This window comes from Cygnus olor, chromosome 1, assembly GCF_009769625.2.
Source record: "Cygnus olor isolate bCygOlo1 chromosome 1, bCygOlo1.pri.v2, whole genome shotgun sequence".
NCBI lineage: Eukaryota > Metazoa > Chordata > Aves > Anseriformes > Anatidae > Cygnus > Cygnus olor.
Genome location: NC_049169.1, coordinates 79,959,588 through 80,031,676, shown reverse-complemented (window position 1 = coordinate 80,031,676; position 72,089 = coordinate 79,959,588). Strand labels below are relative to the sequence as shown.

The window sequence follows — 72,089 nt, the reverse complement described above, 5'->3', positions numbered from 1 at the left end:
TTTGCTCTGTTCCTATTTTCTTGACAACAAAAGCAGAGACAAAGGGAAGAGGGTGGCAAAAAAGCAGCAAAGATGGAAAATGTAATTGTCGAGACAAAACGTATCCTTATGCTTGACTCCTAATTTCATTCTCACTAATTGTGAGATGGGTCTAGCACATGACCTTAGTTTATTCAAGACCCAACAAATTTGTATTATGATTTAACTGGCAGATGTGATTTAAGAACTGGTCTAGAAAAGTTTTTTCTCAAGATCAAGATAACCAAGATCCAAACTACCACAGAGGCTCATGGAATGCCAGGATTAAACATTCATAGTATCCCAGGTGACAAAGTTTATTGTTTCCATCCATTAATCAGTTTTATGTTTCAGAAGTCTCCAATTTTTTTTTATTTATTTATTTTTAATCTAGTTTTTCCAACACCAGTTTGGGCCACTTTCTTATAGTTTTACACCAACCTTGTGAGTTTGGACTATCTAGTCTTTGCTTTCATCTGTATTTGAAATGACAGGAAGGTGATAGGAATGTTTCATACAATTCCATTTACTCTTGAACATCTGAGTTCAGAAATGACATAGATCTACTAGCTCACAGTTAACATAAGAAGTCAGAAAGGCGGCAGACTTGTTGGCCTAGTATTGCCATCAAGATTGTCCCCAGCCTGTGAAGCAAAAAAAAAAAAAAAAAAAAAAAAAAAAAAAGAACTCTAAGGAATTTTGTAAAGTGGAAATGAATATTTATAACTAAGGGAATATAGCTTATCAACTTTTAGAAAAGGCCATGGCTTTCAGATTACTGTAGTAAAAGAGGAGGAGTATCTAATTCCCTTTCATAAAACTGGCTACTGGCTTCTATTACATTTGGAAAAAACAAAACAAAACAAAACAAAACAACAAATCACTTTAGTACCACAAAGAGATGGTTAGGAGCTATGAATCTCAAGGTGTTTCCTTTCAGCCTGAAAACAGCTGCTCACTTAAATCTTAGAAAGTAACAGAGCCTTCTTACCACCTTTTCTAGTAGTTAGCTAAATCAGCTTCCTCCTCAGCATGCTAGCTGCAGTGAATTTAGCTCTTGCACAATAATTATCAGGAGCCTGTGTACCCAAATTAGCACTGTGGATTCTGCCCTAGGAACTAGCATTGAAAAGTTATTCTTAAACTTCATGTGCCTGAAGGATGTACCCAAATGAGGGTATTCAAATTTTCACTGTATACACCATTCCCACAGATGACAATGATGATTTGCAACAAATATTAGGTAAGATCTGCAGTACCCATACACAGGCTGCACACCTGATTTAAGCTTCCTGTAGCAGGTTGCCCAATATAGTAAAGCCCACACCATGTTCAGATAATTCAAAGTGAAACTAAATGCTTGTGCCTAATTCCTGTGTTCTGACCAAAAGCTTTTGAACCTCCCTTAAGAGGGACCTCATTTTCTTCATCAACCAGACTGAAACTCAGCACATCACTTAAGTGGCATCTGAATGCAGCATTTAGTTTTCATTTGAAAGACAAGAGGTAAACACTGGAAAAATGGGAAAATTCACCAGTAACTTAAGTCCTCAAAGAATAATTTTGCAATTTTCTGAACTTACATCAATGACTAATTTTTCTTCTTGTATGTTTCTAAATAATCAGTTCTTATTTGTTGATATTTCAATACCAGCATCTATGTGATCTGTAGCAATATCAACAAAGCAGGGTACACTAGAATACAAGTATCAGGATTAGAAGCCTTACCCGTAATTCTGCCAAGTTTGCCATCATACTTATGGCCAACAAAACCAGCAATATGAGCCCCAAGACTGACTCCAATCATGTGCATAGAGTCAAGAGAAGCTCCATCTGCCTATCAGAAAAGAAATACAAAACAAAATGCACACGGAGTTAACAAAGCAGACATCAGCAGACTGTTTTAGTATTCACATTTGGTTAATACTCCAGGCTATATATTGTAATTCTGTAACTTTAAAAACAAATGGAAATTCAAAACTTATTTTCAGTTTGACTTTCTGTAATAGTTATATATTGTAGTAATTATGAAATTATTTGACTATAAAAATGTAAAAAGGAAACTTGAGTCACATTTCTTCCAAATTGTCACACCAGTTTATTTGAAAAAGGAGAGTATAGAGATGGAAGAGGAAGACATTTACCAGATACAAGAAAGACGAACCAAAACTATGAACAAGGGGGGCAGGGAAAATCTGTTCGTGCCTTATTTTTCCAGTATAGTAAATTAAAACCATAATACCATTAACAAACCACAGAACAAGTGAATAATGATGCCAAATACACACCTGCAGGAAAGTCTTAACAGGCCTATTCTACAAGGTTAACAGTATTTAAAAAAAAAAAAAAGAAAAAAGAAAAAAAAAAGCTCAAATTCCACAAAAACATTTTATTACAACAAAGCATTAGGAATGCAGAGAAGAAAACTCGGGTGATAAAAACTCAGTTAATAATTAAAAAAAAATGATACAATTACATTTTTTGTTGATTTGATTAAGGATATAAATCTACAGCCCATTGAAGAATACTGGCATCAGCAACTCTTTCAGCAGCTACTGTAGAATCAGGAAGTTTATATAAATTTGTGACAAATATTTATATATGTTGGTGATTTCTTTTTTATTCAAGATCCTTAACTATAGTAATTTAATATTGGAAAGAGTAGTGTGATGTTTTTATTTATTGCTGCATACTATCTGAATAACTCTCACTTCTCTTCCCCACTGGTGCATTCACTCTTTCCAGAAGACTTAAAATTTCCATCTGGCTAAAGAAATGAGATGCAGTCTTATACATATTTCAGTGAAAGGGAGATGAGAGCTCAGGTGAGGTTAAAGATATGCAGTAATTACTGCATGCAAAATTAGTAAATACTTTGTTAAAGAAACATCACTTGATATTCTCATGGGGCTCCTCTTTAGACATAACTATATTTTAAATATTCATTCCCACCCGAACTATGCTATTTAAACTTGTTCAGAACAGATACAACTCTCTGCCTTACCAGCATCTGGTCAACATAGTTCTTCAGTGTTTCTGCAACTTTTCTGCAGTTTTCAACAGCAGTTGTATAAATCACAGTTGTTGCACCACGATTCCAGTCAACTATAATGAGATTAATATCCCCAGAAGACAGTAAGAGCTCCTTTATATCACCTAGCCATGCTGGTGGAGACCCTGTTGGTCTGAAGCCATGAATAACAAAGACAGTTTTCTTGGAGGTATTAAGGTACTCAGATGCAGTAACATTATGTTCAATAAGTCTCTCAGAACAATTTGGATTTTCCCTTGTGTATAGCAGTAGCTGGACATGGAGTTCTGTTCCAGATAAAGCATTGCCTATATTAAGGTCTGTAAATTCAGGACATTTTTCCTCCTCATCTGAAAAAGATGAAAATGTTATTAGACAGTAATTTGATGAGTCAGACCAAACAAAATATCACCTCTTCACTTTTCGTTCCACATTTATCCACGGAAAGTGAAGAACCTGAATTTTATTTACTCCAGATCTTTGGAATGAGGTGCCAGAAGGTGTGCTGAATGAGTAGGAGCCACAGTTAAATTAATGACTTTGTAGATATTACTGTGATCCTTTGAATAATTCAAATATGAAACTAACCTTTCTAATTATTTCTGAACCACATATTTTCTCCATAATAAATAAAAATTAGCAACCAATGTTGATAAAATCATTTGCTTAACCATCAAATTTAGGTTCTCAGAATTTTTTCACAACCAGTGTGTGTTGAATAAACAGGAAGACCATTGTGGTTGGTTCTTCCTCTTTTCAGCCTGAGTGTCAAAGCTGCTAATCCTTATGCCTTATTGTTCGATCTAGCAATAAGAAACAGTTATCTGACACTAGGGGATGATCCAGAATCCATCCCCAATTTTGGATCACCATAAGGACAGCATTACCAAGAAACAAAGAAACAAGAAACAAAGGATACTGTCCTGAGTTTGAAAAACTTAACTGTATATAGAGGACACAAGAAAACCTGCAATATTTAGCATTTCTGTAGTCGGACAAAACAAGGTTAAGCTTTAGATCAATCAGGATCAATAGGAGGATGGCAATTTCCAAGAGTCTTTTCCCCCAAACATCAAAAGGTAGGGAATTAAAAAGTAACCTTCAGCTACTGACATCATAATGTGTGGAAAGTGGTTTCAGGACTCTAGGCATAAATCCTTTGCCTGTCATAGTTTTTCTGTACGACCTGTTCACCTTCTCTGTGGTTTAGGTGTTTCATGAGCAAAGGTATTTGGGCCAATCTATTGACTTCTAGTGGTTTTAGTGGGCTACTTTAACTTTACATAATTCCTTTCTTTTCTTTTCTTTCTTTTTTTTTTTTTTTTTTTTTTAATATTTGATGGCACTTGTGTCAACTTTCCTGCCATTAACAATTTTGTAAAACAAGTCAATCAACTTCTAGAAAGCAAAATTAGGAAGAAGAATAATGCCTACTCAGTTCCCTAAAAAAAAAAAAAAAAAAAGAGTAACCTGAAATTTCTCAGTATTTTTGAGTTATAGAAGAGGCAGTTCTAGCTCTTCTCCTTTTCCCAGCATCTGGTTAGCAGGCAGAACCAAATTCACCACATTTGCAAATCTGAGGAAGACGAACAACCCTCTACAGTTTGTAAAGGCTTGCAAAGCAAGCACGGGGTTAAAAGGTATCTGAAAAATGTGTTTGATATAGCAGAGGTCTAAATGAAACCAAACAAAGTGAACTGCAAAATTTAAGATGCAATAAAGATGAAGTGAAAACACTAATTAGCTTAGGGAACTAGACCAATAATCTCTTGGTCAAACCATGTATCTACAATGATTAGACCAGTCAGCACTGGACTGGATATCAGGAAAAATAATGGGTATTTGCAACCCAGAGTAGAGCTGAAGTTACAGCATGTTAGAAATGGCCTGAAACTTCCTGTCGACTGAAAAAAAAAAATCATGCCTATCATTACCTTATCATAAATTACAATAACGTCAAGTATTGTGTCTGGGAAAAGTTAAAATTACTTGTATTTCAAAATAAATATCACAGTTCTCTTAATTTAGATATTGAACAATTTAAGTTACTTTTATTGTGATTACCGGACAGGTTATTAACTAATGACTGATACAGGAAGGCAACTCAGTTTCATTGCTGAGGCTTATAGAAGTTCAGAAATCAAACACTGTTCAGCTGCAGTTTTCTTGAATTTAGTGGAAACAGCCACTTGATTACAGTTTTGCTGTTCAGATTCATAGCTATAACACAGCTCTTTTATTTTTGCCTAAAAGTGTTCTTATGTTTTGATTCCTTACCATATCATTTGACTGGGAGAAATAACAATTCATTTTTGTAAAGTCAATGGAATGGCACTGACATAAAACAGAGTCTGATCCATTGAAGGGAGAAAAATATCACAAGAAATATATTTTAACTGATGAAACCTATTTACTTGCTACAAAACATCAAACAGAAAAAATCATTTACTAAAGGCTATGAAATAAGAGCAGAATTGTTCTTTGAAAAGTAAATTTAAAAAAAAAAAAAAAGGTCATTGTGAAATTAGATCAGTCCTAGAAATAAATATGTAGATTTAATAGTTTAAGTTGTTAAGCAATGAATCATTAAGGAGAATTTTTTTCGTACTCCTCTTTCTCTTTGACACCTGGAAGGAATGCCCAGGTGCCCTTTGCGTGCACTTGTGAGAGTACTCAAGTACACTGTTCTGTACAGTCAGAAAATACAAACAGGGGTTGGGCAGTTATATATGCAGTTTAATTCAGTTAATATACAATCTCAACTTTCCTGTGTGTGCTTGTAAGCATCATAACTGTCTTTTGTGGTCAAAAAGGGGGAAATCTTAAGTGTACACTGCCTTTTCGTATCTAAATTATACTACTTAAAATATAACACGTAACTTGAAATGCTGTCAAACTATCAAATTGGCAAAAAATAATTTCAAATTTATAAAAATAAGTGCTTAATAAATATAAATAGTGCTTAATACACTAAAACTATCTTATAATTGCCTCTTTACTTTGTACAAAGTGCACATACCTGAGTGTGTCTCTGTCCAAAGTACAGCAAAAGATAAAGTATCAGGCTTTGTTCTATTTACTTTACAATTGGAACCTCTGGCTCAGTTTCAAAGCAATCAAATTCTCTTTACTAACCATCTGTTTCATTACGCACAGTTTTCACGAGATTTAATCTTTTGGCCAAATTACATAAAGAAATATTCGTTTTTTTATACTTGAATAAAGCCATGAGACTATATCACAGAGGGAAAAAAAAAATGTAGTTCTTACCTGATTTCACCCCATATACCAAACAGATGAAGAAACACAATTTCAACATACAGAAACGGAGAAAAGTAGTACGTAACATCCACAAACAAGTGGCAAATTAAGTGCTTCCTTATAGCATACCAGAATTCTAAGCTAACTGAATGCCCCTGATGAAGTAGGTGACATGTAGAGTAGGAAGCAGAAAACAAAACTCTATTTAAGCTTCTGCAATTCATGACTCCTCCTATTGAATGACTTCAGTAGGTAGGGTGATCTCTGGGTTTTCAGGGTTGGGACTTTTTTAAGCTATTTCCCTCTCTCTTCAGTTATCACCAAGTTTACACGTAAGCAGTTGACGTTATGTATTACAGACAACTCCATTAGGAAGCAAAGTAGCTAGGTGTACAACACTTTCAGAGATCCACCATGTCTGGTTTTTGTGCCTGTTTTTTTTTTTTTTTTTTTTTAAAGTGTGTCATTCAATTGTAATTAGGGGCACTGAGATGGGCAAAAGAAACGTGCAACAAAAAGTCACTTGGGTGACAGAATAAGCTTTATGTAAGAACTTGAAAATAATCATAGAATCATAGAACAGTACACACTGAGTTGGAAGACACCCACAGGGATCATTGAGTCCAACTCCTGGCTCCACATAGAACCACCTCACAATCAGACCATGTGTCTGAGAGTGTTGTCCAAACACTCCTTGAAATCTGTCGGGCTTAGTGCCATGACCACTTCCCTGGGGAGCCTGTTCCAGTACCCAACCACCCTTTCGGAGAAGTGCCTTTCCCTAACACCCAGCCTGACCCTCCCCTGTCCCAGCTCCATGCCATTCTCTCAGGTCCTGTCGCTGTCCCCAGAGAGCAGAGCTCAGCACCTGCCCCTCCGCTCCCCTCGTGAGGAAGCTGCAGGCCACCATGAAGCCTCCCCTCAGCCTCCTCTGCTCTGGGCTGAACAAACCCAGGGACCTCAGCCACTCCTCAGACATCTCTAGATCCTTCACCTCCTTCAGAGCGTTCCTTTGGATGCTCTCTAATATTTTTACGTCCTTCTTATATTGTGGTGCCCAAAAGTGCACATAGTGCTCGAAGTGAAGACACACCAGCGCAGAGCAGAGTGAGAAAATCTCCGCCCTCGACCAGCTAGCAATGCCGTGCCTGGTGCTCCCCAGGGTACATTCATTCCTCCTGGCTGCCAAGGCACGCTGCTGACTCACATTCAGCTTGGTGTTGACCAAAACCCCCAGATTCCTTTCTGTGGAACAGCTCTCCAGCCTCTCTTTCCCACATCTGTATGTATATCCAAGGTTGCCCTTTCCCAGGTGCATAATCCAGCACTTAGTCTTGAACTTCATGGAGTCGATGATTGGCCCATCTCTCATCATGATCTCTCTTCAAGAGGATCGCCACAATTGAGGGAGTCAACAGCTCTGCCCAATTGCCACACACAAAATTACTTAGTATAAATTTAAGTCCTGCATTCAAGTCATTTATGAACATTGAAGAGAACCAGCCCTAAAATGGAGGCCCCACTAGTGGGAACCCTGCTAGTGACTGGCCGCCAGCCTTATGCCACCCCATTTACCATAAACCCTTGAACCCAACACATCAGCCAGCTGTTCACCTATTGTATTATGTATTTATCTAGCTGTATGGTGGACATTTTGTCAAGAAGCATACCGTAAGAAACAGTATTGAACGCTTTGCCAAAATCCAAAAAGATTACATCAACTGTCTTCCCTTGGCCAACTAGATGGGTAACCTTGTCATAAAAAGAAATTAAGTTAGTGAAACAGGGTTTCTCCCTCATAAGCCTGTGTTGTCTATGGCCAATGACTGCATTGTCTTTCAGGTGTTTTTCAACCTGCAATTCTGAGAACTATATCTCCATGGATTAATTTTTACACATAAATACCTTCGGAGCCTTTTCCAAGAAGTCATTCTCCAATCTAAATCCAGAGGAGGTCTATGAAAGCATTTCTGTAGGAAAGAAATGGAGAATACAGCCCCAGGCTTAGGAATCTCACACAGACAATGACTTGCTGTGTATCTGGGGTATGTCACTGAACTTCATTCTGTCTGTGTTCCCGAACTCTAAAACAAATGAAGGAACATCTACCATTGTGAAGCTCATTTATTTACAAACCATTTCACTGGGTAGGTACAAGAGGACAAACTTAACTTTCTTGGACTTCACGGTAAGGCAAAGAGGCAGATAGACTCTGAATTACTGAAATGAGAAGTCTGGATGCTTGGTTTGTCTATATGTAGCTCCCAATTATTTCCACTGTAGGAGAAAGAAAGATGTCAGAACCACCCAAATATGAGGGAGACATGTCCCAGAGATGTTTGCTGTTTAGTATATCTTTTACAGTGCTTCTAAACATATGATCTAGGTATAATTATTTTTCTTCAAGAACAGTTAGCAGGAGGGGTTCAGTATTAGCTTTCAAGCAGTAAGTCTCTTCAGGTAGTTTTACAACCATGAACAGCTCTACAAAGCTGTGCTACAACAGCTATCAGCTTCTTTCTGCAGCTGATAGCCTTTAAGAAGACTCTTCAAAGTCTTTACCCCTTTGAATTCAGCTACAAGGAGAAGACAGTGCAGTACATCTGCTCATTTGAAATTCAACCCAGCTTAAACAGTGTCTTTTGATTATTTTTGTTCCCATTTCTCAATTTTGTCAGTCTATTTTGAGCAATGGTGCATTAAGGTAACTCTTGTTATTTGCATTCCTTCTTCATCTCAAATCTTTAACACTTTGTCCAACTATTATTATAAAAGCACAGACGTACTGGTATTAAATATTATTTAGAAGAAGTAATGCTATAGTGTAAATTTGGTTCCTTTCCCCTACTTTTTAATATAGATCAATGTTACAACAAAAACTTAGTGATTATTCATATACGAGTTAAAGTATAGAGAGCTCAACACCACTGAAAATGCCTAGTAGTGGAACCAGTAATGAACTCTAGTAAAACATCTCCTGTATTTATCTAAGAACCTGTCACTTATCTTAGAAGAAAATCTTACATGTGCACTTATGCATATACCTAATGCCACTAGCTGTAAATAAATTGCTCACACTTCCTATTTTACACATGAACGAGGAAAAGAAATGAAATTTTTAGTTCCTTCTAAAGTGAAAACCAAAAATCCCAACTAACATGTAAGTACTGTACCCATGTTGATATAGTCTATGATATATCCCCTATGTTGATATAATAATACATGTAAAAAAAAAAAAAAAAAAAAAAAAAAAACACCACCAACAACAACAAAACAGTTTTAAAGCCCTCTGAAATCAGGGTTAGGAAAGGTTTCCAGCACCAACTGAACACCCAGAAAATTTTGTGGTATTGATCAGCTTGTTGAACGAGTCCTCGTGGGACTCACCACTGTCACACAAGGGAACTATTCACAAACAGTCTCATGCCACTCGGAAATTCATAAATCTTAACTACAGTTCCTGTTTACAGTGTAGTTTCCACTGACATCCCAGTGTCAGATAAATCTATCAAGGGGATTGTGAGTTTCAGATACACACTCACAAACAGATATGAGAGCCTCAAAGTTCAGGTATTACCTGTCCCTCTTCTCTGCATATTGTTATGTCCCGTGCTTTTCTCAGAAGGTTACACTTTTCTTGCATTGAAATTCAGTTACCTGCTGCTGAAGTGGCTTGTGCAACCACTGGAGGATCACTGCAGTACCTCTCAAGTACTCTGTGTTTTGCAGTGCTCAGAAATGTAAGGGTAGCACCTCTTGAATGAACCACAATTCATTTGGGAGAGCCCTCAGTCCATCAGCTTTTATAAAAACCCAAAAGACTGGCCAAGTATTCAAGTTAAAAAATATATAAAACCTTCATTTTATTGCAGTGCAAGATTATTGTGATTTACAGATATCAGAACAGCAGACTTACACTTCAGTTTACCGCCAAAAGTTTCTGATAGAATAACAGTTAAAGATACTACAGAATCCTTGCATGGTTTTCAAAATTAAGATCAAGTTCTTACACAAGTCTTGGTATCCTGATCTGCAGTCACATGTATTTCCCCTTCTAATCTTCTCTCTACCCCAACGATTTCCTAATCTTGGAAAATCCCATTCTTATAAGAATTCTCATTTCTCTTTTGAATGAAGCCACTTCTCCAGAACAATTACTGACTCCCCTCTAACTGCTAGCTTTTGAGCACTACTTCCTTCCAGGCAAGACGAAATCAAATCGCTGTTCCGCAATGCACTGTGTTTAAGTATGGGGAAAAGAAAAAAAAAAAAAAAAAAAAGCCATCTAAAGATTACAAAGTGAAAAACCCTGACTGTCTGGAAAACAATTAAATCTCATTGTTAGTTCTACATTGAGACTTGTAATTCCTGTAAAATGATTTTTAAATAGGTGCAAGAAAAACATGCAGTTATTTACTCGTTTTTAGCTGAAACTTGACAGGTCTGCAACTAAGCCTCCATGAGAAAATAATAGGCAGAGGGAAAACACTTTATCTATGCTTGGGAAAAAATAAGAAAATATTTGAAAAGATTCCTTACATTTCTGTCTTTGACTTCTGGAAATGTGCCTCTTTGTAAAATAACACTTTAAAATATATACATTGAATGTTATGCGCACGTATGTGCTTGAAACCTGAATGTAGCAATCACGTAACAGTGGACTAGCATGCAGGTGTAACTGCAGCTTTAAAGACAGCAGTCATCTTCCAGTTCTTTTCACTTCTTGAGAAAAGTACAACCTTTGACTCTTCACATGTAAATTTTATTAGTAACTATTACAATACTTGAGGGTTTTAAAGGGGAGGGTGTCAAGAGGGTGGAGTCAGTCTCTTTTCAGTTGTGCCTGGCGACAGGACGAGAGGCAAGGGGCACAAACTGAAGCACAGGAGGTTCTGGCTCAATATGAGGGGGCACTTCTTTACTGTGAGGGTGACAGAGTGCTGGGACAGGTTGCCCAGACAGTTCGTGGAATCTCCTTCTCTGGAGATATCCAAAACCCGCCTGGATGCCATCCTGCACAGTGTGCTGTAGGTGACCCTGCTTGGCACGGGAGTTGGACCACATGATCTTCAGAGGTCCCTTCCAACCTCGGCCATTCTGTGACTGTGAAGGGGTTTCGAACCATTAGCCGCTCGTTCCTGCTGCTGCAGCTGCAGTACCCACCGGTTCCACAGGACGGCGACCAGAGAACAAAGCTCTCTGCGTCTGTTTCACCTCGTTCTTCAGCGGCGCTTTACCCTTCATGCAGAACATATAACAAAACATTCCGGCGGCACGCTTCCTCCTGGCTCCGTGCGCCTGTACAATACACATTGCCAACGGCAGGGCTGAGAACAGTGTTTTCCTCGGGTCAGCTGTGAAAACTCGGAGAATAAAACCCGCAGGGCGCCTCCTCACGCTGATGCCCCTCCCGCAGTCGCCGCGTTGCTGGGACACCAGGCCCGCCCCGACGCCGCCGGATAGGGGCGCCGCCATGTCGGGGCCGGGGCTGGGGCCGCCATGTCGGGGCCGTGTCCGGGGCGGGCCGGGGAGGCGGACAGGACGCTGTTCGTGGGCAACCTGGAGAGCCGAGTGCGGGAGGAGATCCTCTACGAGCTCTTCCTGCAGGTGGCGGCGGGCCCCGGGCGGTGGGGAGCGGGGGGGCCCGGTGGCTCCGCGTTTCTTGCTGGTGTGCGGGGGGTTTCGGGGGGTTGCGGCCGCGCCGAGCTGCTCCTCTCTCGGCTCTCCTCTTTTCCAGCTTTTCTCCGGGGTTTTTCTCGCCTCTGCCATGCTTGTGCAAGCTTTCACTCCAGAAAGGGGCTCCGAGTTAGTGAGGAAGTTAAACAGGTTAAAAACTCAAGGAAAATAAAATCTTTTATACTTTTTCTATACCGAATAAGATTTTTTTTTTTGGATCAAGATTTTTATTTAGAAAAATCAGCGCAAAAGCTGACAATGTGTCGAGCAACGCTGCAGCTGCTAACAGAGTGGGACAGGCAGTAGGAATAGTCTGCAGGTGGGTTGTGAGACTTCCACCTACATAACCTTTATAACAAAATGTTTTGTGTTTTAATGTTTGAGAAGATGCTAATTCTGTCAGTGGGGTCACCACCCCGTGCCTCCATTTTCTTGCCATTTGCCCCAGGAACTGGAAGGCATGCTGAAAGACAGCAAATGTGGCTGAGCCAGGCTTATTAACCTGAAAGGAGTAAGGAAAAGGCAGGGAGTATCATATCAATAACACAAGCATCAAATTCCAAGGTGAATTGATACTAGTCGGTGACAATGAGGTATTTCTCCAGTCCTGATACAATCACGTGTATGAAGCTCAGCCTGGACAGTTCAGCCAACAGCATGGTGATATACTTGCATCCACTAATTACACCCAGTGTCAGAAGGAGCCTTGCTTCCTTCGGGTGTGTTTACAGAACAGAGTACAAAAATAGAGGTGGGCAGAATAATCTGTTCTTCTGCTATGTCATTTGCTAACTAGAACTACTTCTGCTCACTGTTTTTATTCCACTGATTAATCTGATATTCATCTTGTTCATCTAAGCAAGGTATCAGCATGCTACTCTGTGTGCATTGGAAGGCATTTTTGTTTGGTATGTTCTAGCCTTGTGCTGTTTTAGGTGATTCCATTTCTTCCTAACTTCTCCCTAAAATTATCTAAGAAACAGTTGTTTCTTTATTTTTTATTTTCTACACGGTATTCCTACCTGTTTTCAATAGTATTCTGTTTTTTAACTTTAAAAGTTAAGTTACGAAGGCTTGTCTTACCAGAGGATATTAGTAACACCACACAATTCCCGACATAAAAGTGATGAAAACAAGTGGTTGTTCTCAGAATGCAGTTTTGTATGAATCTTCTGCATAATCTGCTTCGGTCATGCAACTGCTGACTTCTGTCTGGGTTTTCACATCATCCGAATTAACACCTGCTTAACTTTTTCCTTCTCTTCATCGCATTCTCATTCAAGTTGCTCTGTCGTCGCTGCAACAGCACATGCTTCCCGTTGCAGTATTGTCCTTTCTTAGGCAGCATGTAGTTCAACCTTTCTGCAGTGGTACAGCCCTAAAAATGCACACCTGAGCTGTAGCTTTTCCCCATCAAATTAGGAGAAAATATCTATAATTATTTCTAAACTATTAATATTTTTTATTTATGAACAGGAAGACTACAGAATTGAAAGACTGATCTGCAAAGCATTTGAGCATGTTACTTGTAGTTCTTGAAGAACCAGATTCTCCTCATTAGGCAAATAATCAGAAGACTGGATGTATGCTGTTTTTAGAAAAACTGCAGTGTAGTGCAGAACAACAACAAAAAAATGCCTTAAAGAGCCAACTCAAACAAAAACGAGCATGTTCAGAATCTCACTGAAATCCCCTTTAAAAAAAAAAAAAAATAAAGCCACCAAACTTGAAGATACTTGGAAAGACAAAATCAACATATTGAAGATTGCCTGCGCAGGACAATCTAGGTAGTATCCATTGCTCTATAGCCCGATCATCTTTCTGCACCAATAATAAAAACTGGTACATTACTTTTGATCCTTAATATTTATTGTCTGTATGACTCTCTTGCTTTCACAAGGGCTGGGGGGGGAAGAGGGAGAATAGTACTCATGTTTCATCAAGAGCATCTTATTTAAGTGAGGAGTAGTTTATAGACAGCTTGCACAAGCATACAGCAATCAGGCATTATTATCACAGATGACAGTCCTTAATATCCTCAGTCTGACATAAGAAAGGGTATAATAAGGAAGATGGCTCCAAATCATCACTCTAAATGCTCACAGCAGACGAATTGCAGATTTGTTGTTTGACAATAATCATTGAAAGTGCGGAATAATAAAATAGATCACTTTCTATGGCTTATTTTCTTCATCTGAGCATATGCAGTGTGTTTATTATGAATGTTGAACTGTTTATGCACACTTAATTGCTGTGAAGCTGTTATAACGAATTAACCTGTGCTTGCCTAAAGCTGCAGATGACTTCTGAGTGACTTTTACTGGAAAGTGCGCATCGTATCACTAGCAGTAGTGTAAGCCAGTTCTGCTTTTTTTATTCAGAACAATAAATTATCCATCTACAACAGTAACATAGACAACGTTTGGTAATTTTGTCACTGTATCTGATGGGATTTTTTGTCACTTTAAGACACCTCATTTCATACCTGGATATTATATCCTCTTAAAGGTAAGTTGTTGCCATCCTCAGCATTCCAGATCTGTGGCAGGAGACTTGCTGGCCATTTGTTTTCACTCTGCTAAATCAGCCTTACAGTTTGTTTTAATAAGAAATCGTTAATTCCATGACTGATATGCTCATTCAGCCTTGCATAGGGAAAATTTAGTATTTACTATGAAAATGACAGTTTCCTTGCAAGTGGAACCAGTATTTACACAATATCACTGCTGTAGTTTGGTCCTTCTAGAAGGACTGTGCAAGGATTACTATGTAGGCAGAGATGGAACTTCTTTTCAGTGAAGATACAGAATATCCTGAGTTGGAAGGGACCCCCTAGGATCATCCAACTTCAACTCCTGCCTCCAAACAGGAGGCATATAAGGGTGTGGTTTGGGGTTTGTTTCTTTTTTGGTCAGGAACACTATGCTATCTCCGATGAGATGGTAGAGTCTCTTGATTCATTGCCATGCATTTGTGATGAAGGTTACATAGTACAGAAAATTGTGTTTTGTGGTGGTTTCAGAAACACTAGTCTCTATTAAGGTGTGCTTTCCTACAGTTTTGGTGCTTCCTGCTTTAGGAATTGAAGGAAAATAGAAATATATTACTGTATTTCATAGCTTTTACGTAACTGATATTATCAATTTGTTCAGTTGTGTTAGCTGTGCAAAAAAAGCTCTGTAATAATTGTACTAGCAGCTGTACATGCATAAGGTAACCTTTGCTATAGATACAGTAACTTAGTAGTTACTAAGTTCCTTGCGGCTGTCATCACTGTTTTTAAAAAATAATTTAAAAATCGGATTATTAAAGACTAAACATCATCGATGGAGTGATGGTTCGTTCTCCTTTTAATATTTTTAGAGATGATTTTTTGTTTTATAGGGAAAGCTTAGAATTTGAGCATGGGGAATGCAGAGAGATTTTTAAAATTAAGTAGAGAATCTTATACTAAGAAATTTGCACTGTTTCTGACTATGGCAAAATGTACATTATTATGACAGGTTTTTTTTTTTTAATACTTAAGTTTTGTGAGAAAATAATGTAAATTTCTTTCAGGCTGGACCATTAACCAAAGTGACAATTTGTAAGGACAAAGAAGGAAAGCCGAAGTCTTTTGGATTTGTCTGCTTTAAGCACAAAGAATCCGTGCCTTACGCAATAGCTTTGCTGAATGGAATCCGTTTGTATGGAAGACCAATTAAAGTACGGTATCGGTTTGGTAGGTTTACTGGTCACAATGATTACATAAGTCTTTGTAAAAATTAAATTGTTTTCCTAAATGACTATTTTTTAATCTTACAGTCTTCCAGAAAGATAACAATTTATAGCTGAATCTATTGCAGTCTTTTTTATTTTCAAGGAACAAAATCTTTTTGTGGTTTTTGCATAGCGAAGTATTCACCGTTTTTATTTTTTGTTTACTAAGAAGACAATGGGTTGGTTCACAATAACACAACTTGCAAGCCAGCAAAGACCATGCTGTATGGAATACAGAAACAACTCTGGTGTGGCCACAGTTGTCATGACACATTACATTTAGTAAGAGCAGCAACACTCAAGCTGTTTGGTGACTTTTATACACAGAGTTATTAGTTTTAAGTGGAAGAGATTGTAGGTAGAAAAACAGTCAAATCAAAGTTTTATTCTTCATTTTATGTTTATGAAAGTAAACCTGCTAGAAAGTTAATGATTAGGCAGTATTTGCAACCCAGACATTAAGGAGTTGTGTTCCCACTATGCACTGTGTTGTTCTTTACTTAGAAGGCTGTACAGAGCAGTTGCTGGTTGTATGTAAAGTGGCTGAGGTTCCTAAATCAGAAGCAGTGAGAACAATTTTCTTTGTGATTACTTCAACAATCCTGATTTATGCTTCTGTAAGTGACTGAGTATAAATGATAAACATTTTCAAGCAGTAAATTGATGCTGTAGGTTGTCAGCCATAAATTGACACCTCACCATTATATGCTAACTTTTATATGCTGGTGCACTACAGATAACACAGAACACTTTCTGTGTCCTTAACTTGTAAATCAGATAGTCATAACTGAATAGTCATTACAGTATTGTCTTATTTACAGGGAGTTCGCACTCATCAGAACTAAACAGCCCGACACATGGTTTCGAGAACTATGTTGACTTATATTCACCTTCATATAGGTAACAAAGATCTACAAATTAATTGTATGATTATAATTAAAAGAAATCCTGTTAAGAAAGTGAGTGGATGTGGTAGAACAATCAGCAGTTGCACACTTTAATTGCATCCTTGCTCACAGCGGGTTTTAGTTAATGTTTGGTTGTTCAGCTTGCCAGACGTTCAGTTAGTTGAATGTCCAATCCTATTTGGTTTTGCAAGATACAGGCACATGAAAAAATATTTACGTATGGTGTTTGTACTGGCACTGTTTGTAGTTCTTAGGGAAAAAGAAAATCTGGCAATGGAAATAATCATTTCAAACCCCATTGAGTTTATATCTGTAGCTTTGTGTGTGTGTATATACAAGCAACTGTCACGCACATATGACCACAGGTAGAACCTGTTATAATGGAACTCTGGACACCCCAGTTTCAATCTTGAAAAATGATGAATTTGGAATGTTAAAAACAAGTGTGATAGAACTCCCATGGTAAAATCCAGGACTCTGAGTCTGAGCTTCAGTATGTCAGGGTTACTTGTTGAGTCTTTGGATGTGTTTTCCTTGTTTTATTAGTCTTTCATGTAAGTCCAGATGTTAATATCTGCATTGGATATACTCATTATAGCCTAAGAATTACATCTCAGCAGTCTACTAGGCAGTATTTGGTGGAAGTCTGGTCTCTGTACATTTGCTTGTTTTTCCTAGGTATCAAGAACCTCATGGAAATGTGCCATTTCCTGTTACTCCTTTTCCAACGAACAATAGTTTACCTCAGGAATACTCAGTCTTTCAAAAGATGGTGAGTTTGTGTTAAAAGCTATAAATGTGGGAACTTTTTTTTGAACCTGAAGGTATTCTGCATTTTGGCAAACAAGCGTGCTTATTTAATAACTCAAAATTTGGCTTAGGCTTCTAATTTGACTATTAGGTCTGTTTCTCACTTAAGGGATCTACCTAACCAAACTGTTTTGTTACTGCAGGAATGTCTTAAAGGTATAGCTTAGGGAGGCTAAAAAGTTAGTCTACAGAAGGAGCTCATTGCTGTACTGTTTCAAATCAAATCCCCTTGGTGAGACAAGATAACCTAGTAAAATTACAACCATGAAAGCAATAGGTTCTTCATAAATGGCTAATTCAGTTGGTGGCCACTTAGCTCTTCTACTTATTTCAGATATGCCCAGCAGAAGTTTGAAATGTAGTTCTGTTCTAAAACTGAACTAAAACTCCTCAAACATTTCTCATAATGGCAGTGGTGGTTTGTTGAAGTTATGGCAACAGCAATTTAAGGGTTTCTGGCCTGAACCTTTTCATGCCTCTGCAGTTCTCACATTGAATTCTCTTTCATTGCAGTAGGCAGTGAGAATTATATTCCATTTCTCTCTATCAGACTCAGGTGCACTGGTCTATTGTCCTAATCTGAGATATTCCCCAAATCAAGTGAACTGATCTCTTCAGATGATAACCTATGGGCCAAGCCCTACTCATGAAGCATATCATGGAAATTCTGAATCTGATGAGTATGAGTTGGTAGGACTGAAGAAACCCAGCATTTAACGTGAGGTACAGACTGTGGACAGTCCAAGTGCCACCTAGTCTGACCAGGGAATGACCCTGCCTGTTGTAACCGTAGAAGGGGTGAACTCTGGATAGATCATACCTGATAGCTGCAATCTGATCAGGAAGATGGAGAGGGTCTCTATTCCTTGCCACACAGATCTTTCTGGTGGTGGCCTCCCTCCCCACTTCACGGGCTCAGTCCTCAGAAGATGTGGTGCTTGCACAAACTTTCCCATCCCCTCCATTGTGGTTGGATGCTTTGGAGGGTACCATTGCCCCCACTGTGCTCACTGTCAAACCCATTTCTCAGTAACAGTGCAGTACACAAATGTTGAGAGACCAAACTCTCAGCAGACCTGCACACACCACCAACTTAATTCCATTTTCTACTTGCTAGAAGAGACAGACGGTATCACAGCATGTCTCCAATGATTGCTTGTTGCAGCTTCAGCAGGAAGCAATCTGCATGAATGTATGCCTTCATCTACCTCACCTTTATGTGAGTGTGTCAGGCTTACTTGGGAGTCTCTTTTGCACACAAGGACATACTCAGACATGCTTCCCATACTTTTTCGGGTTACTGTCAGTCAGTAGAAAGCTGCTTGCTCTCTTCTGACCTTTGTAATTCTATTTCTGTATTTGGACTGTGTATTTTATATGAGAGACTCTTGGGATACTTCAGAGAACGTAGCAAGAAGCTGTGCACTTATTGTGGTGTTCCAAGTGCTTTAATCTATGGATTCACTATACCTTGCTGGAACTTGTTTCAACAGTAACTTCAAAATTAGTTGAATGAAACCAGACTAAAAGAAAAAAAAGAAAAAATCAGATGTGCATGTCTTTTTATTAACAATAGGTATTGTAGTTACAAATATTTATAAAATGCATAGATGAAGAAAATAAAGGAATGCTGTGTTTGGTCACCTTACACAAAGACTTAATGGGCAGTTTAATCTTAAATCAGATTGTCTGTTTTTCAACTATACAAGTTGAGCTAGTAAAATAAATGTTTTGCTTTCAAATTTTGTGTTTATTTACTATATGTAAGTTGCTGTCAATATTTTCATTGTAGAAACTGTAATGCATGTGAAATTAACCTCCTCAGAACTTCCTCTTAACAGTATTAACAATTCAAGTTATTTCTCCAGATGAACCACTTTTTAGCACAGCAGTATACAGTTCACAGCCCAGTGGGTCAACAATTTCCTTACTATCAGATGACTCCGCCACCGCCTTCAAATTTATCCGTTCCTCCTTATCAGAATCAAGCTGCAAATTTTAAGTCTGGACAGAGTTCCTTTGAATTGGCCTTGCCGCATTCAAGTGATTGTGAAGTGTACCAGGTGGATGAAAGCACTTCTAAAAGAAAGAGAGAACAGCAAAGCTGTGACAGTGACACTAGTACTGAAGATGACCAAATGAAACAGAGAGAGTGTAACCAAAAATACAAGAAGTGCAAAGCCAAGAAAAAGAGGCATTAATACTGTGTAACTGGGTTAATTTTTTAACTATATTTGCTATTTTTATTTAAGAGAAATTCTCTCATCCTTGCACTTTATTTAAAAAAAAAAAGGAATGCTCAAGATTCATATTAATTTTGAAATGTATTATGCATAAATTATGCTGATATACTTTATCTAATCTCAACCAAATTAAAGAAGAAAGTACTTTCTTTAAGCTATGGGAAACATTTAAAAAGTTAAAATTTTCCTATTGAAGGAAAAAAGTAGCTAGTTTTGGTTTTGTTTTCTAAGAATTGTGAAAGGCAATTATTTCATTACTGTGGAAACTTTATGAAAATATATAATTTCAGCCACTCATAAAGCATATGTATCATTTCTATGATTTATGGAATTTATTTTTGGGACTGGTGTAAGAACTTTCTGGAGCAGTTGAAGAACTGAGCAGGCTAGAAATTCTAAGTGTCATACTGGAGATGTGCTCATCACTGAAGTATCAGCACCTATAACTTCTACTCTTTTCTGATTTAGCTCTGCTGTTATGTTCCAATAGGATCACTTTGTATACTTACTCGAACTGTGGTGTGTTTTTTTCCCCACAGTATTAAATGTGAGGTAAAATACGGGCATTTGCACTAACCACAAGACTTACATAATGTGTCAATACTTGAATGTATGTACTTTATGGCCACAATATGTACTGACTAGAACTATATACATATATATATATATGCATATTTCTATGAACTTATTCTCTAGTGGTTTATTTGCTTATTTGAGACTCTATTTGTTAATTGTAACAAATAGATAAAAAACCTAACAGAGTATCTCCATTACAGTTCTAATTGGTACCATAAAAGTCAACTGAGTTAATACTGCCTCTTAAGAAGAAAAGTTCCTACCTTGTTTGCGGAGGAAGAATAAACTCTCATACAATGGTGAATCAAAATAGTGACCTATTTTCTATCTTTCACAACTTTAATTATTCACAGCTGCCATCAACAACCTACAGACAGAGAGGTATTTTTCTATATTAGACCAAGTAAAGGTGAAACGCTTTCATGATCCTTTTATGAGAAAGCAAAACACTTCATTTTCAGCTATTAATTGCTTAAAGTCTTCTATTGAGACTGGATGTAGGCTCCAAACAGTAAACTGAGTTTAATAAAACCAAAATCCTTTTTTCTTGGATATAATGTTGGGTTGCTCAAAAGGAATACTTTTCATCCTCACAACAACAGTATTGAGAAAGAATACCCAAGTTTACTGGTTTATAGTTGATAAGTTTTACAAGTCCAAATGAGTTTAAGAGATGGAAGAAAACACAGCTTGCAACAATTCCTATTTTTTCTGATACTCTAAATCACAGCTAATGAATTAAATTTCTCAAGGATGCCACTTCTAACTTCCTAAAGGGATTACTTCTTCAGCTAAGGAGACTATTGCTATAATACATATGCATATGTGGCACCCTCGAAATGTCATTAGCAGCAATTCAACAATCTCTGGAAGGAACTTACATAACAGGTTTGTGCCTTAAATAAGATTTATGCCTTATATCTTAAGAATCTTGTTAAGCCTGCCCAATCACTTTTGCTTTTCCCTTCCACACTTCCATAAAAAACACTTGTCCCTTTATCTTTTTTCTCTCACCAGTAGCTTTAGGGCTAAGCTATGTAGATGTAATCTAAGTTATGTTGAAATATATTGCTGATGTTATACCGGTAAGTCACTGATCGCAAAACTTGCCACTGGTTTTCTTTAAGTCCATGTTAAAGAAATGTAAATACGATCACTTAGAGGAAGAAGATGTTGACATCAGCTTAATTTAGAAGTGAAGTTCATCAGACAAAAGAGAAAACAGATGCCCTGGCCAGAGTTGGACAAGATGAAAGAGAAGCTTAGTCTATGCTGACATGTCCTTACCAGACTTACCCTTGAATAGGTATCTAAGATCATCTGTTCTGTGCAATTATACTCTGCAAAAGGAATAGGGCTAATAAAATACCAGTGTGATTTGTTTAATGAAATATTTTTCTCAGGCTTTTTCTTCCCAGTCTTTTTTTCCTGAGTGAGGTGTAGATTTTAGCACTTTTCAGTAACCACTGAGAACTCTTCGGTGTATTAGAAGAAGAAAAGCTGGACCTGTAGGGATGTGCTACAATTACTTTAGCCATAAATAAATTCTTCTCATACATCCATTAACTTCATCAGGACCTCGCTTCAGTTAAGGCAATGCTGATATTTTCATTACTGATATTGCTGATATTTTCAAACTTTGGGCTGCTCAGGGAACTAGTTAGCAAGGTCCCCATGGAAACTGCTTTTGAAATCATGGGCATCCATCAGTGCTGGTCAGTCTTTAAGCACTGCCTCCTAAAAGCACAGGATTGGGCAATTCCAAAATACTGGAAGTCAAGCAGGCAGGGCAGTAGGCCAGCTTGGCTGACCAGGGATCTTCTAGATCAAGCTGGCAAATGTACCAATTTTCAAGAAGGGCAAGAAAGAAGATGGTAACTACAGGCCTGTCAGTCTCATGTCAGTGCCTGGTAAAATTATGGAGAAGATTATCTTGGGAGTTACTGAAATGCACCTGGGGGACAATGCAGTCATAGGTCACAGCCAACGTGGGTTCACGAGGGGTAGGTCCTGCCTAACAAATTTGATTTCCTTTTATGATAAGATCACCCATCCTATCGATCAAGGAAAGCCATTTAATGTAATCTTTTTGGATTTCAGTAAAGCTTTTGATACAGTTTCTCATAGAATCCTACAGGACAAAATGTCCAGCATACAGCTAGATAAAAACATCATACGATGGGTGTACAAATGGCTGATGGGTAAGGCTCAAAGGGTTATGATAAATCGGGTTACATCAGGCTGGTGACCAGTCACCAGTGGGGTCCCCCAGGGCTGCATTTTAGGGCCAGTTCTTTTCAATGTTTTAATAAACGATTTGGATGTAGGACTAGAAGGTGTTTTGACCAAATTTGCCGACGACACCAAACTTGGAGGAGTTGTGGACTCGGATGAGGGTGGAAAGGCCTTGCAGAGAGATCTGGACAGATTGGAGAGCTGGGCAATCACCAACCACATGAAGTTTAAGAAGAGCAAGTGCTGGGTCCTGCACCTGGGACAGGGCAACCCTGGCTATACGTACAGACTGGGCGACGAGACGCTGGAGAGCAGCCCTGCAGAGAGGGATCTGGGGGTTGTGGTTGACAACAAGTTGAATACGAGCCAGCAGCGTGCCCTGGCAGCCAGGAGGGCCAACCGTATCCTGGGGTGCATCAAGCACGGCATTGCTAGTCGGTCGAGGGAAGTGATTGTCCCGCTCTACTCTGCGCTGGTGCGGCCTCACCTTGAGTACTGTGTGCAGTTCTGGGCACCGCAATACAAAAAGGACATTAAAGTGTTGAAGAGTGTCCAGAGGAGGGCTACAAAGATGGTGAAGGGACTAGAGGGGAGGAGCGGCTGAGGTCAGTTGGCCAGTTCAGCCTGGAAAAGAGGAGGCTGAGGGGAGACTTCATCCCGGTCTACAGCTTCCTCATGAGGGGGAATGGAGAGGCAGGCGCTGATCTATTCTCCTTAATCACCAGTGATAGGAGCCACGGGAATGCTGTCAAGCTGAGGCAGGGGAGGTTTAGGCTAGACATCAGGAAGAGGTTCTTCACTGATAGGGTGGTCGCGCACTGGAGCAGGCTCCCCAGGGATGTAGTCACGACACCAAGCCTGTTGGAGTTTAAGAAGTGTTTGAACCATGCTCTTGGTCATATGGTCTGAATTTCTGGGTAGACCGGTGTAGTGCCAGGAGTTGGACTCGATGATCCTTATGGGTCCCTTCCAACCTGAGATATTCTATGTTTCTGTGATTACACTCTCACCGTACCATGCGGCACAAGATAGAGGCCGCCACCAGCTCTGCGCCCGTGCAGCTGGGCTGACGGGGCTGCCCTGCCGAGCAGGGCGGAGGCGGTGGAGGCAGCAGCGCCCGCCTTGTCCCCGCCCGGTGTCTGCTGGGGGGCCCGGCCATGGCCGGCAGCTACGAGCGCCTGAGCCCGAGCGGCGAGCAGGTGAGGGCGCCGGGCGGGAGGGGGGAAGGGAGGGAGGCCGGGCCGGTTCAGCCCAGGCCAGCCGCGGGGGAGCTGCCGCAGTGGGACAAGGGGGAGGCAGCGAGAGGGAGAGTCGTGAGGAAGGCGGCGGAGGGGCGTAGTCGTGACGCGGTTTCATGCAGGTGTCCCCGCAGTCCCGTGTTAACACGCAGTTAACAAGGACTGTCGTGTGTTGCATGACAACAGGCGTCCTGGGGCGTATCCTTTGAATTCATACGGGATCTCTAGGCCGGGGATTTGCTCAATAGTTCTTTTTTTTATCTTTCTTAAGGAAGTAGGAGCTTTGCCAGGGATAGAAATAGGAGCAGGATTTGACCAGAAAATGTTCGTGCCCAAGGCTTCTTCAATAGTAAAAGACGGCATTTCAAACAGGCAATGCTGCACGGATATAAAATCCAGAAGTTGCAATGATCTGTGGCAAATATTTACATCTGGTAGTGAAGGGCAAGTAGGTGCACAAGGAGATGCGTTTGATACAGAAGGAGCATGTACATTTTCCTTACGTACTTGTTTCCTGGATTATCATTCAGTCCCTTTTCACTGAAAGTACAAGAAAAAATGTATTTACCGCATTTTTTCAATATAGGATCTCAGAGCACCGGCAGCATACATTTTTGATAGGTGGTTTCTTCACACCACCTACTGAAAAGAACTGTAACTGCGTCTTCTGTTAGAAATGAGTTTAAGGTGTTGCTGAATTACTGAGTGACGGAAGTTACACCCTAGGGGTGCTAAAGTCTTTCTTGGGTGTGGATACAAATTCCTCAGGCAGTTCGGGACAGTTCGTACTTGCTTTCCTGTATTGCTCTTATCTCCAGTAGGATATGAACAGGCAGCAGTACATAATCCTCATATTCTTCTCTCCTCTTTCACCTGTACAGTACACTTTAGAAGTACCTCATCTCTTAATGCCTGAAAGGAGGTTGCTTTTCTTTAGATATTAGCAGTTGATCGCTTCCAGTAGCCAGGTTTTCAAATAAGGGAAAAAATAAAACAAGATTTTAACTCTCAAAATTTAAGGAACACTTGCTTATATTGGGCATGGTTTACTGTTGGTGTAATACTCCAGAGCGTGTGTAAACAGTGCAAAATCAAGCTAAAGTGATGGTTAATTATACTCTCACTGCAAGTGAATTGTGAAATTTATTAAGTCATGAAACTGAAGATCTCTCATTTGTCATGCCTTGTGTTAGAATGTATTGGTGGGAGCAGGAACCAAAAAACAAACAAACAAACAAAAAGTATAAGCAGTGTTGTAGCTCAGAATTAAATAGCTCGTAAGAATTATTAAGGAATACTAAGAGGGAAAAAAAATCTTTAATCTTTCAAGCAACATTTTTTTTTCCTTTTTTTTTTTTTAACAGAAATGCAGCCCCGAGGAAAATGTTTTTTGCGTCAGTAAATTAACATATTCCTGGTTTAGCAGGTAAGAATTTAATAAGTAGCTTGTTAAAGTTCATTGATGCACTCTGAATTACAGAGCTTGCACATTCCTCACTGTCATTCAGGCTTGATCCATAGCTTGAGGCTGAGATTGCTGTTAGCTTTTTGTATAAAACTCAAAGTTTACCATTTCTAGAGATCATACCATCTTTTGATAGCTGTAATAAAGCACAGCATTCTGTTTGTGAAAGAAACTACTTTTAGCCACAGGATTTAAACTTCCAAAATAGACTATATATATATATATATTTATTTATTTATTATTTCTCTTTTGTAAAGTTTGGCAATAGACAAAAAATAAAGTAAGGTTTTCTTTGTGCTTTTTATAGTGACATAACAATTTGCTAGATCTCCAGGAACAAATACTCAGTGGTATATTTAAGGTATTTTCAAAGTAGCTGACTTCATACTTGTCTTCCTCCCTTGTTTATGTCAGGCCGTACTTCATTACAGTAGATCACCTGTTCAGGAAGACCAGTAGAGTTCCCCTGCTTCTTAAGAATTTTTCCACTCAAAAATAGGAACTGAAAGTTCAGCTGTATCAAGTCATGCAGCTTCCAGTCAATATTTTGGATGGTATTTCAAACAATCTCATGTGTTATGAATGAGTAATAGTCACAAGATATAACATTTTCCTTTTTTTTTTTTTTTCCAAATCATTTAAACCAGACCTGTATGAACATTTTAAGTGAGAAAAAATATTTTAGGAGTATTGTAACTACTGCTTGCTTTATTCAATATTACTATTTTTAAGCAAAAACTGAAAATAGTATCTGCACTTAATAAGCTGAGACAAAACAATCAGATTGTTTAAAGCACTGAGAGTATTTGGTTAACTTCAACAGGGCTGGAGTTCAAGAGTACACCATCATTTTCAGAGTAGCTGTGGTTTTCACCAATCCTTCTATACCATACCAAAGTATGCAGTATACTGAGTGCAGTACATTCATATGATTTTTGTTTGTTCTTTATGTCACAATGTTAACCCAAATGTCCAAAGTGGGACTTTTTTTTTTTTTTTAACAAAACATTTTGTTTTTTAAACAGTTCGCAATGTTTAACAAAAAGAAGGGAGTGGGCTGGGGTGTTAAGATTTCAGTTCTGCTCAGTTAGAGCCTGCTTTACTATGAAATAGGTTAAGGGATTGTCCTGGTTTCAGGTAGGACAGTTAATTTTCCTCCTAGTAGCTGGCAGGGTGCTATGTTTTGGATTAGAATGAGAAGAGCGCTGATAACATGCTGATGTTTTAATTGTTGTAGAGCAGTGCTTACACCAAGCCAAGGACTTTTCAGCTTCTCGCTCTGTCCTGCTAGCGAGCAGGCTAGGGATGCAGCAGGAGCTGGGAGGGGACAGACCCAGGGCAGCTGACCCAAACTGGCCAAAGGGGTATTCCATACCATCTGACGTCATGCTGAACAATATATAGGGGTGGCTAGCCGGGGTGGAGGGGGGGGGCCGGCTGCTCGGGGATAGGCTGGGCATTGGTCAACGGGTGGTGAGCAATTGCATTGTGCATCACTTATTTCATACACATTATTACTATTAATACTATTATTATTATTATTATTATTATTATTATTATTGTTGTTGTTGTTGTTGTTGTTGTTGTTGTTGTTGTTATTCTTTTCCCTGTCTTAATAAACTGTCTTTATCTCAACTCACAGACTTCACTTTCCCGTTTCTCTCCCCCATCCCGGAGAAGGAGGGGGGAGGGTGAGCGAACGGCTGTGTGGTGTTTGGCTGCCAGCTGGGCTAAACCACAACAGTCCATTTGGCGCCCAACGTGGGGCTCGAAGGGTTGAGATATCGACAGATTTGACCAGAGTGTGTTAAACTAAAATTGGTATAAGTATTCGACCTGCTTAATAGTTGCTAGTCACAATGTTGATTGCCTTAATCTCAAGTCTGCTGTGCCTGTTTCCCAAATTGAGTTTTATAGCAAGTTACTTTCTGTATGTGCTCCCTGTCGTGCTGTTTATCCTTTCCGGGCCCTGGTTTAAGATTGTTATGGTACTGTGTGGTGTAACGATGGCTTATGAAATGATGAGGTATCTGGTCATGACTCTAACCTGGTATTTGTACTCAGCACTGTCGTTGACTCTATACTTCGGAAACCATATCTCAGAAACTATTAGCAATTACACCTATTGCCTTTTTTCATCAGGGAGTCAATCTGTGGAGGGGACAGGGGAAGATATTTTTTCCTACCTGTTCACTCTCCCTTCCTCCTTCACCACCCTCTTATCCCCTGAGCTAGTTACGGTAGCTCTCCAAGATGTTGAATATCCTTGGGATACTCAGACCAGCATGTTCTTGTTGTTATGTCTCCTGAATGCGCTTCAGGTTTTGTTTAAGGTTAAACAACTACTTAGGAATCTCATCCGGAGATCTGTCTTGAGGCGGGACATTTGCGAGTGGCAGGGAGTGTGGGAGGATATGGGCAGGTTTCTAGAGCAGTAGGCACCTCCAGTGTTTTGGACATTCACCCCTGAACAACTGCAAAATCCTAAAAAACTGGTAGAATGCTTGAAAAAAAGGTGTCGTGACTCTGGCAGTTCCAAAGTGACACAAATCACTGTGGCGTGCTGGGGTCTGACTTGTGCCTATCGAGCTGCAATTGATGCTACTATCAACTTAGTGACAGACCCTGTGGCCGTTCCAGTCCCGGCTCCTGCAGCCATTCCAGCTCCAGCTCCCACAGCCGTTCCAGCTCCAGCTCCCGCAGCCGTTCCAGCTCCCGCAGCCGTTCCAGCTCCAGCTCCCGCAGCTGTTCCAGCTCCAGCTCCTGCAGCCGTTCCAGCCCCTGCAGCTGCTCCAGCTCCTGCAGCTGCTCCCACTCCTGTGGCTGGGTCAGAGAAACGAACTGTAGCAGTGCAAGTTGCCCCTGCAGAGGGTATTCCAACCCCTGTGGCAGACCCTGTGGCTGGGTCGGAGAAGCGAGCTGTAGCAGTGCAAGTTGCCCCTGTAGAAAAGGTGAAAAAATGGTATAGAAACTCAGGTCATTTAGAATGCAGAAAGTCTTCTGCTAAGTCTGGGTGTGGAGAAGACGAGGCTGGGCCATCAAGTGTGCAGGAGGATGAAGATGAGGATGAGGATGTCAGAAAATCAACAGTAACTACCCGAACCCTATACCAGCGTGAGCTACGAGATGTGCGAAAAGGTTTTGGTCGCTGTATAGGTGAACAGCTTGTCACCTGGCTGTTCCGGTGCTGGGACACTGGAGCCAATGGTGTGGAATTAGAGGGCAGGGAAGCCAGGCGGTTGGGATCCCTTGCTGGAGATGCAAGCATTGACAAAGCAATTGGAGATGGAGCACGATCTCACAGCCTCTGGAGGCGTCTCCTGTTAGCTGTGAAGGAAAGGTATCCCTACAAGGAAGAACTTGTATGTCTACCAGTCAAGTGGACCACCATGGAGAAGGGAATTCAGTACCTGAGGGAATTAGCCGTACGGGAAGTAATTTATAAGGACCTAGACGACGCACAAACATCCACAGATCCAGATGAAGTCCAGTGTACTTGACCCATGTGGCAGAAGTTTGTACGGAATGCACCATCATCATGGGCCAGCTCATTGACAATAATAACCTGGAAAGACGGTGCAGATCCCACAGTGGGTGACATGGCTAAACAACTCTGGGAGTACGAAGGAAATCTCTCCTCTTTCCTACAGGCCTGCGTCTCGGCTGTGGAGAAACTCTCTGAAGAGTTCCACCAACTTAAAGAGAATTTATTTTCCCCCCCACCTGAACGAACCAGTGGCCACCAACTAAAAGAGAATACTTTGGAGAAACTTTTTGAAGAGGTCCACCAACTTAAAGAGAGTGTATTTTCTTCCCCACCTGTACAAACCAGTGTCTCGGCTATTAGGGGTAAACGTGCATCCGTGCAAAGAAGACAATATGGTGGGTACACACCCCGCACCACCCTGTGGTTTTACCTACGTGACCATGGAGAGGACATGAGAAAATGGGATGGAAAATCTACCGAGACCCTAGAGGCACGGGTACGTGGGTTGCAAAAGAAAACAATCGGGAGAAAGGGGTTCTCTGAAAAGTTTGCTGCTCCAACTTCTAGCAGGCAGTCTTTTAAACACAGAAATGAAGATTCTGACCAGGACTAGAGGGGCCCTGCCTCCAGCCAGGGGGAGGAAAGGGACAACCGAGTTTATTGGACTGTGTGGATTCGATGGCCTGGCACGTCTGACGCACAGAAGTATAAGGCTCTAGTAGACACCGGTGCACAATGTACTCTAATGCCATCAAGCTGTAAAGGGCCAGAGCCCGTCTGTATTTATGGCGTGACAGGGGGATCCCAGCAGTTAACTGTATTGGAAGCTGAAGTGAGTCTAACCGGAAATGAGTGGCAAAAGCACCGTATTGTGACTGGCCCGGATGCTCCATGCATCCTTGGCATAGACTACCTTAGAAGAGGATATTTCAAGGACCCAAAAGGGTTCCACTGGGCTTTTGGCATAGCTGCCTTAGAGACAGAGAACATTAAACAGTTGTCTACCTTGCCCGGTCTCTCAGAGGACCCTTCTGTTGTGGGGTTGCTGAGGGTTGAAGAACAGCAAGTGCCAGTCGCTACCACAACTGTGCACCGGCGGCAATATCGCACCAACCGAGACTCCCTGATTCCCATCCACGAGCTAATTCGTCAACTGGAGAGCCAAGGAGTGATCAGCAAGACCCATTCACCTTTTAATAGTCCCATATGGCCAGTGCGAAAGTCTAATGGTGAGTGGAGACTAACAGTGGACTATCGTGGCCTGAACGAAGTCACGTCACCACTGAGTGCTGCAGTGCCGAACATGCTAGAACTCCAGTACGAACTGGAATCAAAGGCAGCCAAGTGGTATGCCACAATTGATATTGCTAATGCATTTTTCTCCATCCCTCTAGCAGCAGAGTGCAGGCCACAGTTTGCTTTCACTTGGAGGGGAGTCCAATATACTTGGAATCGGCTGCCCCAGGGGTGGAAACATAGCCCTACCATTTGCCATGGACTGATCCAGTCTGCGCTGGAGCAGGGGGAGGCTCCTGAATACCTGCAGTACATCGATGACATCATTGTGTGGGGTGACACTGCAGAGGAAGTTTTCGAGAAAGGGAAGAAAATAGTCCAAATCCTTCTGAAGGCCGGTTTTGCCATAAAACAAAATAGAGTTAAAGGACCTGCACGAGAGATCCAGTTTTTAGGAATAAAATGGCAAGATGGACGTCGTCAAATCCCAATGGATGTGATCAACAAGATAACAGCTATGTCTCCACCAACTAGCAAAAAGGAAACACAAACTTTCCTAGGTGTCGTGGGGTTTTGGAGAATGCATATTCCAAATTACAGTCTGATTGTAAATCCGCTCTACCAAGTAACTCGTAAGAAGAATGCTTTTGAATGGGGCCCTGAGCAACGACAAGCCTTTGAACAAATTAAACAGGAAATAGTTCATGCAGTAGCCCTTGGGCCAGTCCGAACAGGACCAGATGTAAAGAATGTGCTCTACACCGCAGCCGGGGAGAATGGTCCCACCTGGATCCTCTGGCAGAAAGAACCTGGGGAAACTCGAGGTCGACCCCTGGGGTTTTGGAGCTGGGGATACAGAGGATCTGAGGCCCGCTATACTCCAACCGAAAAGGAGATATTGGCAGCATATGAGGGAGTTCGATCTGCTTCGGAAGTGGTCGGTACTGAAGCGCAGCTCCTCCTGGCACCCCGACTGCCGGTACTGGGTTGGATGTTCAAAGGAAGGGTCCCCTCTACACATCATGCAACTGATGCTACATGGAGCAAGTGGGTTGCACTGATTACTCAGCGGGCTCGAATAGGAAACCCCAGTCGCCCAGGAATCCTGGAAGTGATTATGGACTGGCCAGAAGGCAAGTACTTTGGGATATCGTCAGAGGAGGAGGTGGTCCGTGCTGAAGAAGCCCCACTGTACAACAAGCTACCAGAAAATGAGAAGAAATATGCCCTGTTCACTGATGGGTCCTGTCGTATTGTGGGAAAGCATCGGAGATGGAAAGCTGCTGTATGGAGTCCTACACGACGAGTTGCAGAAGCTGCTGAGGGAGAAGGTGAATCGAGTCAGTTTGCAGAAGTGAAAGCCGTTCAGCTGGCCTTAGATATTGCTGAACGAGAAAAGTGGCCAGTTCTCTATCTCTATACTGATTCATGGATGGTAGCAAATGCCCTGTGGGGGTGGTTAAAGCAATGGAAGCAGAACAACTGGGAACGCCGGGGCAAACCCATCTGGGCTGCTGCATTGTGGCAAGATATTGCTGCCCGGGTAGAGAACCTGGTTGTAAAGGTACGCCATGTAGATGCTCATGTGCCCAAGAATCGGGCTGCTGAAGAACATCAAAACAACCAGCAGGTGGATCAGGCTGCTAAGATTGAAGTGGCTCAGGTGGACCTGGACTGGCAACATAAAGGTGAATTATTTATAGCCCGATGGGCCCATGACACCTCAGGCCATCAAGGTAGAGATGCAACATACAGATGGGCTCGTGACCGAGGGGTGGACCTGACCATGGACACTATAGCACAGGTTATTCATGATTGTGAAACGTGCTGCAATTAAACAAGCCAAACGGTCAAAGCCTCTCTGGTATGGAGGACGATGGCTGAAATATAAGTATGGAGAGGCCTGGCAGATTGATTACATCACACTCCCCCAAACCCGCAACGGCAAGCGCCACGTACTTACAATGGTGGAAGCAACCACCGGATGGCTGGAAACATATCCTGTGCCCCATGCCACCGCCCAGAACACTATCCTGGGCCTTGAAAAGCAAGTCCCATGGCGACATGGCACCCCAGAAAGAATTGAGTCAGACAATGGGACTCATTTCCGAAACAACCTGATAGACACTTGGGCCAAAGAACATGGTATTGAGTGGGTGTATCACATCCCCTATCATGCACCAGCCTCCGGGAGAGTTGAACGATACAATGGACTGTTAAAGACTACACTGAAAGCAATGGGTGCTGGGACATTCAAAAATTGGGAAACACATTTGGCAAAGGCCACCTGGTTAGTCAATACTAGAGGATCTGCCAACCGAGCTGGACCTGCCCAATCAAACCTGTTACGCACTGTAGAAGGGGATAAAGTTCCTGTAGTGCACGTAAGAAACATACTGGGCAAGACAGTCTGGGCTACTCCTGCCTCAGGAAAAGGCAAGCCCATTCATGGGATTGCTTTTGCCCAGGGACCTGGGTGCAGTTGGTGGGTAATGCAAAAGAATGGGGAGGTCCGGTGTGTACCTCAAGGGGACCTAATATTGGGTGAGAATAGCCCATGAGTTGAATTGTAGTATGTTAATTATCATATAACACTGTATGTCATCACTACCATGGTTGCTATATATCATAGATGAAAATGGTGATTAATTAGAAGGTATTGGAAAGAGTGTAACCTGAGCATGACATAAATGGTATGGAATAAGGGGTGGATATCTGTCCTGGTTTCAGGTAGGACAGAGTTAATTTTCCTCCTAGTAGCTGGCAGGGTGCTATGTTTTGGATTAGAATGAGAAGAGCGCTGATAACATGCTGATGTTTTAATTGTTGTAGAGCAGTGCTTACACCAAGCCAAGGACTTTTCAGCTTCTCGCTCTGTCCTGCTAGCGAGCAGGCTAGGGATGCAGCAGGAGCTGGGAGGGGACAGACCCAGGGCAGCTGACCCAAACTGGCCAAAGGGGTATTCCATACCATCTGACGTCATGCTGAACAATATATCGGGGTGGCTAGCCGGGGTGGAGGGAGGGGCCGGCTGCTCGGGGATAGGCTGGGCATCGGTCAACGGGTGGTGAGCAATTGCATTGTGCATCACTTACTTCATACACATTATTACTATTAATACTATTATTATTATTATTATTATTATTATTATTATTATTATTATTATTATTATTATTATTATTATTATTATTGTTGTTGTTGTTATTCTTTTCCCTGTCTTAATAAACTGTCTTTATCTCAACTCACAGACTTCACTTTCCCGTTTCTCTCCCCCATCCCGGAGAGGGAGTGGGGAGGGTGAGCGAACAGCTGTGTGGTGTTTGGCTGCCAGCCAGGCTAAACCACAACAGGGATGCAATTAAACTAATACTGTAAATATTAGATATGGTCCCTCTTCCCAAACAGAAGCAAACAGGAGTAATGAATTGTTAAACTCACCTTCAGTGCTTGCAATGTAAATGAAGAAGTCTCAAATTAATTGTTACATACTGAACACATAATGCCATATTATGTTTCCTTAGAATTCAGGCAATCTGGAGATTGCACTGAGAAGGGCATTTGGTAAATCTGTTTACCAAATAGGTGGAGTCAGCAGTGTTTTTTATCATTGAGATGAATGGGCATTGTCATTCTGCATAACTCAAGTATTAATTGGTCTGCTTTCCTCATCTTCTCAAAAGCTGGTGCTCATAGTACAGGGCTGTGTTTTTGCCTTAATTTATCAAGTGTAGGACAAATTTGCTTTGTCTTTAACGTTACAGCTTCAGTAGAAAGGAAGCCCATATGGATAGTGAGGTCCACCCCCACTAGGATTTTGTTACTTCCAACAAAAAGTTTCTGAATCTTACTCTATGTCCTGTACTAAGCACAATGGCATACACATTAACACGAAGCCCAGCACTGGCACTGCACTGGAAGCACGCTCTAGAGAAGATGGACACTTCATCTGCATTTCAGCCCTCAGGGAGGGAAATCCCCACCAGCCTAAAAGCATTACAGCTGCCACTGACAGGAAACACTCCCATGTCCATGCATGTGTCTCTTGCTGCTTCCTAGATGTTTGGGGCTTTCTTTAAGGTAAGATTGTCCACATTAGTCCTGCTGCATTTTTTCCATCTCAGAAATGGGATGGCAAGTTCTCTGAAATCTGTCCTGCCCGTCAAAAAATACAGATCAGCTGTTATTCTTTGAAATGGAATTCTTGTAGCTTGTTCATCAGCCCTATTTTGCCACTTTTAAGACTGATTTCACATCTTTCTAACAATTGAGTAACAGCACTTTGCTGAAACGAAATTTTAATATATAAAGATCTGCAGTAAGGAAACTTCCATCATACTTGTGCTGAACCCCAGTAGTTTAAGGTTGTTACTGTGGTTAGAAGTGAGTCACAACGTAATGCAATCTGAGAATTAAAAAATAAATAAATAAGATTTATTTCCCAATTATAATAGTAACTGTAATGGTGCTACACAGGTTTGTTTGTGAAATACTGTATTTTCCTGTGGAGAAATGTGGGATCAGCAATGTAGACAGACTTTGAAGTACAAAGTTCACTCAGAATTTGCTGTTACGATGTGACAGTCTCAGAATCACAGAATCACAGAATCGTCTAGGTTGGAAGAGACCTCCAAGATTATCTAGTCCAACCTCTGTCCTAACACTAACAAGACCTCCACTAAACCATATCACTAAGGGCTACATCTAAACGTCTTTTAAAGACCTCCAGGGATGGCGACTCAACCACTTCCCTGGGCAGCCCATTCCAATGCCTAACAACCCTTTCAGTAAAGAAGTTCTTCCTAATATCCAACCTAAACCTCCCCTGGCGCAACTTTAGCCCATTCCCCCTCGTCCTGCCACCAGGCATGTGGGAGAATAGACCAACCCCCACCTCTCTACAGCCTCCTTTAAGGTACCTATAGAGAGCGATGAGGTCTCCCCTGAGCCTCCTCTTCTCCAGGCTGAACAACCCCAGCTCCCTCAGCCGCTCCTCGTAAGACTTGTTCTCCAGACCCCACACCTGTTTGGGCCCTTCTTACTTCAGGTGAATTTCAATATACTTAAAGTGACTATAAGTATGTTCCAGTATTAGGCTGTAGCCTTTATAAGATTACATATATTATTTTGAATATGGAGTTTATTTATATACCCAAAATGATATCCTTAACTTTTTGAGTTCATATTTGTTTGTTTTGTTTGCTGTATTTCATGCTCTCTAAATTCATTGTTTGTTTTTCAGACTAATATCTATAGGCTATAAAAAACCATTGGAGAGGGATGACCTGTTTGAGCTGAATGAAAGTGATTCACCGTACAGCGTGTGTCCTAACTTTGAAAAGCAATGGAGGAAAGAAATCCAAAAGTCTACTGCGGGATTGACGGTAGTGATAATTAAGAACAGCTAACACCTTTTTTTTTCAACCTTAGCCATAAAGTTCTTAAAAGTCTGCTATAAATGAAAGTTCGTTTCAATTTTTGTTCAAGCTTTCCTCTGGCTTTCTGATACAAGTTTTTTGACCTATGACAATCATTTGAGGATTAAATTATTTTCTGATTTTGTAGGGTTTCTAGGCAACCCTAGAAACAATATTTATCCTTTCCTAAAAGATTTCTAGCCAGACTAAATAAAACCACAGTTCATTTCTTACCGCAAAGTTTTTCTTCTGTCCTGACTGTAGGAAATGTGCTTCTTCAGAACACAAGTACAAAAATGACTTGAAATGGATACTTCAATGTTACATATGTTATATTTGTAGGTGGGGTAGAGGGGAGAAATAATTTTCTTTGTTAATTATCTACATATTTTTGTAATCTTGCAGGCTTCTTACATCAAAAGAATGCTATGCAAAAGAAAGACAGCAAGTTTCCATAAACAATCTTTGATTCTGCCACTATGGCAAACATTTAAATTTTTATTGATTAAAGTTGCATTTCTAAAAGTTGCAGCTGACATTCTGCCTTTCATGAGTTCACAAATAATGAAGTAAGTTGTTAATCTCTTTTACCTTATGTTTAAAGATGATTAGTAATAATAAAGGGTTACCAGTATCAAAACCAAATTAAGCAACAGCTTAGATGTGTAAAGATGGGGTGGTTTAGGTGTTTTTTGTGGATTTATATATTTTTTTTCAGTGATTATCTGTAAATGATCTAATGAGGGAAGACTCAAAGTGATCAGGAGTTTCTTGGCTGACAGACTGCGATAAAAGCAATAGAAACTCATTTCCACAATATTTAATTAAGTATTGAATATACTTAAACATAAAACCAAATGTAAAAAAAAAAAAAAAAAAAGTGAAGTGCCAAGATGTTTAACTTTCCTGCTTTTTGGTAATATTTTTGTGTCTCTACTTTTAACAAAAAATTTAAATGTGCAACAATGTCTACAGTTCCAACATTTCCAGGAAAACTGTGATAACTCTCTTATAATGTTATTAATACCATAAGGTGGATGGATATTGTGCTTAACACAAAAGTACAAAGAATGTATCGTGTGCTTTTATAAAGAAAAGTAATAATGAACAGAATTATTGTTAACCTCCAAACCCTGTGTCAGTGAAATTATATTGTATCCTGGGATGCTGAACAAAACTGTTGACTTCAAACCTGTTTAAAATCTGTTTGAAGATATCACAGTTGCTGGTTATTTAAGATAAACTTTTTCTAACACCAACATAAGAATTAATTTTCCTTCAGATTTTCTTTCTGACTTTTGTAGTTGGTAGTTGCAGCCTTTGTGACTACATCTAATTAAAATGCTCTTTTTTTCTTTTGTGCCATTCTTTATTTGTACTGCATTGTCAGTGAAGTCACCATTAGCCAATTAATTTTTAGAATAGTGTTTGATAGTTTTTTCTAGGCTAACAAATAATAAAACACAATTTTTAATGTGGTTTGTCTTCATGACATTCGACCGTACCTGGATGCAAAATGGATTTAATTAAGCAAGTTGCCAGTATGTCAGTTTAGTGAACTTTCTATTGTCAGATGTTGACTATGTGCACAGAATCTAAAATTTTATTTTGCTTCATTTTCAGATCATTGATAACTCTAAGTGAAAATCACCCTAGTTCATACGGAAGTGGATATGGCTACGCTATTGCCTTTTTTTTTGTAGCTCTCTCTCAAACTCTCCTACATCAGCTATACCAGCGTAACAATATGCTTACTGCAGTCAAAATCAAGACTGCCATTGTTGGCCTGATATACAAAAAGGTAATAATGCATTCTGCTTTTCTTTCAAAACAAAAATTTAAAATAAGCTTCTCAGCATGATAAAAACCCAAGATACTATAAACTGGTGACAGGCTTACAGATTGCCTTTATATTCTGATGATTGTTTCTGTATAATAATTTGTAATTTCAACAGTGTTTCTCTTCGAATGCTCCAATCTCACAGTTAAATTTTTTTTTAAGCAACCTGTTACAAACTGAGCTCTTCCTATTTTTATTAGATTTAGTTTGGATAAGGAAGAAGTCTTTCACAGTGGGGGTGGTGAGACACTGGAATAGGTTGTCCAAGGAATTTGTATATGAGCCGTCACTGGAAGTGTTCAACGTTGGGTTGGATGGGGCTTTGAGCAACTGGATCTAGAGAAAGATGTCCCTGCCATGGGCAGGTTGGACTTGATAATTCTCATGGGTCCTCTTCAACCCAAATGATTCTAAGATTATGGGATAATTTCCCCAAATTTACTGAATGACATAGGAAAATATTTCAGGCTGGAATTACAGAGAAAAAGCAAGGATGTATGCAATCACAACTTTTACTGCATAGTAGTAGTGAATATAACAAACTAAAGTTTGGCACTTTGTCTCCTCTGGAGGTTGAAATTTTTCTCCTTGATTTAAGTGAAACTGATTTTGAGTTGATTTAAATGTGCAGTAAGTTAACTGCTGTGTAAATCTATGTATAACTTACATTACCCGCAATATTTCTAATTAAAGTTGAGATTATTACTAACTGTGAGAGAGGCAGGTGCTCATAACGTAATACTGAAAGTATCTGTGTGTGACCTACAAAACATTAAAATGTTTACAATACTGTCACTGTATAGCATATGAGATGAAGCTGGTTTCTCAGTGCTGCGCCTTTAATTCACTCTGTTACAAACACAACACATTGGTATTTTTACTGCAGTATTTGACAATGAAACAAACGTTAAGGAAGACAAGACATAATCCCAATCTGAAGTAAATTAGTCTCTGTTGCCAATTTAAAATACAATCTTTTTTTCCTCAAGATATTCAAATAAACCTTTCGGCACAGCCTTTTCAGGTATTTTCTGAACCACTACACAGTATTTCACTTGTCAGCTGCAACTCAGGAAAACAGAGGAATTCTTTCTCTCATGTCATGTATGAGGGTGTGTCAATACATCAAGTCATGAACAGGGGAATATAGTATGAGGCTGCAACTAGAGTGGGTATGTCATCTGGCAAGTTTCCACAGCTACAGGTCACAGACATAGCTTGGTCCTCTGTCTGAATGGAGTCAGTGAATATCAGATCAGGTTGTGCTTTGCACGTGGAATGGATGGTGGAGTGAGTTGCTGCAGCACTGTCTAGTTTCGTGCAGGAATTCTAGGTGATACAGTGGAAAAATGTGAGTCACTGTGAGAGAGCATGTATGTGTGTGACCTGTCTGGGTAACTATCAGTCCCCAGACACTTGGACATGTGGTGCCATCCTGCCACACTCGTATTATACGTGTGCTTGCTGTGAAGCCTGCTGTTCTTGCTTCCTGCACTGGGAAGTAAGCTAGCCCAAAGCTGAGCCTTTCTGAGCTCTCTTTATGCTATGGTGTCATCTTTATTTACTGTGAGGAGTTGCAAGTTTGTTTCACTGAGCTCAGCTTTGCTTTACTATTGTCCCTTCTTTTAGCTTTTCCTGGGAAGTTAAACCCATCAAAATTGTTGATTTTTGCAACTTCTACCCTCTCTGTTTTCCGGTTGCAGGCCTTAACTTTAGCAAATTCCTCACGACGAAACTATACAACTGGGGAAATTGTGAACCTGATGTCAGCAGATGTTCAGCAACTCATGGAGCTAACTGTAAACATCAACCTGTTGTGGTCAGCGCCTTTTCAGATCATCATGGCTGTTTTCTTTCTTTGGAAAGAACTCGGCCCCTCTGCCCTAGCAGGTGTAGCGGTGCTTCTTTTGGTTATACCTATAAACGCACTTATTGCAGCCAAAGTAAAAAGTCTGAAGGTGAGACATTTAAATAGGCATGGTAAGGAGAGGTTTAATTGTCATAATGCAGAAATGAAGGGGGGAGGAAGGGTTAAAATTATGCAGGTATAGGAATTATATTGGTACATCAAAATTAAAACCAAAACAATAAACAACCCAACCTTGTAGCTGTTTTCCACTAGGGGGGAAAGTGGGGGACCATAACTTTAGTAAGAAAGCAGTATGTTTCATAGCTAAGCTACTATTTAGATTGCATACCTAAATTTTCATTATACTGAAACAATACATTTGTATTAGTAAAAATTACTACATGACTCAGTTTAGAAGCAGTTATGTTTTTGCATATTACACGAGTTAATTCTATTAAATAAGGGATTTTGTAGGATTATGGCCCTCTTCCACTTCTATTATTCAGGCTAAGCAGCTCTCTCAACCTCAGGAGAATATGTTATGAATATGTTATGTTTATGAGAATTCCCACAGAGGTACTACATGTGTTCCTGCTTCCTTCCTGCTTCTCTGATGCTACGGTTCTCTTGCACAGCATTGCTTATTACTATAACTGACAATTTCACGAGGTCTGCTGGAGCAAACACTACAGTCCTAAGGTTTGCATTGCCATCAAAGGCAAATACCTGTCTGACTTATTCTGCCTGTGATAGTGCAGCATGCAGTGAAGATTCTTCACAGATCCATAGATTTTTTTTGTAAGGCTGTGATAGTATAGAGGCATCACAGTAAGAAAAGCCCTCACCTCTTTTGCAGATGCAGCAGGTACATATGCTCTTAGATTCCTACTAAGATATGAGAGAGAAAAGAAGTACTGAAGTGTTTTCCTGAACACCCTGAGAACTGGAAGCTTGTTAGGTCGTTCTAGTACCTAAGGGACCTACAGGAAAGCTAGGGAGTGTCTTTATAAGGAAGTATAGTGATAGGACAAGGAGGCCTAGGACATGAGATAGGAGATAGGACAAGGAAAGGACGGCTTTAAACTAAAAGAGGGTAAGTTAGATTTGATATTAGGAAGAAATTATGTGTAATTAAGGTGGTGAGGTACTGGAACAGGCTGCCCAGAGAAGCTGTGGATGCCCCATCCCTGGAGGTATTCAAGGCCAGGCTGGGTGGGGCTTTGGACAACCTGGTCTGGTGGGAGGTGACCATGCCAATAGCAGGGGGTGGTATAGAACTAGGTGATCTTTGAGTTCTCTTCCAACCCAAACCATTCTATGGCTCTATGATTTTTATTCAATATGAAGGAAATAATGGTAGCAGAGAAGAGATTAAAAAAATTAAAAAAAAAAGAAAAAAAAAGAAATGTCCTCCTTAATATATATTTTAGGGGGAAAATACTGTTATAATGTATTTAATAATCCTTATTTTAAGTAATGGATTATATGACTTACACATATATCTGAAAATGATATAATTGCAGTGCTAGTGTGTTTTTCAGCAAGGCAAAAGTAATGTAAAAGATAATGATTGCCTAAATATACTGCATATTTTCTTATTTTTTTTTTTTTTATCACTGAAAAATGAAAATGTTGCCGTCTTTTAACCAGAAGAGTCAAATGAAATATTCAGATCAACGAGTCAAGCTACTAAGTGAAATGTTACATGGAATAAAGGTAATGCCACAACTAATGAGGTGTGTTTTTTGTTTTGGTTTGGTTTTGTTAACTTGTGAAGACTGAAAACAAGTTATTTAAAAAACTAGGGTTCTGTGAGTAATCTTTCAGCCAATATTGATAGAAGCTTAAAAAGAGGACATTTTAACATAATGTACTTAAAGTTTTTTTGAAATATATTTAATGGTTTAATGTTATTTGAAAAACTTTATCTGTGATGCATTAATTTGACTACTACATTTTTATTAGAATGTAAAATGTGCTAGTAGATGTGTGAAAACCTTTAGCAGACTAAAATTTTGGTATATAAAGAAAACACTTTTAAAAGTTGACTAGTTTTATTTGTTATTTATACAACTCTGAAATAAACCAACTCATCATTTATGGTGCATAGGAATATGTTGAAATGTGTAGAATTAAGGGGGACCGGAGCATGTCTTCCATAAGAATAACCTAAGTTTCAGCTACCTCGGCTCATACTTTGATTTGTAAAACATTAAAATTTTTATAGTTTGGTGTTGCTGTATATTTGAAAATGACATTTGGAGCTTAAGCTTATTTTGTGAAGCATGATCGCTATTTTTTTCTTTTATTCAAATACTTCTTTTTGTTTGATTTGTCTAGATCCTCAAACTTCATGCATGGGAACCTTCATATCAAAGAAAGGTCATGAACATTAGAGAAAATGAAGTGGGTGTTTTGAGGTCATCTGGCTATCTGACGACTTACTCCATGCTAACATTGACATGTATTCCTTTCATGGTTCGTTTCATAAAAATATTAATTCATGCAAGACTGTCTCTTGTATTTCCAGTTGCTTTAGTAGCTCACAATGTTCAGTCACAAACATTGCCTCACAGTATCTTAGAAAGATTATTAATGCAATATATCTGAAGTCAAAGGTTCTAATGTTAATTATATGACTGGAGAGGGACAAGACAAAGAGGTTATGGATTGAGTAAGCATTTAGAGACTTCTGTTAGAAAGTGGAAAATCAAATCTATGTCTCCTGAATCTCATTTCACTGTTTTAATTGTACTATTTCTGTTGCATAGAAATAACTATCTTGTTTATACTCCTGTTTTAAGGGAGTGTATTTTCAATCTGAAATTTTTAGCAAACCCGTCTCAAAACTGAACCTCTAAATAAATGGAAAAGAAAAAGAAAAACAAAACAAACAAAAAACACAACAACAAAAACAACAAAAAGACAACCATAAGCTGAATTCATCCTAGCTTTGTTTCAGTGGAATTGTATCAGGAAGCCATTCATGTCTTTGGATCTTTAAATCTTTAAATTTGGAAAGTAAATGGATCAAACTGAAATTTTCATTAGGGATAAATGACCACTGTTAACTTTAGTTACACAGATTGGAATATTATGATGCTTAACTCACAATATGTGATTAGTGAGGATGCATATTCCTTAGGAATAGTGAGAGGGAGCATTAAGGCCATCCAGTTTGTAACCTTGATAACTGAAATACTTGAAGCAGTGGGTGAGAAAAAATCACAAAGTTAAAATTAAGTCCAGTGAAATAATCAACTTATTATTTAGGACTTTCTTATGACTCCTAGTTTAGGACTCCTGTTTTAGTTCAAAACTCCTCCTAAACTCAAGAAATGGCACATGAGACCCCATAGGACAGGTTCTTAACTTTAAGCTTTTCTGGGTAATTCTGAAGGCCCGAGTATCTGCTTTGTAGGAGCCCATCTTATTCTCTGATGACTATACATTACATTTTTGGGAAAAAAAAAAATCCAGGTGGTAAAAATAAAGATATCTGCAGTAAATAATTTTACTTTATGACCAATATCATAGAGACAGCAAAAAGAAAAAAATGTGAATTTGCTGAAATGTCAGCATGAAATGTCATGTCTAAGTGTTTTCAAAATGAAGAAATAAATTCCTGAGATAGGAAAGTTATTTCATAGTTTCATGCATGTCCAGTTGGGTCAACCACAGTAGCCAAGTATTTCTGCACTCAACATTGCAGCCATGAAATAATTCCCAAGTGCAGCAAATGCAGAGAAGTCCCCGTTTATATGTGGACAGAAATGGAATTCCACGTCTTTGAAATGCAAAAAAAAAAATAGATTTTATTTATAATGTGATTTTGCTTCTTTTCATTTTTTGATTTTAAAAGGTCTCATTGGCTACATTTGGAGTCTTCTTTTATCTGGACAAAGAGAACGTTTTAACAGCAACTAAAGTTTTTACATCTATTACTTTATTTAACATTTTGCGACTGCCTTTGTTTGATTTACCATCTGTGATCTCTGCTGTGGCCCAGGTAAGCATATTTTGACTAAGGGCAGTAAAAGGCTGATGTTTGTTCTGTCTTCTTGTTCTTCTGTGGTGTTTCATCTATATCTAGGAATGATTAAGTCATTCAGTTATTTGAAGTTACACTTTGCTAAGATGAAGCTGCACAGTATTTTTACAGAAGGGGAAGCACGAAGGCTGTTTAAAGGATGCCTCACAGTTTTTTAACTGGAATGATAATGGGGTGGAATACTTGATTGCAACTGAGCTTTCCATTTCTGGCTTTTCTTCCTTGAGTGAGCTAAAATCATCTGCTTTTACTCTCAACTTCTCCTCTTCACAGTTCCAGTGAAGAGAAAAGTGGGACCAGTTTGTGCCGCACCTTTTTAAATAACTCAAACATTGTTATATGTTGGAGCCCTTGGTACCAAGTAGGGGAGCCCCAGCATGGCCTCTGCATTACTGTATTTCACTAGTCACTGCTGAAAGAATTAGAGAAAAAAAGAAGCAAAGCTGCTGAGGGCACTCCATCAGCAACCTTCAGCCCTAATGGTGTACTAGCAGGGATATTATATGGGTTGGGAACCGTTAGCTTTTAAGGCTTTATTAGATGTATATTATATGAGCTGCTCATGAATGTATGCTGTCTTTGTCTATGCACAGCTTTTATACAACCCAGCTTTTTGTAAGGATGGGTACCAGTGTGAACAGATACTCATCCTGATGTGACTTCATTTATGGTCAGCGTACTATAAGATCAAAAACCTGTCTTTTCCCAAGGTTTAGTTCCATGCTTAAAAATTAGCAAAAGTGTAAGTTCAGTTCATTTTATGTCACAGTACAGTGACGGACAGCTCATGATGCACTCACAGTAAAATAATGTCTTTCATCTTCATTATTTTATGAAGATAGTTACTGCGCACTACTTCTTTAAAAAAAATCACTTAAGTTTTTGAAAACAATCTGATCAGAAGAACCAGCCATTCGAGGATTAACTGTATATTGTAACATTAGATATGTCAAGCATCCTCTGTTGTTTTGTAGTTACCTAGCAGTGTAGACCCTGGGGGAGAGGGAGGTGAACACTTGCTTATGGCTTTATTTACCCTGAACACCAATTTTTGTCTATCTTTAATTAAGACAAGGAGTATGTCTTTTCATACTGTCTAGAGGGTTTCGTTGTTGTTTTTTTAAGTATTATTTAAGAATTTAGGTAGCACAGGTATGCTGTATGTTCATCTTGCAGACCAAGGTTTCTCTGAGACGTTTAGAGGACTTTCTGTGTGCTGAGGATCTTAACCCTGAGGATGTTAATACAAGCTACAGTGGAAGTAAGCTGCAGTTACTCATTTTTAATTGGTCATTAGTTTAAATGGGTGATCATTAAGAACCTCAGCTGAGGGGATAGATTAGCAACTGTGCTCTTTTTTCTTTACTACAACAGATCATGCTGTTGGGTTTATTGGTGCTTCTTTCCGCTGGGAGAAAAATGGCCTGCCAATCTTAAAAAAGTAAGATATTTATTCATTATTTTTTATAAGCTCTTTTAGCAGAGTGTGACATCTATAAAGATTTTCAGGATTAGGACTAGTTCATGATGGAGACACCACAAAGAACATACGCTGTTATTTGTAGAGTATCCCATGTGATCACTGTGTTCTGGAAAGTCAAATCTGACCTGGCCTCCCTCATGCTCTAAGAGGAACCACATAGCATATGGTTCTCCAACATAGCACTCCTATCACTTCACCCTTCAGTTTGCACAAGGAAGGTTTAACTTTCTTTGGAAAGAACAAACAAACAAAGTTTGCTTTTCTTACAATGGTATCTCTTGCCTGAAAATGCTCCTTTTTTGTCATTTCTTAATGAGGTATTTTTTAGGTATAAATTCAGATATTTTTAAACTGCTACACACTGAATTCATTGCAGGGTTAGTAAGGAAATGGAGTAACCATGCTCTGGAGTAGAATGAAGAACCTACTTGATAAGCTCTGTTCAATTTTACTAGGGCAGCTGAAGCGGTTACCACTCACCCAATCTAACCCTCTCACCATGCTGTCTACTCTGTTCATCTCAGGGATAGAGGGGATCACTTGCCATGACATGGCATTGGGTGTCCACATCTCAGCCACCATAGCCTGCAGTATAATATCCAGGCATAAGCTAGCTTCGGTAGACTTCATTAAAGCCTGGTATAGTCTCTGTGTACAGTCTTTCTCAACCTTATTTGTGCTTCAAACTAATCTGAAGGGGCTACGCTTATTTTACCATAGGGCCTTCGGTTTAGAACATGCTTAGATCCAGATAGCTGGAGTACAGGTAGAGCAAGTGGCTCTCCATGTATGCAGAAGTTTATGAGATCAGATTGTACATGTTTTGACAGCAAAATTTGTGGAGGATGAAGAGCAGCCTTTTTTACTCAGATATTTTTCACACGTTGCGTACAGTAGGTTCTACATGAGAAGTCTAGCTGTTGATTGTCAGAGCAAGGTAAAAAGCAAACTACAGGCCTGAGACGAGTAAGCGCATGTGTGGTTAGACATTCTCCCATTTGATTGCATTGTGACCAGATGAAAACACAACCTCTTAATCTGCAGACCAGCAAATTTATTCTTAAAGTCATTACTGCATGTTTCTGAAGGGGTATATAGTCAAAAGGCATGCAAACTGAAATACTAATTTCTCATTGTCCTGAAGCTAAAATAGAGTATTTCTTTCTTACAGTGACCACAACCCATACATAATGCAGTATTTACAAAGAGGGTAACTAATTTCCTTGTCAATATTTCCAGCTTGAGTGTCAGCATTCCTGAAGGCTCTTTAGTTGCTGTTGTGGGACAGGTTGGATCTGGAAAGTCATCTTTTCTTTCTGCTATTCTTGGAGAAATGGAGAAACTTGAAGGAACAGTTCAGAGAAGAGTAAGATTGTCTATCTGTCCCTCCATGCCCCCACCCGACCCTCTCACTAGTAAATAAATTAAGCAAAATTGCTTTTGGAAGTGCCATTTTATCTTTTCATCTATTTATGATTGTAATAATGCTGATAAGTGAAGTTTCAGCACTTAACTTCTTGAATCTTTAATCTTCAAAGACAAATAACATGATGGCATTTTGTTAACTGTATAACTATTTTTATTTGGTGTCAACCAAAGTGATTGCAAAGCCATTCTCATATTTAAGAATACATGTAATTCAGTGCAAAACTCAGAAATGTTTAAGTCATATGTTGAACTTAAACGTCGAATGTTTGCCGGCTGTGAACAGCTGTATGGACACGATCTATTTAGAGCTGTGATAAACTCTGCAGAATACAGTCATCTCTCTTGCAGTGGCTTATTGGTAGAGAAGATGCAGGATGTAGATACAGAGGGAAAAATGTAGCTTTAGGCAGAAATAGAAGTAAGGTGCTGGCTTTCCCAGTGATAGAAAATCCCGTAGTTTAACTTACCTTGTAGTTACATAGGACAGTGAAAGTCCCCATCACAAAAAAAAAAGAGTTTAGGGAAGGTTTTTATATATTACAGATATGGAGGAAGTTAAATTCTGATTTCAGAGTACAGTAATATTTTTCAATTTCTATTGGTTGAGCCAAAAAATGTCAATGTATAGCCATGGTATCAGCTAATCTGTTTGCAAGTGGATGTGGTAACACTAAAACATTTATCAGCCTTGAAAATCAGTGTAGAACAAGAACCTTCGCTCCTCTGGAAATCTAGTGCAGTATCCTCTCACTGAAGAGGAAAGAAAATGAAGCTGAAGTGTTCTGAATCTGAGAGTAGTAACTAAATGGGAAAAAGAGCCGCTGTGTAAAATTTAATAATGAAGACATACCTAGAAAATGTATGTAGACTGTAAATTTGTTGTAAAATTAATAGATTTTTACAGGACATACAGCTTATGTAAGAAAAGATCTAGGATCATTACCGGTGATGATTGCTATCCTGTAATCTTAATTTTTAGGGGTTTATATATTCCACAGAAAGTTAGGTAAAAATACAGTCAGACTGTATGTTGACACATACCTAATGTAGAGCCAATTTGCTGCATGTAAATATTACCTTTAAAATATGTCACTTTTTGTCACCGAGATCTTTCACTGAAAGACTTCGCTCAATATATGTCCCAGCTCTGTCAGTTTTATTTGAAGTATGTGCTCTTATAGTAATTATCGGCAAGCTGTTGTACAGGAATATTAAACCGATTGTTTTTTATTAGTCAAAATTTTAACACTTTAATAATGCTCATGTTACGGAAATAATGTCCTGTTATTTTGAGATAAAGCTAGAATAGCAAGCGTATATTAAAATGCTATTTTTGGTGTTCAGAAAGCCCAAGTAAAAATGTTTCCAATTCTTTTTATTTAGGGTTCAGTGGCATACATTGCTCAGCAAGCTTGGATTCAAAATGACAGTTTACAGGAGAATATTCTCTTTGGCGCAAATCTAAACAGGTCATACTATGAGCTTGTTTTAGAGTGTTGTGCTTTACTGCCAGATTTGGAACAGTTACCAAAGGGAGATCAAACAGAGATTGGAGAAAGGGTGAGAATTTGAAGTGTCAGAATTGATATAATAAGTTGTTGCTTTTTTATTTTTATATATTTATAATTAATATTTATATTAATATAAATATAACGATATATCATGTATATATAAGTAAATATTAATATTAATATTGCCCGTATGCCTGTAAAGAATAATTGATTTTCCACAGTGTATTGTATTTGCCTATTTTGAAATGAGAAGTTGATCAACAAGGGGCAAACTTTGCTCTAATTACTTAAAAATACAACTTTTAACTTTTCTACTTTTATAAATATTATAAAATTTACTTTGGTTACCTGAAAAATACAATGATGAAATTGACTGTGATATGCTGGACTTCTGTAGTATTTTGTATTAAAATGTGGATTTTGGTTTTCTTTTCTTAGGGCATCAATATAAGTGGAGGGCAGAAGCAGAGAGTGAGTCTTGCTAGAGCTGTGTACAGCAATGCTGACTTGTATCTTCTGGATGACCCCCTATCTGCTGTAGATGTACATGTTGGGAAACATCTTTTTGAAAAGTTAATTGGGCCTTCAGGCCTCTTAAAAAATAAGGTAAAGTAGGGAGGCTGCTTTTCAATTTGGGGATGAACTGCTTTGTACAATGCAACAGACACAATGTCTCAGTCATTCTGCAAAAGTTCATCTCTTACCTAATATGTTGATGAAAAATATTCTGAATAAAGAGGCTAAATAAAAAGCACAGCTGAATCTACCAGTTTGAAGTCTATTAGGTGGCCATAGCGTAGGCAGAAGACAAGATTGAGAGTTGGCCTGACCTTGAGGTCTGAAAAAGTCATATAATACTTGGTCATTTCTCCTTTGCTGGCAGTTGTTGAGACGTGCTGTGATGTGCATATACGAGGCAGGGTGGAGCCCTTTGTGGTCACTCTTGATGCTTCACTGCCATAAATAAGTTATAGCCAGCATAAGTTAGAGAAAGAAGGGCTTCTTGTTGACTAGGGAAATTCCCAAAGGGAAAGTGGAATGAGAGGGAATAAGTCCTCCCATCTGTTAATGTGGGAAGGCAAGATGGATGGTAAAATATTCTCTCTTCAGTGCTATGAGTTAGTGCAGATTAATCCTGCTGATGACTGCAAAACACATGTATTATTGTGAAATACTTGCTTATTATTAATAGTTTACTTACTATGAAGTAAATGTCTTTCACTTCCCTCTCTCCCTTCTTCCTTTTCTTAATTTACGTGCTCTGTAGGTGATAGGTATCTGGCAGAAGAAAGAACTCTAGTAATGGTAGACTTCTAGGCAGATTTAATGGTAAGACTGTTAAACTACTGTACTGTAATATGTAACAGCTGTATTATCTACCTCTTCTCTTTATGATCTAATCTAAACCACCCCTGAACAGAAGACAAACATTAAGAAACAGGTAAGTACAAGTAATACCAAATAGCTGTAAGCATAAACAGTTTGACATTACAGTTGGCAATTTAAGGAGAAATGTAATAAAGTAGGCAATAAACAACAGTAATAGTAATAAAGTAGACAAATAAGCAAAATCCCAGAAAATTTCCAACCGATCATTCCAGCTACCATAATAAAATGCCTACTCTTAATACATGCTTTGATTTTATATGGTGAAATAGAAAATGCTGTATTTCAGACTCGTGTATTGGTGACACACAACCTAATGCTCCTGCCTCATGCTGATCTTATAATAGTGATGGAAGAGGGCAAAATAAGTGAAATGGGGACCTACCAGGAACTCATATCAAAGAAAGCTAATTTTGTTGAGCTTATTCACGTCTTTGGTGCAGAGAATAGAAGTGAAGAGACAACCCCAAAGGAAGGTGAGAAAACTTGTGTACTGTGTTTATTTAGTATTTTTCCTTTTCATTCAAGCTTCCTAAAATATTCCTCCGTCCCTTCCTTACAGTTTCTGGGAAATATAGAGTATTCCCATCTACGTTTTGATTATAAACTAAAATAAAATTTAGGCTTTAGTGCCCTGACATCAAATGCTTTACTCTTTCAACTAAAGTATGTATTACCAAGCTGCCTTATGCAGCTGTTTTCTAATCTATGTACCGATGGATTACCTTGGAAAGTTACTTGATTCTGTTAAGGTTTTATTATTCAATAAATAACTAATGGACATTTCAAATTCTTCAAGTATATCCTTTATATTGGATGCTTCCCATTTCCTTCACCTTAGACTGCTGTAATCATGGCAGAAGGCATAGGAGAACACTGTCCATTTGTAGGATAAAAAATAAATGAATCTGTTTGTACTCTAAAAAGATACTTCCAGCAAACTAAACAGAAATGACATAGTACCTTGAAAAAGCATACCTACAAACTATCTGCTTGGATTGGGACTCACTTCTGTACCTGAGCTGTTCCATATGTGCTCTTTATTGAGCTGTGGAAAATAGGTACATATTCAATGCAGTCTGTTTGACTTGATTTCAAAATAGGTACATATTCAATGCAGTCTGTTTGACTTGATTTCGTCACGTACTTTAGAAGGAGATGAATTGTGAATATTTAATTTTGAGAGAATGCATCTCTCCACATAACACAGAAGAGGACTCTTAACAGATAAGTGCCTGCAGATGGTTATAGTGCTGCTTTCCATTTAGCGTAGCAACTCTAATTTGAGTTTGTAGCGCACAGCACAGTTAGGTGGGCTTAATTCAGGCCCTACACTGAAGCAAGCACTCTCAAATGCTCTCAGAAGCTGGGGGTTGATGGGGAGGAGGGGAAAAACAGAACCACACATTTGTAAAAGGGTAGTCTTAGGTTAGCTGTAGGGCTGATGGTGTGAGGAAACATGCATTATTCATGAAGGATGAGTAAAGACTCAAGGGAAGGGGAGCCAAGGTTACAAGGAGGAGAAACAATATACGGTGTGTTGTGATACAAAATTATACAACAGAGGTACATGCAGCAGGATAGATGGATATAGAGATCATATAACTGTGTCTTAAAAGGGCTGTTGACTTAAATTACATTAGGTATGAAAAAGAAAAAATCCATTCTTGAAAAAGTGTTGTTTCGTTTTGTTAACACACAAAGAACAGAGAGTTCAGTTTTCCGACTAAGATGCATGAATATTTTGAGATAAACACTAGCATTAATATTTGTAGGGAGTTAAAAAATAGTATTTTCAGTAAGAACAGAATTCCAAAGGGACTCTGCAAAGTTTCTCTGCTAGTATAGTTGCTTCTGCTTCAGTGAAGATACCATAGCAGAAAATACAGAATAGCACTTCCTTTCTGAAGGTTTAGACAGTATTTCTTAAGTACTGTTAACTCTGAGTTCCTCCTTTCATACAGTCAAGCAAACTGTAGTGTGTGGTGGTTTTACCCTGCTACGCAGCTGAACTCCACCACAACTGCTCTCTCACTCTGCCTCCTCAAAGAAAAGAGGGAGAAAATATGATGGAAAGGGGTCAAGGGTTGAGATAAGGACAGGAAGATCACTCAACAATTATAGTCACAGGAAAAACAGACTCAGCATAAGGGAGATTAATGTAAGTTATTGCCTTTCACTAGCAGACTAGAGCAGTGAGAAACTAAAACCAAACTAAAAACACCTTCCCCCCAATCCACCCTCTTCTACTTCCTACCCCCCGAGCAGCGCAGGGGAATGGGGAATGGGGGCTGCAGTCAGTCCCTGACGCTTCGTTTCCGCCGCTCCTTCTTGGTCACTCTCTGCCTCTGCTCCACGTGGGGTCCCTCCCATGGGATGCCGTCCTTCCTGAACTGATCCTGCAGGGGCTGCCCACAGGCAGCAGCTCTTCAAGAACTGCTCCCACCTGGGTCCTTACCACGGGGTCCATCCCCCAGGAGCAAACTGCTCCAGCATGGGTCCCCCACGGGCGGCAGCTCCCCCCAGACCCCCTGCTCCTGCGTGGGTTCCTCTCCATGGGCCACAGCCTCCTCCAGGCCACATCCACCTGCTCCACCGCGGGCCTCTCCACAGGCCACAGGGGAACTGCTGCTGCATGCAGGGAGCACCTCTTGTCCTCCTCCTGCACTGACCTCGGGGTCTGCAGGGCTGCTTCTCACTTCTCTCTCAACTGCTGTGTCTCAGCAGTTTTTTTCCCTTCTTCAATCTGCTCTACCAGAGGCCCAACCAGCGTCGTTCCCCGGCTCAGCTCTCGCCAGCGGTGGGTCCCTTTAGGAGCTGGCTGTAGCTGGCCCTGGTCTGACATGGGGCAGCTGCTGGGCTCTGCTCACAGAGGCCACCTCTTCAGCCCCACAGTTACCGAAACCTTGCCACATACAGTCAATACATAATATTGCAAAATATATATATTAATATGCTTTCCAACTTCTTCCACATTGGGGAGAAGATTTACTTTGTGTTGCTGTTCTAGTATTTGGTCATAAATGTCTCTGTCTAGTGTAGTAGCTGTATCAAGACTGAAGTGACTTAGACAATTCATAACTTAAAATGTGCCTGTTCATCACTTTGTCTACTTTTTATTTCTAAGTTCTTTCACTGTACCCATCCACTCATGGTATAATGACTGAAAATATTTTTCTGTTTTTTTTGCTGTTATAGTGATTTCTTCAAAAGAAAAGTGCCAACTAGAGAGAAGTCTGAAACAAAGAGAATTGCAGAAACTCAAACAGTAAGTGTAAAAAAGCAGTAGCCATTGCCTATTTGATGCAATGCCAGAGCAACCCTAAGTGCTTATACTGAAGGCTGTGGTGATACTCTGCTGTGTAAACATGGGTTAAGACTGAATGCCTTTAGCAGTTGGCTGCATAGTATGTATCTGGAGCTCATCTTCTGGTTTAGTTGTATACAAAAGAAGTATAGTTAATGTACTAGATTATGTTGTTATTACATATACTAATGTACATGAGTTCAAGGGATCTGGTTCGTGGGCTGCTTCTCTCTGTGAACCAAAGCGTATTAAGTGGGAGTGAAGGGGAGTTTCAGAAGTTTCTGATGTCGTTGCACCCACAGTTCCCTGGCAGCAGCTTGACTTCCTGATGTATTAACAAGCCACTAATATTCTTTGTTTTTCCCCTGTAGCATTATTTTTTTCCACCTTTAAGAAAACTTCTGATCTCTCAAGTAAGGGGACAAACTCCTTGATCAATTTGTAATGCACTATAGTGGCACATCTCCAGTGGCAGAGGATAGTGCTACGTTCCCTGCGGTAGAACAGGCTCTACCTAGCAAATTCAGACAATGCAGGTCACTTAAGCCTAACCACCTTGGTCCAGAAGTAGTAGAAATGGATAAGGCAAATAGTAAGACCTATTCCTTGGCCCAGACAAGGACTGAGACCCAAGTTGTACTATAGTTGCATGCCTCAGAAAAGGACAATCTTACATTTCTAGCTGCAGAGTCAGTCAGGGCAAGCTGAATTTTATCTACCTGTAATAATACAAGAAATTAAAAGGCCATACCTAGTACTGTCTTCTGACCATAAAGTTATTCTAACAGAAAAATAGAACATCAGAGGGCAGTTCCATATCTCCATAAGAAAAGAATTAGAAGATTTCATAGTATATATTTCTGCTTAGACATAAATGGATGTACTCTTTGTATGATTCACAAGATTTGACAGTGTGTTTCTTGTTTGCAGTTCTTCCTTTGATCAGTGGAAAATACTCACAAACAATAAAGAAAAAGTTGCCACTGGTGGTGTAAGTATCAATAATAGAAAAGACTTCAGCATGTTGTTGTTGTTGTGTGGATGGTAGGTCTTTTTGTTTGTTTGTTTGTTTGTTTGTTTTTACACATAAAAATATATATTATTTTTCAGTTCCACTTTTCTGTTTCTTTTTAAGGTTGCCTGAGCTCTAATTACTGGTTTTAAAATGAATTTTGTATTTTTTACCAGATTTTAAGTGTTTAGCTTGAGATTTTCTTTTTTTAATTATCTGCTACAGGCTACGTTTTCATTTTACATCTTGGTTCAGTCTGTTTTATGTATTTCAGAAAGAAGAATCTTAAAAAAGCTTTTATCCCCATTAGGAAAATAATCTGTCTGTCTCATCTTTAGGAAGTTTAGATATCTGTGTGCTGGAGTAGAGATTAGAAATTTTGCATGGTAATACTGCTGCAGTATTGTTTTATGTTAGAAATGCACTTTCTGCATTCCCCATTAATTTTTTTTTCCAGTTGCTAGGGAGAGGGAAAAGAACAAGTGAGATAGAATGTGGGGAAGGTCAGAAGTTCCAGGGAAGCAACATGTGAATTAAAATACGAATGGGAATGTGGAGGAAGACTGAGTTTCCAGGAAGAGGTAGAGATAAGCACCTGGGGAAATAAACAAACAAACAAAATTCCCTTGTCTTCAATAGCCCATGGTGTCAATTCTAAAGTTTCTAACTCCAATGATGGAGTAATATTTGCTTTAAACAAGCTGCCCAGGTATTGCATACTCAGGTTTTTTTTGTTTGTTTATTTCCTGTTTTTGTTGTTGGTGGTGGTGGTGATTTTTAATTTGTTTGTTTGTTTGTTAGTAATCTGCATATCAAAGATTTTCTTGTGACACTGGTAAGTGTCACAAGCAAGGTTGCCTAGGATACGTATGATTAAAAATCAGAATGCAAAATCAGACAAAACCTTTTTACAGTATGATTTTATATACCTTAGTTATCAGATTGAATTAAGAAATTCTGTAGACTTGATCTGAATTTAATGTATTCAGTTCCCATTGTATAATGTGTATTTGACTTCAACAGTGGTATTGATTTTAAGAGTAACTCCTTGTATTCTTCTTACCATTAATTCTTTTTTATTGTTTAGATGAAGCTGTCAATTGTTTTAAAGTATCTCCAGGCCTTCAACTGGCGATGGATGTGGCTGACCATAGCTGCTTATTTAGGACAAAATGCACTAGCCATTGGACAAAATCTGTGGCTTAGCACCTGGACTGCAGAGACAGCAAAAGCTAATGATTTCACAGAATGGAAACAGTCACAAAACTACAAACTTGGTATTTATGGGCTTATGGGATTCTTACAAGGTAAGCACGAATATTTATGACTGTTTTCCCACCATTTGCTGACATTGATCTATCTAAATGTTTATTACTAAAGAAATAATCTGGCTGTTCCATAAACAGAATTATGTGCAACAGTCTAATTGTTTAACATGGGAGAAGAATAGTAGAAGAATGTAATTTTTTACAGCAATGTAAAAGAAAATGCTATTTAATTTATGATACTTCTGTGAGTTCAGTAGCATTCACGTGTGACATAATGAAGTTATGTTAGCATCTCAGGGATAGAGGCATGCTTGCTTGAAACTTAATTGCAGGAAGGACATACATTTTACCACTTTGTAAGAAGTATCAACAAAATGCAAATACATCAAATTATAAAAATTAGGGTATGAAGTATAGATTGGTCACCATGGTAGAAAACAGGGACGGAAATAATCTCTATCTCTTCTCCCTCTCATACCATTCATACTGTCTTTTAATTTATCCATTCCCAAGGTCTTCTTGTTTGCTGTGGAGCGTATGTGCTCACCAGGGGCTCTCTTTGTGCTTCTCGGGAGTTACATCACCAGCTGTTAGACAGTGTATTGCACCTTCCTCTTCAGCATTTTGAAACTAATCCTGTAGGTCAGATCATCAATAGATTCACAAAGGTAAAGGGAAAACTGATGTATTTTCTGTTTTAAGAAAATGAAGCTTGAGTGACTACAGATTTAATCCTACTTAGTATTGTTGAAAAATGAAAGATATCAAAATAAATGAATGGATTATCTAGCAGTTGAAAGCTGCTTCAGTGTGTAAGAATGGCAGAACTGTCTCTGGCTATTTTCTTACAAAATTATCAAAACTTATTATTAGGAAAAGTTGCATGGACCCTATCTACAATCATTAGGAGGCCATTCATCAAATACTACTCTTGCAGAGTAACAAGTTTTCCAGACCTAAACCTGATCTGTTGTTGTTGTTTTTTAATACAAGCTGTTTGATATTTTATTTCAGATCAGAATCAAATGATATTGCCAAAACCAATTAATACATCAAATTCACATTCTCTGGGGTATATAGACTTACAGTAAATGTGTTTTCTGTTTTTGTAGAGCTTTGACTTGAGTTGGAACCTCTAATACACCAACAGATGTTATTTACTGTGACTTTAATACTTCCGAGTCTTGTCATAACTAGGTTGTTGCAATGCATTACAGATTACTTCAAGTGCAGTCAGTAACTGTCAAAGGCTGTATTTTTTAGACAAGACTAAGGCTTGTTGTGTAATACACTAAAATATCAGTTGATGTAGATTTCAGTCAAGCCCCTAGTCTTTTGTAGCATTTTATTATAAACTGGATTTGAAAAAGCTTTACTGTATACAGTAAGAGATTAATAATATTTCAGTACACATCAGAATTATTAACAGGAGTACATAGAAGAGTTAGGATTTGAACTCATGGCCTGATTTCCAGTCCCAAATGATTTACATAATCTAAATAGTAGCAAGTAGCAAAATAGCAAGAGCGGTCACTTCTTGACTTCATGCACCCCGTGTCTGGTCTCTGACATGCCATGAGTACTCTATCTACTTCTCTTTTAGACAAAAAATAACGATATATGAATAAATTTCATTAGGATGTAATCGGTTGGGGGGCAATCCTACCAACTTTTATTGAGGATATTTTAGTTTGATTCTGATTTTAAAGGATAGTTTCTTGAAGTCTGCAGTGTAATTTACTCAGAAAATCTTGATTCTTCTATGCGTTGTTACAGGACTTATTTATAGTAGACATACGTTTCCATTACTACTTACAAACTTGGCTGAATTGTACACTGGATGTTATTGGAACCATTCTAGTTATCACATTCGCCTCACCACTATTCATAGTGGCAGTTATTCCCCTGGGATACTTGTATTTTACTATCCAAGTAAGTTCATTAAGTTTTATAAGGATTTCTAGATGTATGTGCATAAAATGGTCAAAACAATCAAGGGTACTGACTTAAATTATTACTTGCAGTGTGGAAAAAAATCTGTAGAATACATCTGAACTTGCTTTCAGAAAAAAAAAAATCTTCATGCTTCTTAGAAGGAAATTAGTACACTTCTTGAACATATCCTGTAATACTTGTGAACTTTTAACAATTTATATTTTTCTTATATTTTTCCTTTCTTAGCAAGATACAGTATTGATGTAGCTCCCATTAAGAAATTGATGATATTACCTGAAAAAATGGGCATATGTTACAGAGAAAGCTGAAGGCTGAAGAATAACCCTGAGCAGTATACGTAAAAATAGAATGATGCCTAAACTACATGTGATATTTTTTGGCAGAAGTGTCACTTATGCTAAGAAGCCAAAAGATAAAGTCTCAGAAAGACTAATGTTTACATTCCTGCTTCTTGATGTTCAAAGTACAGTACCTAATCAAGACCTTAAAGATTTTAAAAATAACAATATAGATGAAGGAAAAGAGTGCCTGGATTCAGCCTCTGCTGAGGAATTTACATACAGACATTATTATGTTAAAGAAATAAAGGACAGTTTTAATTTGAGTAAGAAAGAGGGCAATCTGATTTAAAAGTTTCTATAGAAATTGTAGTTGGTTGCTACATACCTCTTGTAGTATAGCACATTTTCTATAGAATTTGGAAATCATGTTCTCTTACTTCAATCTACCCAGTAATATATATTGCAGTTATGTTGGCATTACAATGTTGGTGTGTCTGAAGACACAGATTCTTTTTCTATGTAGAGATTTTCAACTTCATATTCAAAATTTACAGGAATTATTTAACAGATTTAAAAGAACTGGAAATAAATATGGCAAATATTTCAAATATTGTAAGATAATGCAAAATTATGTAAAAGAAACTGTAGCAACGTAAAACTTTTTTTTTTTTACTGTTTTATTAGCGATACTACATAGCAAGTTCACGACAAATTCGACGTCTAGCAGGAGCGTCGCATTCTCCAGTGATCTCCCACTTCAGTGAGACTGTCCTAGGAAGATCAACAATTAGAGCATTTGGCCACCAGGAGAGATTCATTAGAAAAAACTATGACATTGTGTATGAGAATTTAGTTTACTTCTACAACAATGTCATCTCAAACAGGTACTTTACAGCAGTTATGCATCTCTGACTGAGACCTTTGCATGTAGAATTCCAAAGCTATGTGGTACCTTTAGTCAGAGTAAACTCACTTGAAAAACCAAAGGATAAGAGCAATTTATCCAGCACTCTTTGTAATGAATGCAGAGATTTTGTGTAAGCACTGGGATGATTTCTTCTTTATGTCCCAGAAGCTAGCAGGTTTATAAAAAAATGTGTATGTATTGTCTAGGACGAGTGTTTCCGAAACCACCACCACGACAAAAAGTTTACTGGTAGGTCATGGACATGGACTGTGTACTAACTACATTGCAACTGTAACTGTTGCTATGTACAACAAGCCTACAAGCTTCTTGCAAGCATATGAACAAATCTAATTTATATTTCAGTAGTTCACGTGGTAGAAAGCTGGTCTATACCTAGAGCACAAGTTGATTCTGGGATTGGAATCCTTGTTTTTAAGGAAATACGTGCACTTCACCTCCCTCATTTGTGATTCAGTTCTAGGTAGAGATTAGTAAGGAGAAGCTTTTCAGTTGTGGTTTTCACTCATATACCTGAATCTTTTCCAGATAGGAAGAGTAGGAAAGTCATATGAGTAGTGAAGAGAGCACTAGCCATTAGTGGAGAGACTACCTTTTTTCTTAGCTGTTTTACTAATTGTAGACATCATATTCCCTTCCCTGTCCATCTGTAAAATGGGAATGGTGGTACTTACCTGTTCTCCAAAGCAGGTCGAGAGATTGATCTCAAAGAGCCGCTATATTAGCAATATGTTCACTACACTGCTAAAAAAAAATGCATAGGTAACTCACTTTTTTCCTTTGCTTTGATTACCGCAGGTGGCTGTCTGTCAGGCTTGAATCTCTAGGCAATCTAATGGTGTTCTTTGCTGCACTGTTTGTAGTACTGGCTGGAAATACAGTGAGTTCTTCTACAGTGGGTTTATCAATATCATATGCTCTAAATGTAAATAATTTTTCTCTTTTTTATTTTTTTTGCTGCTATCACATTGCATATGAAAAGGGAATAACACTTAGAGTGAAGTTGAGTAGATGAATATATATGTATACAGTGGCAACAGCAAAACTAAAACCATGAGTAGAACAGAGCTTTCCTTTAAGTCCCATTAATTCTGGGAAGCTTCACATTAATTATTTTTCCATTTCTGAATTTAGATTAAATAATAATTATTAAAGAATATTTAAAAATCAAATTAACTATATATGGCTTACTTTTAAGTGTTATATTAAACCACCAAGAATAAGAAGCCTAGTGATTTTCAAATATATTTCATATTTGATTTCTTGTTCTTGCTCACTTACTGAATATTGTGTGGGAATGCTTACTTAAAAGTTTATTAAAATCATTTACCTTTTGCACTGTGCTTGTGAAAATAATATGTGAGAGCTACATTAGGAATTTGACCTGTAGTAAGGTAAACTGATAAGCTGCTAGTTAAAATAAGCCTTAAGACATATATATTCAAACTAAGCATCTTTAATCTTGTGATGCTTGGAACCCTATTGGAGTCCAGATTCTCACTGTTGTGCTTCAGAAACACAGCTGACAGATACTAAATGAGAGAGAGAGGGAGAGAGAATAAATTACCCATCATCCACATAATGCCCAATTCACAAGAGTTCCCTTGTCTGTTGTTCTCTCTCTATAATCACTGAGTATATGATGATATAAAGGAGATTATTCAATGACAGGTACTGCATAGTGTTTCACTTTCATCTGATGTCAAATTGACACCATTCTCTATTTAGTTACTTAAGGCATCTCAAAACAGTTAAATGTAAAATAAATAAATAAATACATCTTTTGGCTCACTTTTTTTCCTATAGAATTGGGAGTATCTGGTGACAGAATTGTTACCTACTCCATTATATAGAATTGTATATACCAGGTACCAATTAGGTTTGCAGAAGCATTCCCCATGTTTGAAGACAACAAATTTGGCGTGCACAATAGACCAGATCTGTATCTCCACTATAGATTCTTCGCTCCATGTTACTGGCTTACTTTATCTAGGAAATTGTGCAATAATGTACCCACAATATGAAACATATATGTTCTTCCTTTCAACATATTATGCAGTTACTGTGCACTTTCTGTTGATCTTGAAGGAGTTTCAGATCTCTGGAGCTGTTATGTTAGTGAAAATTATAGTAGCCGTTGGGTGTATATATATACATTCAGATCAGTGCTTTTCAAAGTAATAATTCCTTTGGCATGCCACTATTTTCTGTATACTTTTTGGCTTCTGTGATTAAGCATCCAGCCTAGGAAATTATTCAATTGGGATTAAATTTTGAAATCACTAGGCTGTATTATAGTATAGTTAAATTTTTACATTCTACAATGCAACTTTGTTCCCCAGATAATTCAGAGTCTCAATTTTTGGGTGCGTAAAGCATGTGAAATCGAGACCAATGCAGTTTCAATTGAAAGGGTGTGTGAATATGCAAACATGGATAAAGAGGTGAGCACTCTCATTGGAATGGCAAATAAATATTTATGTGCATAGAAAATAACTTAGATTGAATTTAATATTGGTGAATGGTAATATCAGGTTATAATTTGTTATTACATACTTTGTCATTTTTTTACATTAATATGCATATTCTTCATTACATATGTAGTCATAGCAGCTTTATTATTTTTATTTTGACCAGTAAATCGCTTGGCATCCTTCTTAGTAGTAGATTTTATAGTAAGACTAATGGAGCTGCATCTCAGGTCAACGTTTTATGCTATGTGCAACCACAAGGAGCATTTTAAGAGGAACAGACAAGGAAGAGAGGCCTTCCAGATCTCTAACTATTATTCACCTCATTACTGGAGAGGCATTTGTTTTTCAAAGCAATTGGCCTTGGTTATTGTACTTTTCTGAAAGTGGCACCCATATTGGAGAGATAAGAGCCTTGGTCTTCTTGGAAACAAGTCTGTCTTCTAGGTCTTCATTTTCTTTTACCCTTCCCTATGTTTCTGCTTCTTTACCTTTGTTCACATCTCTGTTCTCTCTTACTCCATAAAAGAAAATGTTTCTCATTAAATATGTATTTGAAATATCTGGGAAATTAGGCATCAGATTAAATTCAGGTCCATGCCCGTCAAATGATGGAACAGATAATAGATTAGCAACTATGCAGTTAAACTTTAAAATGAGTGCGTATGATTAAAAAAAAACAAGTTGGAATGTTGTTGCTGCCCAGCATCTGTTAAAGAAATTTTTTCTTCCCTTATATCACATTGGAATTATCATAAACCTACTGGGATTTCTAGAGATGTATATAATTTTCCTACTGTTTTCACTGACTTGTGACACATTTACTGTCATAAACTGAAATTACAATGGTTTTAATTCCAGGAACCATGGATAACATCAAAAAGGCCACCAGTAGGGTGGCCTGATAGAGGAATAATACAGTTTGTTAACTACAGAGCTCAGTACAGGAAGGATCTTGGTTTAGCCCTGAATGACATCTCTTTTCAGACACGGAGTAAAGAGAAGGTATTGTATATAATAAGAAATAAATCCAAAGTACAAACTTCTGTTTCTGAACTTTCTACTTCAAAAATATTTCATATGAAGAGACTCCAATACTACATATAGCAAGATTATGTTGAACAAGGAAAAAGGTTAAGTAGACAAGACACTAAAGAAATAATGCATGAAAAAAGGAAAAGTACTCTTCTCCTACTCTGTAGAAATTCTTATCCCTGTAGGAAACTGAGATGATGTTTTCTTCCCTGTCCCTCCCTCCATACTTTGGGAAAAAATGTTTTTGAATCTGAGATAAATGTTTATTTAACTTTTATTCACTTGGAAAAAAAAAATGAATAGTGGAAAAATACTGCAGTTAAAACACTTTTAGAGCTTATGCTATTTTATTATATGCCAATCTGTTGCTTATTTTTAAGATTAGTCCTGAACTGTTCCAGATCTTTTTCCAAGCCTTAGTGGCTGCAGAGGTGAAGACAGTAAATCATCATGGGCAACTGATGCTATTCATGAGAGTGGCAGCCCAACAGTGCTACGTAGTGTTAGAGTAAGGCAGTGTAGTAGAGTTAGATAAAGGAAGATGTAAACTAATTTGGTTCCATGCTGTTTCAGTGCTTGTACGAAAAGGTGCTCTCTTGAGTAGGTGATCCTAACGTGAACCTTCTGAGGAGAGCCTTACTCTAAGAAAGTGAATAATCACATTCCCAATTAGATTTTCCAACTGAATTTGGCAGTTTTAAGGAAGATCCAAATTTGAAATTAAAACTCATCTACTGTGCTGAATATTTATGTAGAAAAATATATGCTGCCAGATTGGTGTTGATCAGCTCTGGTTTGGGAACAAGGTAGTTTTGAGTCATTGGTTGGAGCTGAGGAATGCTAAACAGAAGGTAAGGGATAAGGAAAGGCTTCCCACTGAACCAGGCATGGGCTGGATTGTCAGTCAGGTGTTCCAGAAGTGAGTTTTAAACAGTTTTATCCAATTAGAATATTGCTTGTTGGTAAAAGAAACCGAAGTTTTGTACTGGAAGTTAAAACTGAATTTGCTAGTCACTTTTCATATACAATGCACTGCATAGAAAGTTATAATCTTTATCAGAAAACTTTCCATTTCAGGTTGGAATTGTTGGAAGAACCGGAGCTGGTAAATCAACGCTCACAAATTCCTTATTTAGAGTTATAGAGGGATCTGGAGGCAAAATAATTATAGATGGAATTGATATATCAACTATTGGACTCCATGACCTACGTAGAAATCTTAACATTATTCCACAGGTGAGATGTGTTTTAGAGATGACTGTGGTTTTTATTATTATTATTATTTTACTAACAAGATATTTCAGGGTGTACTTTGTTTGCTTGTTTGAAGAATATGCACAAGATCTCATACCATTGTAATAGTCCTTTTTGGCCACTTAGCTCTCAAAAGTATCGCTGTGCTGCTTGCATGTAACTTGCTAGTGAATGTTGTTGGCCTTTTGCAATCTACCTATTGGGTTACAATGCACTGACTGCACTTACTTGAGAAGTCTGTTCGCTGCCTCTAAAAACACCAGTTCTGTTTATAAATCTGTGCAGCTATTTGCATATTGCCTAGTATTTATATTTGCCCGTTTAAGAAAAAGGCTTTTGTGTGCACCCAGAAAAGTTTCAGGCTTGATTAAGACTGTAGAGACAAGCATTCAGTAATTATGGAGTACTGGAGGTAACTCATACCCTCAGTCGTGCTTTCCTGGCATCTTCTAGTCCACATATACTTTTCCAGATATCCCCTAATGTATTCAGTGCACAGAAGCTAGTGAATGTGCATTCATGCAATAATTGCTTTTGTTGTCCTTGCTAAATACTTGGCCTTTTCTGCAGGTAAACTAAGAAAATTTCACTTAAAAACATGGCCTTCACATTTTTTTTAATTGTGTTCATGAATGTAGTATCCAGTGCTTAACAAACCTGACAATACCAATATTTTCATACGTTGTTTCAGTTGCCAGATGCTGAGCAGGTCCTCAGTTAGCAGTTGAATGGGTAGCACAGAGTATGTGTATGAAATTTGTTGCTCTTTACATTAATATAGAGCTTAGCATGCTGAGACCCAACATGATTTTGTATTTCCATCCATCAACTTCAAAACATTACAATTTCCCTCACAAAGCTTCTTTTCCAAAATTATTCATGCCAGTTTCCTATATTAATGTCAGGATACAGCATACTCTTTTAGGTTTGTGTTGGAACAGTGAACTCAAATTTTGCTATTATTTAGGACCCTGTCTTGTTTTCTGGGACGCTGCAGTCAAACTTGGACCCACTTGGAAAACACTCTGATCTTGAACTGTGGGAGGCACTGGAACTGTGTCACTTAAAGACTTTTGTTGAGTCACTCCCAAAGAAGCTCCTTCATGAGATTTCAGAAGGTGGTGAAAACCTCAGGTATATAAATAAGCAAGTGCTGTTGTAGTTACTTACTGAACTTGTAAAATTCTGTTTTCCTTACGGACAATTTACTACAGAAATTATCAGTACAAAAATTACAATTCTCCATGCTGAGTAGAATTGTTGAAGTAGTAAGGGTTTCCTTGACGTGACCAGCTGGTCACAACTGTATGAAGTCTTACGGCCTGTGCTGAAGGGAAGCAGAGGAGGTAGACTAGTTTCATCTCAACTATATGAATGGGTGCAAAGGGACAAAGGGACAGGGGCTTCATACACCACCAAGTTATATTTAGATACAAAAGGATCCATTCATTTAAAAAAAAAAAAAAAAAAAGCAAACCTCCAGAGAGCTTGACCGTTTGCTTTATTTGCTTAGGCAAAGCAACTCATGTTTTCCTTGTAGAACATTGCACCATAGATATCTATGGGAAGTGACACTGGAAATAGAAGGACTCTGAGAGACAAATAGCGAAGCTTTCAGCAGCAAAGGGACAGGCCATAATTTAAATGGAACGTATTAACAATTAACTTGAATTTTTAGGATGGATCTTTTTTTTTTTTTAAAAGTATCTAGAAGGCATACACCAGAAGTAACATACAACAGTATCCAAACTTTTACTTCGAATGTTATTAAGTGGTTTAGCATTCAATCCAGCCTATTCAAAGTCCCCATTATGATATGAGTATCAAAGTTGAGGGCAAGACTAGGTTTAAAAGTTGCACCTGAGCTTCTACTTCTGCTCAAAACTTCCAAAATGAGGAGAACATTTTTCTCCAGTCTTTGTACAAGTATAAGGTGTTGTTGAGGACAATAGAACAGATAGGCTCTGTGCTAGTTTCAGCTTTATGTCAACGGTATCTGCTCCAATGTCTAGGGCTAAGTAGTGAGGAAACAACATCCGTCTCCCCTTCCTCAAAGTGCCTGACCTGACCTTCTCAAATGTATTTTTAACAGTGTTGGCCAGAGACAGCTGGTCTGTCTGGCCCGTGTTTTGCTACGAAAGACAAAGATCCTGGTCCTTGATGAAGCAACAGCTTCTGTTGACATGGAAACAGATAACTTGGTGCAGTCCACCATCAAAAGAGAATTTTATAACTGCACGATATTAACTATAGCACACAGGTTACACACAGTCATGGATTCAGAGAGGTAAGTTTTGATATGCCATTTTAAAAATAAATGTCTACTTTTAAATGCGTGTTTTCAGACCTACAAAATTTTACTCTAGCACTTTTTACCTTAGTATCAGTACAATTCAAGGTACCACAAAAGACTTGCTGTCAATATTAATTAAATATTGATAACCTGTGTTCTGTTTCCCCACTGTAATTACAGAACGATTTTTTTTCTGATCAGATGCATGTATAAGCTACTATTGTGACCACTTAATTCTCTAGAATAAAGGGACTACACTGTAGAATTTTTACCAACTTTTTTTTTTAACCAGCTAAGCAAACATTCCCTTTTCAAAAGGCTTTCTTAATATAGGCATTCCTAGCTTGAGAAACCAATGAATTACCTAATGCAATGATAATTTTTGCAAATAAGAGTTCCAGTTAATATGTATTTGTAGTAGGGCTGGAAAATATGGTTGAATAGCACATTTTTTTCTTCTGTAATCTTCATGCTTTCGTATTGTAGAGTGCTTGTTCTGGATGCAGGAAGGATTCTAGAATATGATACACCAAATAATTTGTTACAACGAAAAGGTGCCTTTTCTGAAATGGCTGCAAAGGCTGGAATAACAAGATAAAGAAAACTAATGAAGATAAGAATTCCTTATACTGATAAACGCTCAAAAGATATTTGGCATTCCTGATGTGATGAAATAATTAACTTCCTTGTAAGCTCTTGACAACATTGCTTTTTACTACAACTACAATCTGTATATATTGATCAGCTTTCTGAAATTAATTTTGTTTTCATACAAATCACTTTTTTGATCATCTTGGCACTGGACCACAATGAAGCAGTAATTTTCATGGCGTATTTTAAATATTGCACTAGTAAAGGTGGATTTAAAAGAAATCTTGCTGTTCACAGCGTTTTAATTAAGAAATAGTGCTTAATTAGATTGCTTGGATGTTATGCCCATTTAGTTAATACATTTTTATATAATTGTGAATATATAAAAACTCAGGTTTGCTTATTGTGTGACCAGAGAGGCAGATCCCCCTTGATGCTGGTTTTTAGGACATACATATTTATTTGCTTTGGTAATAGCACATAATTTTGCTACAATTTTGGTAATAATTTTATTTGCTTATACGTTGGTAATTCCTGATGCAACGAACTTGCCATGGCAAGTTGATTTTTATCTTGACTTTGTGATTTTTGAGTAACTGAAAAATGATTTCAAACAGCTGAAAAACGTGTAAAAATAATTGAGCATTACAAAACCAGATTGTGAAAGAATCCCATGAAAACGAGGTCAGGCGCAGCTATTTGCCAGTAGATCTTAATGCAAACCTCAGTGCTATTTAATGCTGCACAAAAGGTTATGCGTGTTTACTCAAAGTGTCAGTTAATCGTGCCTGTGCTTCTGTAGGCCATGTGAATATTACCTTTTTTACTATACATCCTAAGAATCTCCAAATTGAATACCAATGGTGGGGAGGAATGGATTAAAAGCAGAAGAGGATGGGATGAGAACTGCAAACTGGTGAGGAAGATGGAAAACATGCTCAAGTGACCTTGCAGCTGTGATGACAAAGCCTGGAGAGTAGGAAAACACATGTATCATACCTACTGCTGTTAATCCTGTATCTTTGACAACCAACGCATCCACGTACAGATAACACAGGTGTTTGGTAGACTTGGAGGCACCCTATCGGACATGCTTGAGCTCCCTGCCTTGGGACAGAGATCAAAGCACAGTGAAGATCAGAGCATGGTGGTAAACTACACCTGTGTGAACCCTTGATACATGAACAGGCATCAACAGCAGGCCTGTGATCCTCTAGCATGGACCGAGCTTAGCAGTGCCTGCATCCCTGTGTGTGTGCATCTGCCCGAGTGGTGCTTTGGGGATCCCCCACAGCTGGCTGGGTAACAAATGTACTCTTTACATTTCAGCCCTGGGTCTGTGGGCATCCTTGCTGCCTGCTGGTGCTGACTCACACCACCAACTGAAGTAAGCACACCCAAGTTTGCAGTTTTAGAAAGGTGGTGAGAAAGGAGGGAGACTTTCTGAAGAGATTTCCTCAAAGATGTGGTTCTACTACAGTGAAGGTTAAAAAAAAACTTCTCTGTGCCTTCCTGACAGCAAAACAAAAAGTCTTCCTACATTTAAGACAGTACTACATAGTTTAATTGGCTACAAAACACAACTAAATATACTACAGCTTGCACAAAGCTGTTAGGAGAATATAATGATTTTAGAACCCATTAGGAACAACCCAAACCAGGTAATTACAGTTTTCTGACAGTTCAGAGAGATGAAGTTCCTCAGGAGAGAGATCAGCTACTTGCTTTTCACTTTCTTTTCCTCTTTTCTCCACCTGAGGCCAGCAGTGGCTTTACAATAGAGCAGAACCTTCCATCCAGACATTTAATTTCTTTGGCCACATTTGAAGTGCCCTGGGCAGGCTCTTCTTGGGTCCTCATCTCTTACCCACCTTCACACTCCCCACCAAACCCACCCTTTCCTGGAAGAATAAGAGGAGGAACTGGAAAGGACCAAAGTGGGTGTTATTCATCAACGGGTCAGCATATTTTAGGCTTTGTGCTAGGATAGGTAAAAACTTCAGCACTCAGAAACCAACTCCTTTCACAAGGTGCACAGAAAATAGTCTGAGGGACTATTACCGCACACTGATGTGTGGTAATTTTACTTACTTAGGTGGACAGATTTCTATACTTACTGGTGGACTGGTATTTGGAGAAAGCTGCAGAATGAATAACTGCTAAGTCTGAGAGAAAACAGCTTTAGGGTAGGCAGGAAAAGTCAATTTGCAGCAGGAGCATCACCCAGCACCTGCAGTCTCTACTGTCATCACAAGTCTGATGTCAAAGACAGAGACTAACTCTAAGAAATGAAGAGGAGGGATCACATGGCTCTGGTGGACATTCCCTATGTCCAGTCTGCAGCTGCTGACCAACACAGGGAAGGTCTGTTCCTGCCCAGTGTCCTGTGATCCAGGAGGCAAGATACAAGAAACATAAGAGTAGGAATGGTGGGAGCTGCTGCCACTCCCACAGGAGCAAGATCATCATCACTGCTTGGCCCCCTCTTCCCCTTTGACTAAGGTTTCATGACGTATTAGCATTTCTGCATCCCTCCCAGTCACTCCTTGCTTTCCCCTGTACCAACATGCAATCCTTTTTCTCAGTTCTGTTCATCCACCCAGAATTGCAGCTTCAGGAGCCAGAGATTTTTCCTTCCCGCCCCAGTTCCTAATACTCTTTGCCTCTTTCTAGAAAAGATCTGTCACTCCAGGCCTTAGAAACCCTTTGACAAATTGGAAGATTATAATCTCATCCTCTAAGCTCCAAAGGAATTCAAGGAAGAAATAGAAAAATACTGCTGTTAAAGTATTTTGCCAATAAATTGAGACAACAGATTGAAAGGACAGAAAATGCTTTTAATAAAAACATTTTAAAAGGTTACTTGTAAGATGCATTTCACCGTCTGCACTTAGAAACAATTCAGGAACATACAATTAGTGAGGCACCTTATGCTTTCAGAATTTCAACTCACAATACAAGCTTTAGCTATATAGATTTGTTACACATCTAACACCACAGGAACCATACTCAGAATTAAAGGACAGTTTGTAGAAAGATTTCAGCCTTCAAATATCAATTTGTTGAAACAGAGACTTTTGATAAACAGTATGTGTGCATACCTGGAAATGTCCATTTAGTAGTGTTCTACTTATCTAAAATGTGATGGTTTGTGTCAAAATACAGTACTAAGATCAAATAAATAACTTGACCACAGAATTCAGAAAAGTTACCTAATAAATAAAGATGCATTGAGAGATATCCAATGTACAGTAACTTATTTACTAAAATAATCTGTATTGAAATCTGAACGAATAAATACCCTTTTGTGAAATTTTCACAAGTAAACAACAACTTACCCTTCCCTTGCAATTCCCAGATTAACACCAGAGGTTGCTTTTAATTATTAAACTCCTCCATACTGAAGGACTATGCTAAAGAAAAAAAGTACTTCATTTATTTGCATTTAAGAGCTTAACAGTTTAAAGTTACTCCCACGCTTCTGCATAACTTGTCCCGAAATTTCAAAAATCTTTTAGTTTTAGCTCAACTGCAACGTTTCAATGCACTGCATAAAATGAACAGCTGCATTAAAAAACAACAAAAAAACCTACTGAACACCTACTAAAACTCCAGTACACTTTGACATGAATTTTAGCAGGATAGAAAAAAGGCCACAATGACTCCAAATACTTTGGAATATATGTTGAATTGTGTATATACACATGTATGTCTGCAACGCAAAGACCCCAAACAGCAACTGCACGTGAGAACTGTATTGTATATTGGCATTCATCCATGATTTCACTGAAGAGACTTCTTTCAACTCAGGAGTTTTAGTTATATTCACCATCCCTTAGGACCCACTTTTTTTTAATAACTGTACAAATTTTCTTTTGAATACATTATCACAGTACTGGATGTCCCATACAGATGTAAAGGCAGGGTCACTTTCAAATAGATACAAAGGAAGAAAAAATCCTCAAAAATTCACTTTGGTTTTCAACTCAGTGAAATTAAACAGATGTTAGCAATATTGTGGGAGTCTTCTGTGAAGTTAAATAATACTGAAGGAATTGTTGCATGCAACTAAGATTCAATTTAAGAGGTTTTTAATAGGATTACTTCAAGCATATGTTTAGAGTATAGCTACTCAATTATGCTGATGCAACCATTTGAAAAGGCAGTGCCGTAAATCAGATCTACCGCCAGGAGAACGATAAACCTATTTTAAAATGGTTCTAAGTTAAGCTACAGATCTAAGCCCCACAGTTCATATCTTGGCACACTTAACACAATTATTTTTGAAGCATTAAAAAATGCTTAGATCACCTGTTACTAGACCTTACCTGATTAAGACTGCATTGATGGATGAAGAGACAGGTCTTACCTGAATGAAGTGTTTTCACTGCAGAGTTCTAAACATAAATTCATCTGGCCCTTTCAGTATTAACTCTTCATAAAAAGCAGAACTGTCACCAACTTTCTTTTGTATCAACTTTTTTTCTTCCTCATGCATTTGCTAGATAGGTGGGTGGCGAAATATTTGCTGCTACCTCAAATCCTGAGTTACAGGCTCTGCTTCCTTCCCAAAAGAACAGCTACAATCTCTAATCTACATTCAGTTTAGAGTGGGGATATGACAAAACTTAAACCAAAGATACTATCTATCCAAAGTATAGACTTGGATGATTTTTCACTTACTAAAGGAACTAGATTTCATCCACGTGGTCCCTTCTGCCCCACACTTTCTCTCTGACAACAGCACAGTTGGGAGGTACTCAAGGGGAAGGACATCACACACCAGGAAGTGTGCAACAATGAAATTCATGTTGGTCAAATTTAAGGGAATATATACAGACGTAACTTTAAGATACCTAAAAATAAAATTACTACAATTTTCAAATAAGATGGGGAGAGGTATAAGGAGTTGATGATATGCACTTGTTCCCTGTTGAGAACGTAAGTGGTATGACAGCAGCACTTATGTGTTAACCATCAAGAACAGATCACAAAGTTAGCCCTTGGAGACACACTAAATAACTGTACATCAGCAAGAGCTAAATTTCTTAGCATGGCGTGACTGAAACATGAGGCAGGAACTTGCCACTTGATTTCAGTAATACTGTTATGCTGTTATGAACAGCAGAAGAATCAACTGAGTGTGTAAATCTCATTCAAGCTGCAACATGCCTTTTAGAAAGGTTCCTAAATGCTCAAATAACTCAATTTAATAAATAAATTTAAGCTCAAGACTACTAGTGCTTATGTGTGTTAACACTGCTTCACATTCTTCCAAAGTAAATATATTTGATGTGGGAACACCTACAGCATAATGCCGTATTATTTCTAAGCTTTGGTCACACTCTCTTTATATTCAATTTTTCAACAAACACCTCTTTAGGATTTGCTAATAAAATTTAGCAAGAAAATGTGGGTGTGTCATCATTAGCATTTTCATCTTATATCCAGTCTACAAGCAAACACAGGACACTTCAGAACTTTGAAAACCACTCGTACCTTTAAAGTAAGGTCTAGTTTTAACACAGGCATCCAGCAGCACGAACTGGAAGTGATAAAAAAATGATCATTATATGGCTAAGATTAGGCTCCACTGTCAGTCAGATAAGTACGCACCATCAGGGTATGCTTTTTAAGAGATGGAATGCAACAGGAAAGAGTTTATCTTCAGTTAAAATTAGTCTTCTGTAAATGCTTATTAGGAATTTCTATAGCACTGACTTGGAGAGGCCAGGACCCACCAACAATTCCTGCTTGGATAGCTACACCCATTACAACTGCTAGGTCAGGGTCTACAGAGGTGTTAGGTTCCTTCCCAAAGAAATCCCGAATAACTTTGCGTATTTTAGGAATCCGGGTGGAGCCCCCAACTAACACAATTTCATCCACTTCGGTTTTGTGTAGGTGCCCTTCCTTCAACACCTGTTCAATGGGCACAAGAATCTTCTCAAAAAGGTCCTCATTCAATACATCAAATAGTTTCCTAGAGATTTCTCTTTCAAACACAACTTTGACAAAGTCATTTTTTCCATTTGAAACATCTCCAAGATCTTCCAGGTCTTTTGTTTTCTGTGAAGGCTTGTCTGTATGAGCAGCATTTTGTTTTACCTGACCTTCTGGAAGTTCTTTTGTAAGCTTTGTTTCTGGCATAGTCAACAACACCCTTAGCGTAGATGCCTCATGAACTGTCAAGTTTAATTTAACTGCTTCCACAGCCTGTCTGAGGCGATGTATTTCTTCTTTTCTTGATGGCAGAGAACCATATTTTTGATGGAGCTGATCGTATAAATGCTGCATCAACCTCTGATTAAAATCCTGTCCTCCGAGTTTGTTATTACCTAAAACACCAGAACAGAGAGCATCAGACATTACCTTCAAAACTTCAGCAAGCAGCATGCGTCTTCTTGTACTGGGAGATGGTACTCAAGGGCTAAAACGATGATACTAAGACCGTAAGCACTGAGCAAGAGCTCAGAGAACTGGGGAAATAGACATAATTAACGTTCTACTGAAGGATACATGATGGATAATCATTTGCAGATTTTTTTAATTTATCAGCTACTATGGAATCTATCCCTGTGAACATTTTTCCCTGGAACTGCCCTGTTAAGCTGTAACAGAGGAAAAAAAAAGTGGTTGTTACCTCAATGGGAGTGTTCTCTGTAGACAAAAATATGTAACAAGAAAAGTCTGTAGCTGGTAGCCTATCATTGAAGTGCAATATCTCACAGTAAATTGTTTTCCCAGCTAGAATTCCTAGAATGCTTAAATTTCTCTGCCCAAAATTGACT

General features: G+C 38.7%; 3 protein-coding genes across 9 annotated transcripts in view; 1 reads left to right on the top strand and 2 right to left on the bottom strand.

The window, feature by feature from the left end:
• LIPI (lipase I) overlaps window positions 1-6,487 on the bottom strand; it is a 20,261-nt gene extending 13,774 nt beyond the window's left edge. The window contains exons 1-3 of the mRNA XM_040566367.1: window positions 6,320-6,487; window positions 3,023-3,399; window positions 1,747-1,855 (exon numbers count right to left, since the gene is read on the bottom strand). Of these exons, the coding sequence (XP_040422301.1) occupies window positions 1,747-1,855; window positions 3,023-3,399; window positions 6,320-6,398 (565 nt within the window). The 5' untranslated portion in view covers window positions 6,399-6,487. The remainder of the gene's footprint in view (window positions 1-1,746; window positions 1,856-3,022; window positions 3,400-6,319) is intronic.
• Window positions 6,488-11,501: 5,014 nt separating this feature from the next.
• Window positions 11,502-65,576, top strand: LOC121074326 (multidrug resistance-associated protein 1-like). Of its 7 annotated transcripts, none has more exons than XM_040566286.1 (31): window positions 11,502-11,917; window positions 15,545-15,707; window positions 16,567-16,645; window positions 17,332-17,425; window positions 25,120-25,181; window positions 35,183-35,324; window positions 35,763-35,926; window positions 36,981-37,158; window positions 38,901-39,155; window positions 40,697-40,762; window positions 41,387-41,524; window positions 42,909-43,055; window positions 44,274-44,358; window positions 44,472-44,538; window positions 45,820-45,946; window positions 47,392-47,568; window positions 47,958-48,125; window positions 49,195-49,381; window positions 52,104-52,173; window positions 53,143-53,203; window positions 54,312-54,531; window positions 55,006-55,160; window positions 56,269-56,424; window positions 57,414-57,613; window positions 58,453-58,579; window positions 59,997-60,098; window positions 60,987-61,130; window positions 62,238-62,396; window positions 63,382-63,548; window positions 64,507-64,701; window positions 65,194-65,576. In XM_040566286.1, the coding sequence occupies exons 1-31, from the start codon at window positions 11,810-11,812 to the stop codon at window positions 65,303-65,305; spliced, it is 4,275 nt and encodes a 1,424-aa protein (XP_040422220.1). In that variant the 5' UTR covers window positions 11,502-11,809; the 3' UTR covers window positions 65,306-65,576. The 7 variants fall into 7 exon arrangements, with proteins under 7 accessions (XP_040422220.1, XP_040422246.1, XP_040422253.1 ...); XM_040566312.1 differs by lacking the exon at window positions 11,502-11,917 and adding an exon at window positions 13,466-13,773 and having other exon boundaries at window positions 15,545-15,691; XM_040566319.1 differs by lacking the exon at window positions 11,502-11,917 and adding an exon at window positions 13,466-13,828 and having other exon boundaries at window positions 15,545-15,691.
• A 2,538-nt stretch (window positions 65,577-68,114) lies between these two features.
• HSPA13 (heat shock protein family A (Hsp70) member 13) overlaps window positions 68,115-72,089 on the bottom strand; it is a 7,577-nt gene continuing 3,602 nt past the window's right edge. The window contains exon 5 of the mRNA XM_040566353.1: window positions 68,115-71,636. Within this exon, the coding sequence (XP_040422287.1) occupies window positions 70,966-71,636 (671 nt within the window). The 3' untranslated portion in view covers window positions 68,115-70,965. The remainder of the gene's footprint in view (window positions 71,637-72,089) is intronic.

Bases quoted from the DNA above. Each gene is read 5' to 3' on its own strand.
- LOC121074326 (XM_040566286.1), top strand. From the start codon at position 11,810: ATGTCGGGGCCGTGTCCGGGGCGGGCCGGGGAGGCGGACAGGACGCTG. The intron at 35,325-35,762 runs GTAGTGATAATT...GTAATCTTGCAG, and splicing joins AGTCTACTGCGGGATTGACG to GCTTCTTACATCAAAAGAAT. The intron at 47,569-47,957 runs GTGAGAATTTGA...TTCTTTTCTTAG, and splicing joins AAACAGAGATTGGAGAAAGG to GGCATCAATATAAGTGGAGG.